This window comes from Labrus mixtus, chromosome 2 (genome assembly GCF_963584025.1).
Source record: "Labrus mixtus chromosome 2, fLabMix1.1, whole genome shotgun sequence".
Lineage (NCBI taxonomy): Eukaryota > Metazoa > Chordata > Actinopteri > Labriformes > Labridae > Labrus > Labrus mixtus.
This window is the reverse complement of record NC_083613.1, coordinates 29620650-29674187: the sequence shown is the minus strand read 5'-3', so window position 1 is coordinate 29674187 and position 53538 is coordinate 29620650. Positions and strand designations below refer to the sequence as shown.

General features: G+C 42.2%; 4 protein-coding genes across 6 annotated transcripts; 3 read left to right on the top strand and 1 right to left on the bottom strand.

Annotated features, from left to right (window-relative positions):
• Positions 1 to 2130: 2130 nt before the first annotated feature.
• On the bottom strand, positions 2131 to 25487 carry pds5a (PDS5 cohesin associated factor A). Of its 3 annotated transcripts, XM_061065174.1 has the most exons (32): positions 25335 to 25487; positions 24220 to 24372; positions 15139 to 15342; positions 14631 to 14717; positions 14429 to 14526; positions 13468 to 13594; positions 12710 to 12790; positions 12454 to 12594; positions 11829 to 11944; positions 11513 to 11607; positions 11289 to 11434; positions 10558 to 10709; positions 10272 to 10385; positions 10069 to 10150; positions 9932 to 9980; positions 9675 to 9814; positions 8545 to 8660; positions 7852 to 7957; positions 7530 to 7690; positions 7175 to 7298; positions 6911 to 7069; positions 6703 to 6771; positions 5540 to 5676; positions 5237 to 5360; positions 4648 to 4852; positions 4257 to 4371; positions 4007 to 4139; positions 3535 to 3654; positions 3271 to 3336; positions 2678 to 2829; positions 2497 to 2578; positions 2131 to 2403 (listed from the first exon to the last, which is right to left on the bottom strand). In XM_061065174.1, exons 2-32 carry the CDS (start codon positions 24331 to 24333, stop codon positions 2131 to 2133), a joined length of 3888 nt encoding a protein of 1295 aa, XP_060921157.1. In that variant the 5' UTR covers positions 24334 to 24372; positions 25335 to 25487. The 3 variants fall into 3 exon arrangements, with proteins under 3 accessions (XP_060921157.1, XP_060921155.1, XP_060921156.1); XM_061065172.1 differs by lacking the exons at positions 2131 to 2403; positions 2497 to 2578; positions 2678 to 2829; positions 3271 to 3336; positions 25335 to 25487 and adding an exon at positions 25080 to 25196 and having other exon boundaries at positions 3457 to 3654; XM_061065173.1 differs by lacking the exons at positions 2131 to 2403; positions 2497 to 2578; positions 2678 to 2829; positions 3271 to 3336; positions 25335 to 25487 and adding an exon at positions 24690 to 24745 and having other exon boundaries at positions 3457 to 3654.
• A 1881-nt stretch (positions 25488 to 27368) lies between these two features.
• On the top strand, positions 27369 to 40375 carry n4bp2 (NEDD4 binding protein 2). The gene is made up of 16 exons (XM_061065149.1): positions 27369 to 27829; positions 28652 to 29654; positions 30349 to 30473; positions 30675 to 30763; positions 30966 to 31042; positions 31352 to 31495; positions 31783 to 34331; positions 34556 to 34641; positions 35312 to 35357; positions 35791 to 36014; positions 36109 to 36233; positions 36340 to 36466; positions 37650 to 37826; positions 37936 to 38104; positions 38945 to 39068; positions 39177 to 40375. The coding sequence occupies exons 1-16, from the start codon at positions 27577 to 27579 to the stop codon at positions 39220 to 39222; spliced, it is 5364 nt and encodes a 1787-aa protein (XP_060921132.1). The 5' UTR covers positions 27369 to 27576; the 3' UTR covers positions 39223 to 40375.
• A 1433-nt stretch (positions 40376 to 41808) lies between these two features.
• Positions 41809 to 45652, top strand: rhoh (ras homolog family member H). The gene is made up of 2 exons (XM_061065460.1): positions 41809 to 42064; positions 43200 to 45652. The coding sequence occupies exon 2, from the start codon at positions 43591 to 43593 to the stop codon at positions 44176 to 44178; it is 588 nt and encodes a 195-aa protein (XP_060921443.1). The 5' UTR covers positions 41809 to 42064; positions 43200 to 43590; the 3' UTR covers positions 44179 to 45652.
• A 3422-nt stretch (positions 45653 to 49074) lies between these two features.
• Positions 49075 to 52214, top strand: LOC132995436 (uncharacterized). Its single transcript, XM_061065426.1, has 6 exons — positions 49075 to 49726; positions 49852 to 49997; positions 50158 to 50219; positions 50353 to 50466; positions 51193 to 51291; positions 51930 to 52214. Exons 1-6 carry the CDS (start codon positions 49607 to 49609, stop codon positions 52046 to 52048), a joined length of 660 nt encoding a protein of 219 aa, XP_060921409.1. The 5' UTR covers positions 49075 to 49606; the 3' UTR covers positions 52049 to 52214.
• Positions 52215 to 53538: the final 1324 nt, after the last annotated feature.

Here is a 53538-nt window from a genome sequence, read left to right as displayed (position 1 = left end):
ACTGTCTTGATTTCCCCTTCACCGGTTTCCTCTTTACCTGAAACGCAAAGTTTGAAATCAGCGTCAGCATCATCACCTGCCTGTTCTGTCACATAGGTGTTAAAAAACAAACACAAGAATCACAGCAAAGCATGTACTCGGAGTAACAATAACGAGGTTGAAGTCGCAAACTAAGCTACATAGGGCCAGATTTACTGAAGGTTTGCGTGTCTTAAAACGTGTGCAAACTTGATACCACCAGCAAAAAATGTGCTATCTGATCTACTAACGGCACGCAGTGAGGATTGCATCTTTCAAATGAGCAAAACAACACACATTGTCCATTTAGTACGTTTGCCTTCATGAATATGCACTATGGGGCGTTTCTGCCCTAACGTGCAAAACACTGGGAGGAAAAAATGCACACAAGTTAAGTTAGTACACGCATCGCGATTTACCAAACCTGGCAATAATTACGGTGATTATGACTGTGTCTGTATTTAACACCTTTGAAAGGAAGGTGTTAACCCAGGAGACCAGCGTTACGCACAACAGGCTGCTGTTACTGTAGTTAGGAGGAGACATAGGCACAACAAAAGAAGGCATAAAGATCGCGTTTTTTTAGTGTTTACATGTTTCAAATGGCAGAAAAATAAATGGCATGCATTTATTTTTTAATTTGATTCAATATTCTAATCGTTAAGGAAGAGAAACAGCATGATTAAACTACAGGCTATTGTTGCCAAAGCCTACAGCCAAAGAAAACTGAACATCCACAGCCTCTGCATTCTATAGAATTTCAACATTGACATTTAAGTCTTCCTATTTCCCTCTTTTCGCCAACATTACTTTTCAAACTGGGGATTTCCTTTTTCTCGGGTCGCGCGTCTCTCCCCCAGCTCGCCCCCTCCGGTGCGCTCCTCTCCATAAGGCGCGCGTCTCCTCCCTCTACAGCCCGCTGCTGCTGCTACTCTGTAGGACGCTTGGATTGGGGGACCTCACCACTGTTTGTACCCCCGTCTTCGATACTTTTTTCCAGGGCATTTATGTCCGATCAGACGCAGCGCTGACCAGCTGTCTGGTGCGCAACAACGGCCTGAGTGTAGAGCGCCCGGTGCCACAGAGGAGACAGCTCGCACCTCCTGCACAATGTATGACACTTCATTCTTAAGATTAAAAGGGAAGAAAAGAGAGGCCCTGTCTAATGCCGAGGTTTTCTTATAACCAAAATTTTCTTTGTAATATTCAGATTTATATCCTATAACTCAACAGTATTGTGCGTTTATTTGCCTCTCCCACTAACACATATTTTGCGCTTGCAGTCATCCTGCTTTCTGTCCAAACTCTCCGTGATGTAAACCAGTAGAACACGCCAAAGCCGAACTTAAATAGTACCGCCTCCACAAGGTTTGCACCTGGTGTCATTCACGCAAATTTTCTTAGTAGATCACCCGCAAAACGCCAACCAACCAAACGTGCAAACTTTTGGAGTGAACATGCAATTTAGTACTCTTTCATTGGGAGCTTAGTAAATCTGGCCCAGAGTCCGCTATTTGTCGCTATGATGCAAAATTTTGCCTTTTCATGAATGCTGCTGAACATTTCAGGGAGTTTTCAGGAGTTTTGTCAAAGTGTGAAAGCACCATATATATCAGAAAGGCTTAACACATTGTGTACCAGGGTGCTATTCCCCTGTAGCAGGAAGGTCCGTTTTTAGACAAATCCAGTTCTTATCCAACTCACTGCCAGCTTGCCCTCCCTGTCACCACTGCTGGGCTCTCCCTGCCTGTCAGAAAGAGCTGCTCTCCTTGTAGACTTCTCTGTATCTCTCTGGGGGGAACGCTCTCTGTCCTTGCTGCCACAGATAACGCCCTCGGGGCTGGACTCCAGCTCTATCTCAGTGTCTCCTTCACTGCCCAGCAGGAGGCCGACTGACCCTACAGCTCTCTCTGTGTCCTCTCCGGGAACACACTTGCTGCTCACTTCTTTAATCTCCCTGCTCACAAATAGCCACCTGAAAAGAAGAAAGTTAACACCTGAGGGATGACCAGAAGAAAAAAGCTAAAAGCATCACTATCAAAAATTATCTCGTAACCGTCTCTTCTATCATTTATCAACCCATGTGTCCGCTTCCTGGGTCTCTCTCCTCTCTCACCTCTGCAAGTCAATCTGTCTCTTTGTCCCTTCGTCGTTCTGCTGTTTTGACAGTTTGGCGTTGATTGACTCTGCAGATGAGTTGGAGCATTGGTCAGCCATTCTCTTCCTTCCTCTGCCCGCCCCGGTTGTTGCTGCCGCCACCGGCGCCGGCGCTCCCTCTTTGTCAGCGGCGACAGGTGCAGCAGGCGGTTTAGGTGGACGGCCGCGTCGTTTGACAGGCACCGCTCCCGTCTCGGCGTCAGGGGTCGTGTTCTGACTGGGCTCCACCTGAGGGCGGCGGTAGAGGAAAGCTCAGATGAGATAACATTTTTAAGAGTGTGTGTTGTTTGATGCACAGCTGCTCGTCCCGTCTGAACCAACCTTCTTGCCCTCGTCATTCTTGATGACGGGGTTCTCGTTGTTTTCCTGCGCCGGGCTCTCTGATGACTCAGTGGCAGAATTGCTGTTTTCACAAGACACATTTCAAAAAAATCACACAATATGAAGAGAGCATTGGTTTGTTTTATGATGATGATGAATTCATGAGTGAGTGTGTCTGTACCTGTTCTTGTTGATGGTGGAGGAGCTTAGCGGGGAGGAGTTGGTGCTGGTGTTACTGGTTGTGTCTGAGGCAGGTGTGGTCTTGGTGAAGATCCTCCTCCCTGGTACTGTCAGAGGCTTGTTCACGGCGCTCAACACGGGGGCAGGTTTAGGCTGCATGAACAGGTAGAGTTGTTTAGCTAGACGGCACTTAGAAGTTAAGATACTTGAGGATAATGTGTATTAAAATACTCAGTGATTGAGCTTCATAAGAGTTGTAACTTCCTGTAAAGCGAGTCCTCCCTCTATGCTTTACCATTTGGCCCATTACTAAACCATATGACTCTTTTAGTGAGAATAAAAAACACTTACATTAAATGCTTCTAACCCATTACACTCCTTCTCAGAGGCATCAATAACATAACGTACACTATGACTGTACACATTCCTCAAACACGTTAACCTAGTAAAGCATTCATCCTCTCCACCCCTCCTTCAAATTAGACCTCGTTACACCTTTAATCGTTGATGTTGATAGTGTGTACTAAGTGTAATGTGTATAATTTGTCTCCATGATGTGAATAGACACGATGGCATCAGGTGTTTTGCATTCACCTTTCCAGTGAGCAGGTTTTGTCTCATCTCCGTCGACAGATACTCCTTATCATTCTTGAAGTCCTGCTGAGAGAAACGTAAACACATGAGCTTTGATATCACAAATATCATACATAAGAGTGTTTGCTTTCATTGTTAAAATGACACTTAACAGAGTGAATTAGTTATTCTTCACATGTCTGAGAGTGCAAACATTTTTTTTTACTCCCAAGAGGAATGAATGAATCTAAGGACACAGCTGCACAGTAAGAATGTCTGTATTGCCTTGTCCTGGACGATGAAGAACTTGGAGGGTAGGATCGGGTCTTTCGGAGAGTCCAGGTGGCAGGCAGTGCTCTTGTTGGCGATGACGAAGAGGGCGACATCACAGACGACATACAGCTTCTGTAAACCATCAGTAAGACCCGCGGTTCAGATTATTTGGTACCTTGCATATTTAACTAAAACTCTACAACTTGCACAACATTCTGTTTTCTTTACAGAGAAACAATCAAATTATGTGCAACAAACTTTATTATCCCCCACATGTGGAACTGTCGACAACGTTCATCCAATCAGATATTTCACAGCCATGCTTGATCAACATCATATCTACAATTCAATTCTACAATTCACTTAGAAGGCGACAATATCTATTGAATATCAGGTTTAGTAGTTTATAGGAAAGTGTCTCTTCGCTTTCAGGGCAGGTTTGAAAAACAGCTTTAACATTGTGTGCGTTTGTGTGTGTGTGTACCTCATTGGCCTTTAGATCATCTGGACACTGAGCATCCTTGGTCTGTTTGATGTTCTCCACCATCTTTCTGAGAAATGCATGACTGTTGTTCTCATTCTTGGTCATCAACACTTCCAGCATAAACCACAAGCACCTGAACACAGAAGCACAACAACACAAACGCTCAGTCAAGGGCTTTTTGTCACAGCCGCATATTCAGACTCAGGTTTTAGTCTCGGACGGTGAACAAGAACACAGCGTCAGCACTCACTCTTTGATGTCTTTGAGCTGTTCATATTCCTGTGGTTTTGTGAAGTCTGGGTCGTGGGCCAGCAGGTGGATCATGTAGGGAACAACATACTCAGGAAGGAGGGAGACTAGTTTTTCTAAGGAGAGACGATAAATCCACTTTTAATGTCAGCAAGTTTTCATCTCTTTAGTTCAGCATGTTTCACTTGCAAACAATTATTTGGACATAGAAGTTTGTATTGCTGAATGTTCTTAAAAAATAAATGAACAAACTTGGGCAAGTTTCCAACACGTAAATATGTAAAATATCAACTTCTGATTGACTGATGGGATCAAATTGCAGCTCAAGAAAACTTTTCGACTGTGTGACCATTTGGAGAGCTCCATAACACAGCCCGGAGTTTAACACTGACCCTGAGCGAGCGGGTTCTGTTTGATGTATTCTCTGCGAACAGAGATGTTTTTGAGGAGGCACTGTCGGGCGTGGGCGCGGCGCTCCTTCACCGGGTCCTTGGCACACAGGGCGAAGACAGCCAGGTACTCGAGGGGCAGCGTCAGTTTGACCAGAGCCAGGTGCAACTTCTGAGCATATATCTGACGGACCTGGTAGCACTCATCCTGTACATGAAGAGCAGTGGACACGGAGGTATTACAGATTGAACTCATAACTCATTGGAATGTTTACTTTCATATATTTTACATTGTGAATGAATTTACTGACATGTCAGCTTTAGTCTTTATGTGCACACACTGTAAATTGAGATAATTACAACAGGCTTTATCGCAGCAGACATTTGGACTTGTGAAAGTAGAAGAAGTCGTATCTAAAATTGTTAGTAACTGCCTCCATTCGGACAGCGATCCAGCACACAAAATACCAGGACCCCAAAGCAGCTAAATGAAATTCAGCCATCAGTAATTATTCTCCAACTATGACAAGTCAAATTGTCTTTTGTGGGAAAGGCTTTTAAAAAAAATGTGAGAAGTGAAGGAGGGACTGACATTTATAACAAGGCCGCAGAGCTGAAATTGTTCGGGTGTGATGATGTCATGGTAACAGGGCTCCTGGGCCAACTTCATGATGGCTCCACCTGCAGCCAGCCGCAGACGAGACATGTCCGACTTACTGCGAGGAGGAAGAAAAAAAAAACCAACACACAGAGGGATTACAAAGAGGAGAAGATTTAGAAAGATTCAACAGGAGAAGTCCTCCTCAAATTATCTAAGTATTTTCAGGAGTGCATATATGAAAGCAGCTTAGGTTAGCTCTTTCTCTGCTGCTTGTCTCTCAGGCTCTACAGTTACCTGATCTTCTTCTGCTCTGTGAGGTCTCCCTCACTAACCAGCATGGCTGACAGCAGGCGCAGGGTTGAGTTTGCTGACTTGGATTGGTTGTTTTTCATTCCTAGTAGCCAACGCACAAGCAGCTTGATGGCCTGCACCTGGGGGGGGCAGAATGACAACGAATCATTAGGAACGATCCCATCAGCTTTACTCGAGGGGGCTATACCACGAAGCAAGTTCAACAGACCCAGAGCATCTTGAAGAAAAATCTGGTTTAACTAATCCTGACAGATGAGATCACAGTCACACGGAGCTGGTTATCACAGTGATAAATCAACACATAGTTTCTCTGAGTGCTATCACACAATAGAGGTGCCGTTAGCTTCATATAAACTATCACGACCCTGAACGAGTCTTCAGTTAGCACTTTACAAACACAGAGAAAACTATGATTTAAAAAAAACATGAAGTTTAAAACACAATCGACTAAATTCAACACAGCTGCAGTGAGAAATTCAGGAAGAAATGGTGGAGGAAAAATATCGCTGACTGAGGGATTGTGCAAATTAAGGCTTATACAGAGTTTTCCACCGTTAGTGCCCGATAGATCTGAACATAACTCAGGCTTCTAGCTAAAACTGTCACACGAGCCAAATATGAAAAGATAATTAATTTGAGACGTAATATTTCAGATGCAGCCGCGACAGTTTACAGAACAGTAGGGTCTTATATTAATGAATAGAAAAACAGGATTAAAAAGACGTATAAAGTCAAATGCCTCAGTGTCTTGTTTAGTCTCTCTTGTAGGATAACTGTGAAGCATCAATACAATCTTTCATCATACAGGAAAGTGTTTGTCGGTCTTTTTCTACATCCTCCCTTCTCAAGACATTTGATTGGTCGGTAGGCAGTGTTTCGTACAGGTTGAGCTCTTATCCCAAAGATCACCTGCTCCAGAGCAGGTTAGGCGTGCGGCACAGGTTACCATGGTGATCTATCCAGGCAGGAAGTGACACATCTTTGTACTACTGAAATCCCATCGATAACATGAACTCCTGCTTCGTAGTATAAGCACCAGATCTCTTCATCAACACTTGATCATGAACGTGTATGCATGAAGTAAAAATGGAATATCACAGGAGACAACAGGTGAAACAAATGCAGTATATGTGTTTGTATCTTACTTTAGCTAGGACCTCCGGGGAAACCTCCTCATCGGCCGACCACAGCTTCCCATTCTTGTTTCCCACTGACTGCAGACAAACAGGGACAAGACAATCTTGATCCTTTCTCGACATAAACACGATTTTATTGAAGACTGTGCATGTTTGATAATAGTAGTAAATAATATAAAAGCATAGGAGTCTTTTAAAGTTCTTTATGTCCACGCACCCTGTCGTTCATGAGCAAGTCCTTGACGATGAAGTTAGCAACAATGGACTTCATTGGTGAAGCGAACTGATCTGGAGCCAGCATGGAGATGTGGCCCAGGGACACGAGGGGAGTGATGAGCTGCTCAGGGACGTCAGCGTTCAGACTACGTGAGAGAGGCTGAGGGATGAAAGAACAAAACATGAGTGCATCCCACTAAAATAAAAGACGTGTTACATAAAGAAAATAAAAACAGACTACTTCTAATACAAAACCGTCCCCTACCTCAAAAATCTGTGCTAGCTGCACTTCCTTGTTGTTGAAGATGGCATGGATACAGTGGACGGCCTGCTTGGCCTGATGAGGTGTGCCCCGCTTGGCTTTCTGATGCAGGACGGGAATCAGAGTCCTGGGAGAAACATGAGTCATGAGACATCACACTTACACAAAATGGATTATTTCTTTCTTTCATTATGTGGACCATTAATACTAATGCCAAAGTTCAAAACCCAGTCTTCCTTTATTGATTTGAGATTAAATTTAAACGGCCAGAAGAGTCATGACGCAACACTTTGAACTCAGAGATGCCCCATAACATTTTACTGTTTAGGAATAATGGCTCTTATGTCATTCCCCTTACGATCTTATCTGTTGTAGCTCTGTTTCAATCTTCTGCCCCGTGTTCCTGAAGATCTGGATGGCTGCCTCTGCCACTTTCTCATCCTCCATCTTTAAACACTGGAGCAGAGACTCGTAGGTTTCTGCAGAGTGGAACGCTGTTGGGTGGGTGAACGACAGGACCTACAAGCAGCAGACACATCGTTCTGTTTATTCATTTAAAGACCGGCTTTACACAATCAGGTCACTATTTGGCATTAAGCCCTTGTTAACAGCTAATCACACATGGTACATTTTGTGATTAGCCTCCAATTATGACATCATAACTGGTCCGAGCTGTGTACCTTGAGTAGCTCCAGACCAGCGCGGATGGCTGTATCGGGGGTCACTCCTTCTTCATCATCATCAGCTGTACCCTCAATGGATTTGTTAAGCAGCTTCACCAGAGCGCTAAAGGAAAAAATATAAATCATCACCACCACTCTGTCATTAAACTCAACAAAGCTTGAGATGATTTAAACAAAGCCAAACACTTTTAGAAGAACATATTCGCCTCTATGAGACGCAACACGAAGGGTTACACTGTGTTATTTTAGCAGGAGAGTCAGTCGCTGTGTGTGTTTCCTCTCTCATGGTGTTTTTCCATAAAGCATAAAGGGTTAAACCTGTTCCTCGCCTCAGGCCTGCAGGAACACCACACCACCACAAGGTGTCTCAGTGAATGAGAAAAGCCTGTTTATGGTGTTACACAATGATATGGAGAGCTTCATGCTCTCTGTACTTCTCTATCAGTGAGGTAGTCAAACACACAGACTGCTGGTCTGTCTCATGACCAGCTGAGTCTGTATCCAATGTGCAAAAGACACAAATCCAATAAAACAGAATCTGCAATCCAATTTTATTTATTCATTTTGTGTCAGGATAGTTGCGTAATCTCTTTTATGCGTTTTCGGCTGACAAACCAATCATGTGCCTAATTTGTGATTTGTTATGATATTGAGCAACGTATGTTTGTGTGTCAGACTGAAGTTTCTGACCTGATGGCCTCGGAGTCGATATGCACGGGGGCGATGCGCTCCAGCAGGAACTTCACCATCTCCAGGAACGGGTTGGTGGGCTGTTTGGGGAATGTTAACTTCCTAGTGATCTCCCTCTGCACAAAAACAAACAAACAGTGCATTATTAATAACAACATCTATACCTGCATTTTAGGGGTGAAAGGGTTCATTGACGCTTTCCAGCTTATTTGTCAATTATCAGTTGGTGACATCATTGCATGCTGTTTCATGCTGTGCACAGACGTATAATCATGTTCCAGAGCTGAGTTACTTTCTTACTTTGTCTGCTGAGAGTAACAAGCAGACAAAGTAGCAAAACAGCTACCGTGAAGCAACAGGTAAACAAAACTTAGAACTGTGATGACCGATACAACACCATCTGTACCTACAACTTATCAGATCCAGGAGCATTTGACCCTCAAGACTGCAAAGAAAATAACTGCCTGCAAGATCTGTAAAGTGAACCTTACTTATCACAGGAGCATGTCGGTCATGTGTGAGCATTTGAGGAGAAAGTGAAGGATGTCTAAAAAAAAAAACATCTTAGACATTCACTAAACCAGTCTGAAGCTTCAGCCACACAAGCTGTTTGACAGTTTTTCCTCTTTTATATTTTCAGCCCTTCACCTTGAACCCTTTCCCCTTAGCACACTTTGTATTTTTATCTTCTTCCTCAACTCCTACCACTGAACACTGAGGCAAACTTTGACTATAATAGTAACAACACTACACATTAAAACAACATCAACCCTCTAACATTAACACTAGTTATGTTCAAGGCCACATAAAAAAAATCCCTTATTTTGACCTTAAAATATTTGTTGAATTTAAAAGCTTTGAGCCATAAAGTAATTGTGCAAGTTACAATTCACAAGTCGATTAACTGTTTCATTTATCAACGACCAGATGACAACAAACACAGCCCTGATACATTTACACACAAGTCGAGATTTTTCACTGCTACAGTTCAGAAGATGGACTCAAAAACAAACTCATAAGGGGGCATCATTTTGTGAGCAACATGTTGACACTTTGGAGTATGTGTTAAAGGGAGACGCAGACTGGCTGTGTGTGTGTGTGTGTGTGTGTGTGCGTGTTCAGTATCTCACCACGCAGATCTCAGCCTGTTTGCAGGAGCAGGTCGGGCTGATGAGCATCTCCAGCTGGACCCTGAGCTTCTCGTCCTCACCAAGAACCTGGTTGAACTTCTTCATGAAGTCCTGAGCCTTTCCTGCATCTGGTAGATTCTCTGGAGGCACAAAGCAAAGAGAATAAGGACGCTTGTCAAATTAACCTTTTTCATTTGGAAGGAAACGATAGGAGATGGAGGGTAAAAAAAAATAAGTTTGTGTGGCTTCAGACTTACTGGCGATACACATCAGCTTCCCCATCATGGCTGTGTTATTGGCCTCACACTAGTGATGGAAAGAGAGTAACATATCAAAGATGCTTGAGTTTAAACACATCACATGAAGATGCTTAAATCTGTGCGCGTCAACTCACCACCGGCAGCTTGTGGAGGTCGAGCAGCTCCTTGACAAGGCCTCTGAGCATGTTCTGACATTTCCACATCTCGTTCAGTGCCCTGAAAGCAAAGATGAGTTACAACAAGAAACAGATGAGACGAGAGGGGGGGGGACACGGGGGACAATCACTATGAAGCCCTTTTTGATAGGATTCTTTTCAGGTCAGGTTTGTTTACTTACTTGACAGCGTTTGTGTCCAGGCAGGCATACAGGTAGTACAGACACTTCATCTTCTCCTCGGTGTCAAGACTGTGAGGGACCATGTACTGAGCAAAGATCTTCTCTACTAATAACCTTCAGAGGAGGAGCAGAGAGCGTTCATTAATAATGTGAAAACAGACATCATGATGTAAGTTAGAGTCCAAATGATTTCATCTCAACGATGAACATAAACAACACTGGACTCTGCTGCTCTCTTTAGTATCTCTTATTATCGTCTACAAGTCAAACTATGAATAACACTCACTTGTCATCGATGCTGTTCTGATAGTAGATGTGCAGCAGTTTGTCTTTGATCCAGCTGATCTTTGCTGCAGACTCTTTGCCCGCCTCGTGGTGCAGACAGTATTTCTTGAAAAGCTGAGCCAGGCCCATCATGGCCTCCTTACGCACACGCCACTAGAGGGGGAGGGAGGACAAGGAAGAGAGACAGAATTTTAACAACATGGAAAAATTAAACAGTTTCAAACACGTGATCACATACACAGTACGCCTCTGTGACCACATTATTTATGATACCCTTAAACTTGTGAAGTGATATCAGTGTGTCCAATAGATTTTCTTTTGGGCCTTTTTTGTCTTTATTAGATTAGTACAGCTGAAGAGAGAAAGGAAATGTTGGGAGGAGAAAATGGGGGATGACATGCAGCAAAGGGCCGAGGTCAGATTCGAAACCAACAGCCACTACGTTGAGGACTACAGCCTCCGTACATGGGGCGTGCAACATAACCGTTAGCCTATCCAGCACCTCGAGAGTGTCTAATTTAAAGCTCTTTTTGATTTTTGTCATTATATTATATTAACATCAATCTAAGTTTTAGAAAAGTAACCCAGGTTAAATTGGGATTCAGAATCTGCGGGGGATCAAAGTGGATGACGTGATTAAAAACTGCTGGAACCAGATTGGATGATTTGTATTATCGTGGTTATTTCAATTAGAATAAATGATATAAAGTATTCAGTAGTGTGTTGTCTCACCCTCTTGTCTAAGGTCCTCTCCCGTACGAAGCCCAACAGCTGGTCATTGACCAAGTTAAGATCTTTCTTCCCGGCGTTGATGATGGTGACAATGACATCATGACGGATGGCTTCCTCTGGGTCATGTGAACGCACCTTCAGAAACTCTGATGGATGACAAGGAGAAGAAGTGTGAATAAACTTCCCAACAGAAGCACTTGAGTGCAGTGAGTGTTCAAGCTCACCTGTCAGGTCCCGGGCCAGGTCGGGGTGGTTCATGAGGCAGTGGCTGGCAAACTTTACGCACTCCAGCCTGACTGGAACGTGGATGTCATTGAACCTAGAAAAAAAAAAATCAGTATCAGCATCTCCAGACTTTAAAAATAAAATGTTTCCAAACAACAACAGGGGGATTCTAGCTCTTGATTTATCAGTTTTCTAACTGTTAATGATGGGATCATTTCGCACACAAAAAAAGCGTATGCATCTTTTTTTGTTGAAGCAGTTCAATGCATCACATGCTCTGTAGAAGTGTTAGCTTGTGGTCTTCTTGTAACTCACCGTCCTAAGAAGCACTGCCACAGTGGTCGGTTCTGTGAGGCCAGCTCTGAGTCCTTGGCCCCAAACAACTTAGCTAGCAGCCGCACTACAGCTAGACGCTCCTCGCCATCGTTGCTCTGCAGACACACAATGCAATATATATATTTTTTTTTTTTACTCTTTCTAAACAGATTTTTATTTTATTCCTCCTCCTTCCACTCTCAAAATGGAAAAAAAGACGAAGCTGTGAAGTGTTTCTCACACTGTGTGAAGCAGCGTTCATGTGCGTATTCCACAAAGCCATATGGCACATTAAATAAATGAACAAACATTTCTAAACTAAAATAATTTTCACTTCCTTTCTGTCGTGGTTAAAAGCACGGGTTGCCATGACAACTAACATGTGGACTGACACCACCGTGAACTCTTGAGAGTAAATATTTGAGTGTGTTCAGGCCTTTGAATCTGGTCGTTTGAATATAATGTAAGACCATAAGAAATATAGAGTTACATCACTCCTATGAATTCTACTCTCTAAAAATATATTTTATTTGAGCAAAGCATCGTCTGGATGTGATCCACTGTGTTCTGAGGTGCGTTGTTCTGCTGTCAGTCCGTGGGGTTACTGTGCGTGAGTTGTGTGTACCTTGAGTTTGAATTCCAGCTGTGGCATGACAGATGTTAGCAACATGGGGTCGATGGCAAACAGTTCCTGGATGAGGTCGAAGACGTGCTCCGATAGGTCGCTGACTGATGACTTTCCCATCACTAAAACCTGATTGAAGAACTGAAAAAGGACACGAAACACTGTGAGACAAACACATTATTCCAGACAATATTTGTAGAGAACTAAAGTGCGTTATGTTGAAAAAGTCTCCGGAACAAAATTAAGAACTGCTCACGTTTGCGATGCATGTCTCTATGGTCTGCACCGTCCTCTTCAGCAGAGTCTTAGCGAGGTCGTACGCCTGCTTGTTCAGATTCTGTTCAAAGAGAAGTTAGAAAACTGTTTCAATAAAACTGATCAGAAACATTAAGATTTCGGTCAGTGTCCAATGCGACTGCATACCACATCTTTAGACACATATATACCGATTGCGCTCATTTACGGAACAGTTTTCTTCAGAGGGGAAACACGTTTTTGCTCTAAAAAAACATTCACGAACATGATAATACAGAGTACCATGGGACTGGTCAGGACAAGTAAGAATGGATCACCATGAAGATGAAACGGTCTTTGATAACAAAGTAGATAATTATATATTTAACCAGTAAACCACAAAGTGTTTGAGTTCACATCACTAAATCCCATACCACATTATGTTACAACAGCACAGTTTTAGCTCATCTTAACCTCGTTTCACAGCTGTTTACATCTCGTTTTTCTTGCCCCCACAATAAACAAGCCTACTTCAAACTCACTGGATTTCTTTTCGTTGATTGATATGATAACAGTTAAATCTCCAGAGTCTGAAATTAGATCCATGTCCATAGCAACGGTCTCATACTAACAGTTTGTTTTTCTTGACATAAGCTGCTATCATGGTATAGCAGATCATTGCTATGCATTATTAGCCAATCAGAATTAAGTATTAAACACTGCCAAGTAATAAACAGTCACCATACATATAAATATGTCTGTGTGTTTGTGTGTGTAAACCTTGTGTGCAGGAATAAGGTTAATGAGGATGGTATCCAGGAGCTCCTGTGTGACTCCGTCCCCCTCCATGATAATGGAACTCATCAGGTCCATCATGTGCATCTGCACCTTCTGGTTATGGCTGTTACTGTGGAAAAAGAGAAACAAGAAGCAATGAGACGGCAGCGTTAAAATCTCAAGTGTCTCACCTCATAGTTCAAAAGGCAAACTTTAAAAACAAACTAAAAATCACAAATCATCGCTGATTGTAGACCCCATTAACATCTAGTGTTAGAAAAGTACCAGTTTAACCTGTGATCATGACGATTAGCTAAAAAGTAAGCTAAACTATTCGAAGTGAGTACAGAGGAGCGAATCTTCATGTGTAAAAAACTTTGAGAGGTGACAGTTAGGGCTTTGACGGTCCTGACATTTTACAGGATCAACTATTTTTTAAACTGTTGTGAGGGGGGAACTGCCCCCTTTCATTCCTTACAGACTGTAGGGGGACTTTTTAAACTTTGTAGGGATTTGGATTTATAAGCTTAAACATACTGCGAAGGTTTTACAAGATCTTTGGACGGGACGGCTGAAGATAGACGGGATATGTGGGGAGAGAGAGCGAGTTGTGACATGCACAAAACAGCATCAGGTTTGGGCGTCCGACCTGCAACCAGTGTTAGGAGGGCAATAGCCTCTGTACATGGCGTGCATGCTCTACCAGTAGAGCTAAACCAGCGCCCTGCCTGTTCATGTACAGGACAAGATCAGCAAAGAGGTAAGATTTGGGTTGCCTGTTTTGAAATCTAATGCAATAGTGGAATTTAACAATTAGGCACTTTGATCACAGTCGGTTCAAACAATCACAACCAGGAGATTTAGTACGAGATGTCCACTTTTATATAAACAGGTCTGATAATTCAGACTGTAGAGAACAAAATGTGAGGTCAATAATATGAAGAGATTTCACAGAGAGTCTTACTTGATGACGGAGAATAGTGTTTTAAAAAGCTGGATGAAAATCTCATTGCAGTCCTCCAACTCAAAACATATGTTGTACGACTTCACCCACGCCAGATTCTAGAGAAACACAAAGGAAACATTAGTTATCAGCATCTGTGTGCATAATCACCAAAACACAAGTTTCACCTCTTATTTTTTTTTCCAGTTAAAAGACGCCTTACCTCCAGCAGGTAGAAGTATCTGTTGAACTGCGGGCTCTTTGTGTCCTCAAGTCCCTTAAGCTGTCTGGTGATGAACAAGAAGATATCCTGGAGACAAGACAAGATGACACTTTAACTTTTGATTTAATTAATAATTTTCATGTAAGTGCAGGTAATCTCAAAAAAGCCTTCCAGGTAAGCTCTCAACAAATAGGATTTGATCTAATATGTCACAAGAGTTGGCAATGTCAGCCAAAACTCAGAGCAGGTTAGAAATCTCTGTAATGTTCTGCTGGATACTTCTACATCTACAAACATATCAAAGTCTCTCTTCCTCCTTAAAATCAAATGTTTACTTCATAACATCGTCAGGATAGGGGAGAATTCACATGTGTTTTGTCTTGTTATGTTCTTGTAAGTGAACAAGTTGTCCATTTAGTCGTAACAAACAGAAGGACATTTTGACTGCTTTTTAGTACTGTTCCCTTCAGGTTAGTGCTTAGTCACCGGCCCAGGGTCTGTTCCCGACCTTGAGTTTGTCGTGGGAGGTGTAGGGGGCCTCGGGAGCATAGATCCTGAAGATATCGGCCAGACAGCAGGCCACCAGTAGCCGTGCGTCTTTGTTGGGGTTCCTGAGGAAGAACTCAGAGGCCAGGTGGAGCGCAAGGGAGAGATACTGCTGCTTCTCCTCCTCAGAGTCCTGATCCATGTCCATGTAGGTTTTCACCACCATCTAGAAAACAGAGCGACAGGGGAGGAGGGTGAGATAGGAAAACATCTTGAGCAGGCCAAAAATAAATCAATCTTAATTGCTTTAGTTTTATGCTTTCCTCGTGGGCTTTGTCTAGGATTATCTGTGTGGTTCTGCTGTGACAGCGGATTTATTTTTGGACTTTTATGCCTTTATTTTAGAGATAAGATAGTGGATAGAGTCAGAAACAGGGGAGAGACAGAGTGGGGAATCACATGCAGGGGAGGAGCAGCAGATGGGATTCAAACCCTGGCCGCCCTCTCTGGAAGACTTAAGGGCTAGGCTACCAGCGCCTCTCCAAGAACCTAACATTCAAGTATTCTTTAATTTTTATTTAATCTAAGCAGGTTGGACCCACTGAGATTAAGAAGCTCTTTTCCAAGGGAGACCTGGCCAAGACAGGCAGCCGTAAGAACACAAAGTTACAGACGTCGTAGACACACAGGGAGACAAAGTACAATTTACAAAAACACTAAGTGTTGCATTAAAAGAGAACCATCTGTGAGTCACATTGGGGAGTCAGTAGTTCAAGCAGTCTAGCTAAAAGCATCGGCATCCTTTGGAATCTGCCTCCAAGTCTTTCATTTTTTATTTGAAAATATTGAAGGACAACAGCTCCTCAAGTTTTACTGCAGAACTTAAATGTAAGCTGGGCAAAATGCCTGAGTGTTGATATAACTGTAAAAGTGTGTTACAACCAGGCATAAAAATACACTGTTAACTTCAGCATAATGGCTACAGCCAGCACTACCCGTCATTGTGTTTCCCATACATAACCAATACAAATGCACAAAATTAATGTTTATTTTTTTTTTTTAGGAACAACACACTTCACAATGATGCTTTACATCATCACAAACATTACAACTCAGTCTGTAAAACATGGTTTACTCAAATGTTGTTCAGATACAATTTTTCAGGAACAAAAAATTAAAGGAAGACTGAAATCTCTGAACTATAACTGACTTGGTGTTATACTCTCACCATTGAGTCTGTCCATTTAGGAAGCACAACTGATTTAGAATTAATTTCACCAGATTTGGCAAAAAATGACAAGTGACAACAGGTGCAAGGGGGGGGGGGGGGGGGGAAGCAAAAGCAAAACAACCCCCAAAAAGGAAATGGTTTTTCATGCATTGAATTGCAATTATTATCGCAACAAGGAAGCTTCAGGTAGCATCACACAACAAGTGATAAGAGTAGCCTACAACATCTGAGAAAACAGTTTAAATTGGTAAAATAAACACAAATCCATTGGGTTTGAAAAGTATGCTGTATATTTTAGAGAATCAAATCATTAAAAAGCCTGGCTCACATCCTTAATTTCTGGTTTCTTGTTGAAAACGGGAGCTAAAATGAATACGGCACACTGATAAGACCCATGTTTAAGATTAACAAGAACAAGAAGAGTTTTCTAGGTTATATTTGAACACCAATGTCTTAAAAGGTTGTAAGCACAGCACTCTTAGACATCTCAGTTTTAATGGATAGGCAGGACACCAAGCTGTAAACTACTTCCTCTGTGAGTAAGATAAGATTGTGTGCGTGTGTGTGTGCGTGAGTGTGTGTGTGTGTGCGTATGACAGGGAGGCAAAGTAGAGCAGTGGAGCTCACGAAACAACCAGGCAGCCGGCGGGGATGGGGGATGGGCCAACAGCTCCAACAGACTGCAGAGCACAGCGCTCACTCCCACACACACAGTTAAACACACTCACCCCAACCCTCCGCTGTTCTTAGCTGAAACAGTCCCAACCGAGCAGATAAAGCCTCTCCACACAGAAAGGAGTGTGTGGGCCTGTGGAGTGTGTCTGTGTATCTCTGCAGCATCGATATATAGTAATTTATTCTCTTAAAATATCTATGACTAATGTCAAATGGCTGCTGATGCAAGGTCGGACACAAGACACAAGTTTCTGCAAGATTTTAAACTTAAATCAAGCCACAATTTATACATTTTATTCAAACATTGTGATAACTTCTAATAACCAGTCAACTATTCAACCAGGTCACCAGTTATTCCTCAAAGGATTGGTCCAAAACTTCTCACCAATCTTCACTTATCACATTTAACCAGGTTAGCGTTTTGGCGGTGTCCGAGAGCCAGCAGTGCAGGAAAATAAAAACCCTGCCCCCTCACCACTCACATCATTGTGACAGGCACTGTGGAGTGGATGAAGCAGCGAGCACTGGTCAACATAGAGTCCAGAAAAAAGAAAAAGAAAAGCTTTGCTCAACTTTTGCAGATGAAAATGTCATGTGATCCAGAAATGCAGCTTGTTAAATACGCTTTATGTACTTCACTGAGAGTTGAACAAGCCGTCATACCTGGTTCAATACTTCAGAAAACAAAAAACAAAAAGGCATGTCTCCTGTATACCTTGTGAAAAGCGCTATTGGAGACAAAATTGGTGTTCTGGTATCTTTCCAGATTTTAAATTAACAATCCAAAATACAAACTCCTGCACAAAGTTTTGGCACCTGACAAACTTTCAAACTCTCAAACTTTATTTGGATAGCGCCAATTCATAACAAATGTTATCTGGAGACCCTTTACAAAAAGACCTTACTCTCTAGTCGTCTGTTTCTCAAGCAGGCCTTCCCTGACTGCCCGTAATTGTCGAAAAGTTTCCAAAAAAGCTTCATACCAAATCTCATTGCACCAGATCTACTGCGTGTTCCCTCACTCATCCCCCAAAGATATTTTTGGCCGTTGTATTCCTTTATCACTACGACAGAGCAGAGTGACAGGAAATACTGCGAGGGGAGAGTGGGGGAAAGACGTGCAGCAAAAGTCGAGGGTCGAACTTGAACCCAGGACAGTCTAAAAAGGACTGTAGGCTCTGCACATGGGGAGAACAATTCAACCGTTGAGCCAAACAGACACCCCTGCTGCTCTTTAAAAAAAAAAAAAAAACACAACACAAGCTCTATTCAAACATTCACAAAAAAAGCTGAGTATTTCACCCTGACTTGTATAGTTGGGGGGAGTTGATGTGAGAACGCAGAATGTTTTAGTCAGGAAAATTAACAGCGAGCAAGTGGGCTGATGACGTTTACATTTTGCAACTGATGTGCAACCAACATGTAACCGACCTGAACGTGCACCATGCTCCACTGGCTCTTCTTCTGGAGTGTGACCGCAGCCATGAGCAGTTGTACAAAACAGGTTTACAAGATCACAGGAGAACTACAAGATCAAGCGGGAAAGTAAAACGTGCAAACAACAATTTGCGGAATATTCGCTGTTTCACTTGGTTCCTGTTTTGAATTAACTGTCAGGAGTCTGTACACTGCGTTTCATTTTGAAATTGACCCGACGCTCTATGTGTTTCCTTGTCTGACTTCCTGTCCCGGTCGATCTATTCTGCCCAGCTTGACGTGTGCTTGTAGCGGGCTCTGTCGAAAATAGACTTTGAGTGTATTTGAAACGGAGAAGAGCATAGTGGTGCTGCTGTATAAACAGGATGTATTGACTAGAGTGGCAGCGACTCAAGGGGATTTTTTGGGGCAGGCTGTCTGAACTTTTCTAGAAAATCTTAGGAGAACATACAGTATGTGAAAAATAGTTATGTTCCCAGCGACTAATTTTCAAGTCTGTGAAGTGGAAATTTAAATTCAGTCTCCCCAACAATTCTTTAGATACTAAAACAATCAGAACATTGGGCACAATTATTTACCACTGTCTGCAGGACAACAATGTAATTTAGTTGCTGAGCGTGGCTAACGTTAGCCTGTGCTAAATGTGGTTACGCATTGCTCCAGAAAATATGACATTTAACATGACACATAATTATCTTGATCAAAATACTACCACATCGCTAGTCCTATGAGATGCTATCAGTTAACTGTGCTTATTTACATCAGGGCAGTAGAGCCAGAGGAGAAGGCGTTACAGTTTGAGGATTTGAGCAGCATTGTAGGCCAACATATAAGAATAGCGAGGGTGACGTCGTTAACTGTTTAGTTGGCTAGTTTGTGAAAAGGGCTACAGAGCAGCAGGAGCTTATGCACCAAGACTGGAAGGAAAAGATACTGTAGTCACATCTTGTTTCTTTTTCCAGAAAGAAAAGGGGGGGAACTAATAACCATTTACATCGGCCATGGCAATTGAAGTCCAACACAAACTAACAATTTGAAACAATATACATTACTAAAACAATGCGAGGAAACCAGGCAAAAAAAGCAAACACAACGTAATGAGAGATGATTAGCATAATGTAGAACTTAACAAAAAGACTGTAATGACAATTTATGTGTGAACAGCTCTGTAATAATAATGCTTATGTACGTCATGGAAGCACGAGAGGCAGGACATATAGACACACACACTCAAGACATGCAGACACACACAGTGCTGTATGACCCCACCGGCAGTCTTACAGTGACCCCATCTCACCCCTGCGGCACCTGTACCACTACCTCAGATGCCGGCACAGAGGTGTGACAACTTGGTCACCCCATTATGCCTTAAATTAGACGTCCATGTTGAAGGTGAACTTGTGTCAGGGGCGTAATTATCACACTTTGAACAGCCAATCTGAATAGTGCTAGGCATTAATTGATCTCCACAGATGTCGTAGTTGGCAGTAGTGTTGAACTGGACTGCTTTATTCTGAAGGGTTTTCATAACAAGAACTGTTATATTAGATTTTACAAGTGGTCCCAAAAGAAGCAGCTGCTGAATGTATTTTCAAAAAGATATTAATATAACTTTCAGAGAGCATGGCAGTGGGTTGCAGTTTTACTTGACTAATGGGGCAAAAACAATGAAAGTGATCAGCTCGCTGCTATCCAGACGTTTTTGGAACATAAACCCTGCAGTGTCAAATGTGTAGAAATGTTTCATCCTACTTACCACAGGAAAGGGGTCAAACTATTTATGACAGCAGCTTACTATAGATGAATTGACTGTATAAATGGGACGTCATCCTCATGTGATAACCTGTCTGCTGCTGACTTGTTGCCCTACTGGCGGTACAACATATGTCACAAAAGTCTTTTATCAGTCAAGTGCCTAGATTACAGGACACACAATTAAGACACGGCATGTTTATTTAAAGCTTATGTGCTTAAAAGTCAAAGTGCTTAACCGTTCTAGGATGTCAGAAAAACCTTTCAGAATGAGTGTCATGGGATCCATAATCATCTCTGGAAACCACTCCAAATTCCCCTTACTTTAAGATCTCTACATGCATGGAAGCCATTCGATTACAATGCTTGTTGGAATTCAACAGAAATTCTTGTAGAGTGCTTTTCTAGTCTTCTGACTAATCACAGCACTTTTACACCGCAGACAACACCTCCCCATTCACACACTGATGGTAGAGGCTGTTATGTAAAGTAACCATCAGTATTAACTAATCCCATTCATACGCCGCTGACAAAGCAGCCGGAGAAACTTGGGGTTTAGAATCTTGCCCAAGAACACATCGAACACGTGGCCCCAGGAGCTGGGGATCAAATCCCGACCTTCCAGTTGAGAGACGACCGACTCTACCACTGAGCCACAGCCGCCCCATCAATGACGTACTAATAGGGTGATCAGCTGAACAGCCATCAAACATACCGAAATGCATGATTTTTTTTTTTTTTACGACAAGAGTGACATAACATCACCCGACAGCAATGTGAAAGACTGGTGAAGAGCAGGCCAAGACACACAGGCTGTTTTCACACATGCACTCCTGAAAATATCTAGATAATCTGAGGAGGACTGCTCTGGAGATTCTCCTGGCCTGGCTGTTCAAATATGCACCTTACAGTGAAAGACCCTCCCTGTCAGACGACTGGAGGGGTGTCTCCTGAATTGAGAAGTGACGCGGAAGCAGCAGACGAAGCAACAGAGACCGCTATAAGACACTACAACAAGGGTATTTGCCTTATATCAATGCTACATGTAGTTCAACGGAATCACAATATCAACACAAGAGCGGAGAACAACATACTGGATAACAGAAAACATATTGCAGCAGTTTATTTATGTGCACAAAACTTCACCAGTCACAAGATATAAATGTCACTACCCTCTGCCACTCGCTCGAGGTGAATTCTCCGTTTAATAACTGCTGCTTTTTCCCAATCAGATCACTCAGACATGCTGCTGAAAATAATAACTAGGGGGCTGGCAGGACTCAGGGGGAACTCCTGGTGAAGTCAGGGGGATAGTTTGGCTGTGACAGTGTAAAAGCCCAAAAACAGATACAGTTAGGGACTAGGTGGTGAACAAAGGAGTGCATTGAGCATCTTATACAACCATGTTATTCTCTCAGGACTTAGTCAAGATTTAAAAAAGATTACAAGTAGGAATGCAGCGATCACGGCCATTACCGATGTCTACCATAACAATTTAGCCGATTGCAGAAACCATGTTTTTTTCATTACATCTTTAAGGTGTTAAGACTCCCACAATGACAACATTTTCTCTCATGTTTGACCACGAAAAACAGAACAGAGTTTGTCCAACAGGTGACTTCTTCTGCCCAATGAAAAACCTCTTCTCTGAATCGGCACTGTTCAGCAGTTAGGTGTAATAGATGCCATCATGAAATTGATAAAACACAACAAATACACATCAGCTACTGACATTGGTTCATGCCACATTACTTGCCAATGTCTGTCAACACGGCCGATCCAGATGCATCGGTACTTCCGTAAAGAGATAAAATACTGGACTCACACTGAACAGGTGACCCAACGCAGGTTAAATGAGTGGTAATGCTGCTAACAAAATGCTTTATGTACACGTTTTTTTTTAAACAAGTTTGTTATGTTGACTTAGAAGACAATAATATGTAAATGTTGTAAATTGTTTCTAAAGGAGGGCTTGATGCAAATATGGGTCACTGTTCTGTAGCTACAGCATGTTTTGTTTGTTTTACTTTAACTGACATTTTGGGATCATCCTATGTTTCCAGCCTTTAGGGTATGAGATGAGCTGCTGTAAAGTTTGGCCACTTATTAATCTGGTGGCGATAACATGCTTGTAAGTCCTTTTTTTTTGTTGCAGAGGCAACGCTCTCAATAAAAAGGGATGTGAGTGGACAAACAATCTCTAGGTTTAATTCCATTCCAGAGGAAGATCGAGTTTGTTTGTTGTGTGAGTTGGGAGAAATTGAAAACGAGATTCACTTTTTGTTTTACTGCTCGATGTATGCTGACATCAGGGATGTTCTTTTTTTAAAAGAATGTCTTTAATTTATGTTGATTTCTTTTGGCTAGACGATTCTGAAAAACTTGGGTTGTGTTTTAAAAAAGGAACCTTTGTTAAAGCAGATTTTGTTTGTAAAGCCTGGGAAAAAAAGACAGAACACGTTGTTTAAGACTGAACTTTGACAGGAGCTGGCAACTTTGTAATGTTATGATTTTTTTGTGAACCACTGCAACTGAATTATTTGGTGTCTTATAAGCCCATGAGGGTTGGGCACTTTGTGTGCATGACACGAAAACAAATTAATCATCATCATCATCTACCCTTAGGCACTCACAGCCTCTTATGAATTAAGATACAGAAGTTCACAAAGTTAGGAAGGTCTGGCATTGTTCTATGCCTCACAGTGCAATATTAACCTTAAAAACAAAAAACAGTGCAATTATATAATGTGAAAAATATGTGTGCAATAACCTCAGGTGCAATAAGAGATAATAAGTGCAATAAGAAAACGTATTTATATTTTCATTTCATTGTACAGTGTTCCCCTTGTTATTTTTCTTTGTATTATATTACAATATATTGTATTGTATAGGGTCCTGATGAGGGTGCGTAAATATGAACACATCACACCCATCCTTCAGTCACTACACTGGCTCCCTATTTCATTCAGGATTCAATACAAAGTCACCCTTCTCACCTACCAGTGCACCCATGGAAATGCCCCCCTCTATCTCAAAGAACTCCTCACCCCACAATCCTCCACACGAAGCCTCCGCTCTAGAAACACCAACCTCCTTCATCCCCCCAGGACTAAACTCCACACCATGGGAGACCGGGCCTTCTGCTGCTCTGCTCCACAGTCTGTGGAACGCTCTCGCCGAGCAGCTGAGGGCTCCACAGTCTGCTGACGCTTTTAAAAGGGCCCTAAAAACCCACCTTTTTAACAAAGCCTTCTGCTTGTTACTGTCTCAATTCTCAATTCCCCCCAGTTAACTTCATCATTCATTTTGTACTTGTATATAGCCCCTGTTTTTATTTTTATTTGTTTGATCTATTCTGTTTAATGTGTATTTTTGAGCTTTCTTGTCTGTGCTGATGTAACGCCCGAATTTCCCCTCTGGGGATCAATAAAGTATTATCCTATCCTATCCTTGTGCTTTTAGTTTCGTTAGTTGCTTAGTTTATTAAATTTGTTTTTATTTCTATTTTTTCTTCCTGTAAAGTGCGTTACAAATTAAATGTATTATATCTTTGCTTTAATACAGTGTATAACTTCTGCACAGTTTAACTGTTACTACAACTTATTTATTTTTTACTTTTTTTGTACTTTTCTACTCTTTTTTTCTTATAAAGCTATTTTATGTATAATTTTAACTTATTTTTTGTAGAAGCTGACTCAGGGAGAAACGCACAAGAATTCCAATGTACCTGTACTGTCCTGTACTGTCCTGTACCTGCACTGTCCTGTACTATCCTGTACCTGTACTGTACTGTACCTGTGCAAATGGCAATAAACATCTATTCTTTTTTTTTTTTAAATGTTCTTCTTTTGTTGTTTTTAGCTGTGGATGCTTGTACGTGTGTGCACTTTAAGGTGAAGCCAAATAATTTCGTTGTACAATTGTATAAAGACAATAAACATCTATTCTATTCTGGGGGGGGGGGGGGCACACCATCAAATACACATCTGGCTGTAAGGTCAGACATACCTTCAACCGCTTGACCACCTCATCGTTGCTGATTTTGTCCGTGATCTCCTTCACTCCGGGCGGATAGGTGATCTTTCCGTCCCCCGCCGGTTTCTGCTGCTGCGGGAACTCCATGCTTGTTGTCGTGCAGTCCACACGGTCTTCTACTGGCCTCTATGGGTCAGAAAACAAAAGTTCAACACAACCATGCTACCGCACTTATCAAAAAACCCTTTTTTCTGCTGTAAGCATCGCTCCCTTCTGCACACCATCCAATGTTACCCCCTCTTCAAAAAGTGACAGCACTGATGCCGCATATCAAACCACATCACATTCTTGAAAACTTTTCTGACATCAAAGCAGGGCTGTGCATTATTATTAGCGTGCATGCTAAAGCACCTCGGCTAAACACCACTTCCATATTTCCCCGCAAATGCCTCGTCTGATACTGTGCAGCTGCTAAAAACAAGCTCAACAGGAGTTCCGGTAACCTTACAGCTCTTTACACCTCAAAGTTGTTGGATGTCCAGCCCGGAAAAAAAGGTGTGAAATACGGCCGGTGTGTGTGTTGGCTACTGTCATACAAGGTCCTGAAATTAGCCAGCTAGCTCGTTGCAATACAAACATGGTGAGCGACTAGCGGGAAGGGGAGGCAGTGTTAGCAGCGAGCGGCTAATGTAGCTTAGCAGTGGTGGCTAAGTGGTTAGCCTAGGCCGCAAACTACTCAGGTACCCATCACATCTCCAGCTACAGACTACCACAGAGGAAGTGAAGTATTATTTTATCCGTTCCCCTAAAACACACACATGATCGTGATCAAATCCGGGTGTTTACAACTAAATTCAACTACTTTGTGAAGTTAAAACACGAAGCTTATTTACTTGTTACTGTTCTTTTTTCCAACTTCAACGCATCGCTCCGTACTGCCGCTAGTTTACAGGCGAAGAAGAAGAAGAAGAAGAAGAAGAAGAAGGGCTGCTACCGTCGCCCCTCTCTCTCTCACTAAACAACTTGCCTCCCTCACGGATGATTTTCAGCAACCACAAGAAAAAATGCCAAATTAATCTATTTTCAAACACACACTTTCAACTACGACCGCGGGATATTTGCCGAGCGTCTTCTTTGTGAGTATTTACCTCTCGAGTGGGCCGTTTTAATTCATTAGTCTGACACAGGTTGGGTTTAGTTTTTCGGCACAAAGCTCTCTGTCCGTTCAGTCAGTCCTGTCTGTGTGTTGAAGGCTGGGGGCACAGCGCCCTCCTTGGTCTCAAGCGGGTACTGCAGCCTCCAGATACATGGCGGGAGTCAGGTCGCACTCTTATTACACTCAACACCCCAAATCCGTTTATCGTGACGACCTGACGCTTTACATTTTAACACAATTTGTGTTTATAATAGCCATATTCCTCTTAGAATTCACACATGTATGGTGATATAATTATATATATTATATCATGGGAAAAAAAGCTATTAGAATAGAATATAATTACTTTAGTGATCCCAAACTGGGAAATTGTGGCGTTACAGCAGCAGGTTGTCCAAACACACAATATGAGCAAAAAACACAATATTAGCTAATTTAAACACAATATAATATTAAATACAAAGTAAATACGCACTAAAAATATCAAAAGTAAGAATGAGAATATATACAACCAGGATTTAACTAAGCATTACTAGTCTTAAATATGAAAGATTAAAATGTAAATGTGCAAAAACAGAGTAGTAAATGGACAGTATTGACATAAGTTAAAGTGCATGAGTGTAGACATGTTATCAGCAGAAACTATTCAATATAACGGTGAGTAGACAGACAATTATTCTTAATAAAACATATAAAACATTTTTAATTAAGTCTAGCAACACTTTTTTGCAATACTTTTATTAAAATTAATATTCTACTGTTTTTTTTTTGTTTTTTTTACAGTGCTACATCACGAGGTCATTGACACATGGTTGTTTAAACCAGGGGACCAGAAATGGGCCATGTGTTCAAGACTGAAATAGGACTATGAAAAAGGAAAGACAAATGTCAAATTATGTACTGAAGCCATGCAGTCTGTTTTATATAGGCTACTCTCTTCTATACTTCTATACAATTTATTAGTATTATTATTATCCAATTATTTATGGGTATTTCAAATTATGTAATGGCTACAGCCTTATGGCCACAAAACTTACTTCAGTGCTGTCATAAAGTACAATTTTAGAGTATTTATACGAAGAATGTTACATCCTATAACTAATAAAAATCTTAACATTTAGAGATACATTAGGATGACAATGTAATGCAGCATTTATATTTCAGATTAAAATCTGAACATTTAACAATGACAGGGAGGTGGAGTTCTTTTACTTCTGATTCTTAACATTTTCATTCATAAACGTTATTTTGCTTGATTAAAACTTTGATCGAAGTATAACTATTTGCAAAAGATTTGTATTGCTAAATCTTCTAATGTTTAAAGAAATCGCCAAATCTTCAACAATTCATCCTATTAAAAGGCTTTTTGGTACGGTAGAGGATTTGTGAGAAATTAATAAAGACACGAAGATTATGTGGTATATGTTCATAACGCTATACACAAACTGTCCTCAGAGGAAAATTTGATCCCTGTAACACAGTCTGAAGATAAAATGCTACACGAGATGTTATGGTAACTCTCCTGGTATCTTTTTTATCTCAGTGTTGAGTGACCCAATTTTTTCCTTTGAATACATTTTGTGTATTTAGTTCAGAAAATATAACGTTTGTTTCACTTCTCCAACTTTTACATTTCACTACCAAATCTACATAGTGCACCTTTAAGTTGACATATTGAGAAACTTTTGAAAATGCCGGGAATTAAGATGAAATACAATTTTGTGAGATTTTGACTTTATTTTCGAAATTGTGATTTTTTTTTTTTAATTTTTCAAGTTTTTTTAATATGTTTATTATATGTTTATTATATGTTTATTATATGTTTATTATATGGCATTTCGAGTTCGGAGCACACTTTTTTTTCAAAGTGCATGAAGGAAAAAAAAAAAAGTCCTCTCCTGTCATAATTTATTCCACATGGCCCTAATCCTCTTCCGTACAATCGGGGGACCATGTTTTAGAGACTTTTATTTTGAAGGTTCCGGCTGCTGTTACACCGGCGTTAAACTTCTGCGGCGGACTTCGGGCGCACTCAGCACAGTTTTGTTGTACCTCTCGTATTTCCGCCACTTGGAGTGCTGTTAGAGTGTCGTAACCTTCAGCTCTCTCACTGTTTTTACTCTACTTGACAAAAACATCGGAATGTCTTCTGATTCAGGACACATTTCTGTGGTTCCTCGGCTACGCAGCTAGCTCAGTGCGGCCGCTAATGAGAGCAGCCGGAGGGCCACAGGATGCCTCGGAGAAAGAAGAACGGCCAGAGCCCGGCCAGAGTTCCCGGCGGGCCGTCGGAGGGAGGGAGCCTCGGCCACAGCACGGGCAGCCGACTACCTCAGGGATTTGACGGCTCAATGGTGAACAACTTCACACCCAGCTCCTCGCTCTCCAGCTCAGGCAAGGAGGGCATCGTGAAAAGCATGCAGGAGATGTTCTCACACCTCGACCCTGAAGTGATTTACATCGTGCTGTCCGAGTGTGATTTTAAAGGTAACCCTTAGCACTGTTGTTATACCTGCTGTGCAACTCCAGGCCATGCTATTTAAAATAACTCTGCAACCCAATTAGCTTCCTAGCACTGCGTTTGTGAGTTTTGTTTTTGCAGTGGTTGGCTATAATATTATAAGTATTACCGGTAATGTAAAAAAAACTGCACCTCGCATTTCTTGCTTTACCACCTGTTGCGTCTGTGTTCAGCCCCCACTCCCACTCCCACTCCTGACTTCTCTCTGTTAGTGCATGTCCATACTGTAGGTTCATGTTTGCGCATGTGTAATTCAGCCTATGTGTGTCTAGCATGTCTCAACAACAGAGTGTAAAATCCAACCATTTAATAAGAATTCACCAATAACACTCATTAAATTTGTCACAAGGTTCCATCACTGCACTTTTATCTGCTCACATTTATTCCCCGTTGGGGGCCAAACAACATTAAACATTTTCTGCAACTGCATTCGTGCCATTAAATAAAATTAGTTGTAACTCAAAGTGTTGAAAGGAGGATAGCTGTGTTTTTTTCCCCCCGCATCCTAAACTCCTGAATCAATCACTGTGTAGCAAAAGAAACTTCCTTGTCATTAGGTATTCTCGGAGGAACTCCCTCCTGGATAGTTCCTCTTCAAAAAAAAGTCCACAGAACTATTTGGTCTGAAAACACCCATTGTGTAAGATTGAAAGGTAGTCATGCGTTGGTTTTGGTGATTGTAGCATTACTATGAGGCTTGATGAGTTTATTTTTGAGTGATTTGATGGAGCATTTGATTTTTAGCACCTTTAAATGTTATTGATTGTTTTTCTCTGTTTTCCTTCTAGTTGAAAATGCGATGGACTCTCTGTTGGAGCTGTCTGTGGCGGCTGAAGTTGCAGCACCCATACCGTCTCCTGTCTCTGGCTTTGAGCTCACTGCTGCAGCCCTGCTCAGCCCGCGTCACCAGCCTACGCCGGACGCGTATTCCTCCCAACGATCGCAGCTGATCTCTTCTCCTCCCTTTCTGACAGAAGAGCTGGACTTGCTGGTCGATCAGGAGCTAGAGACCCTAACCCAACAACAAGACATTAGTGCGGAGCATCAAAGCGGCCAGTATTTGTCGTCTTTCCCTCAGCCATCATTCCCGCAGCAGGACCTCCCGGAGCTGCTTCAGTCCAGCCTGCAGCCTGGATCTAGAGGCTCCTCTGTCCAGCAGCAAGGCCCAGTGGGTGGCCAGGTGGAGAGTATTCCTGGGGCTTCTTCTCCTCTTGACCGGCTCAGCACTTGGGAAGACAAGATCCCCGAGGAGCCGAAGTCCATGGTTAATTTCACACATCTGACGACAGAGTCGTGTGCAGACGCGTCCAAACCTCCGTTGGACCTGGCGGCGTCAGGGCGCCCCTCAGCCTTTCAGGTGTATAAAAAGCAAGACTCTTCACACCCTTCCACAAACACTGCCGGGGCCGTTTCCTCTAACACTGTTGTTGGCGGAGCCAGATCTAAGGTGAACACATTTAACCAGGAGCCGTTTGGCTACATGCCGTCATCCTGGAACCCAGAGGCGCCAGTGTTTTCGCCCCGTTTCCATGGAAACCACAGGCCAACCTTCATTACCCCCGTGGCTCAAGCGCCGTCCAGTTGGCCCAGCCTACCCAGAAATCCCTCTCCCTGGATGGGTCAGGGCCCTGCCAGTCAAGCACCTCTCAAACCCTCTGCAACCATTCCAAAGTCCTGGGCCCTGCTTGCAGCGTCTAATCCTCCGGCCCAGCACAGCAGGCTGCGTCTGGAGGGGAACGTCCTTGTGCTGCTGCGTGGTGCTCCGGGGTCTGGCAAATCAACCCTGGCGAGGTAAGAAGGTTGGGCTACTCGTAATGTGCTAATCTCTCCTGTCTGCTGTTCAGGAGGGCAGTGTGTGCGCTCTGATGGTGTCTTCTGTGAGTGCCAAGGTCAAGACTGAAAACTAAGGGTCATAAAACTCTAGAAAAAGTGTTGTCAAAGAAAGTTTCATCCAAATAATAAGAGACAAAAAAAGAGTTCAGACATTTGTTAATCCCATTGTTTTTTTAGGTTGCAGGTTTATGTAGCACAGCAACTATTGTTCATGTTGAATCTTGTATACATTAAACCTCAGTGTGCAGTGTTGTAGCTGCTGTTTGAATCTGTTTCCAATACAGACAGTGATGTTTGTCTAGAAACAATATCACATTAAAGTTAACAAAGAGAATAAAACGATCAGATTTGTAAGTGCTGAGATAGTTAAATACAAATGTACAAGTAGTATCTTATATGAAAGGCATTCTTGCTCAGGATTCATGGGATTATTCTATAGCTATAAGAATGTGGATTGCCTAATTTGAAGTGTGTGTGTGTGTGTGTGTGTGTGTGTGTGTGTGTGTGTGTGTGTGTGTGTGTGTGTGTGTGTGTGTGTGTGTGTGTGTGTGTGTGTGTGTGTGTGTGTGTGTGTGTGTGTGTGTGTGTGTGTGTGTGTGTGTGTGTGTGTGTGTGTGTGTGTGTGTGTGTGTGTGTGCGCGCGTGCGTGCAGAGCCTTGGTTGAGCACAACCCTGGAGGAGTCACGCTGAGCACTGATGATTTTTTCACAAACCATGGAAGATATCGGTTTGACCCCAGTGCCCTTGGGGAGGCCCATGAGTGGAACCATAAACGAGGTAAACAACACACACTCAGTGTTGATAAGAAGCGTTTCATCACCGGCAAGTCAAACCTCCTTTGTGACTGATAATCCGTTTTTATCTGTGACATTGACTGCCATTGTTCCATCAGAAGTGCTGCATTTTTCAAAACACGAGTACACTGAAGCAACAAACGGTTTCTCTCGTGTGTGTGTGTGTGTGAACTTTATTCCACAGCCAAGGTGGCGTTTGAAAGGTGCGTTAACCCCATCATCATTGACAACACTAACATGCAAGGCTGGGAGATGAAACCCTATGTGGCTCAGGTCAGTCAACGCGATCGAACATTTGTCTCGTCACTTTCACATTCTGCTGAAACACTCATTGCTCTGGAGGATAAGGTCACCATGTAATAAGATATAACATAGCGTAGCCTTTCATAACATGCAATAACATATCAAAGCATATGATTCATGAAACGGTTCATCCATAAGGCTTCAGCTCCTGTTGCTCTACTGTCTGTCCCAGGCACTGAAACATGGATACAAGGTGCTGTTTCGAGAGCCGGACACGTGGTGGAAGCACAAGCCCAGAGAGCTGGAGAGGTGAGAGGGATTCATCTTTTTAAAATGTATGCATGGAGGCTGTCGTCTCAAGCGGGCGGCCCGGGTTCACCTCCCACCTGTGGCCTCTTTCCCGCATGTCATTCCCCACTCTCTCTCTCCCTGATTTCCGACTCTATCCACTGTCCTATCTCTCCATTAAAAAAAGGCCCAAAAAGCCCAAAAATAAATCTTTAAATGTAGAATTTCAGCCTGGATATTTGTGACAAAAAGAGAAAAAAATTGCTTCTGGAAACAGTTTTATGAAAAGTGTTTGTGTTTGTGTTTGTGTGTGTCCAAATGCATATTCAGGCGTTCCAAACATAGTGTGCCATCGGAGAAAATTCGACGCATGCTTGACGGATACGAGCGCTTCGTCTCAGTCCAGTCCATCATGGGTTCACAGATGCCTGACTGCAAAAAACAGCGCAACCTTCAGGAGAACGGAGAGTCACAGTGAGTGCAGCTCATCTGCTTTAGGTTATATACACCTGAGCAATTAAAGAAAAAAAAAATGTAATGTCCTCGTATGGTTTGGTGCAAACACAGTCTCAGGATAATTCTGCTTTGAAAAACATTTAAAAAAAAAAATGTGTTTCAAAACATCTTCAAAGGAATTTTGTAAATCCAAAACTCAATTGGTCATCGAGCGAGCATCATTATTTGTGTTGACTGTTCCATTTATTAATAAGTGTTTTTTTCTCTCTCTCTCTCTCTCTCTCTCTCTCTCTCTCTCTCTCTAGGCCTGAATCCTCTGAACAACCGTGTCCTGACCTGGTGGGGCAGTCTGAATCGACTGGGGGTTATAAGAAATCCCACCCACAGCTGTTCTCTTCCCTCCCTGACGTTTCATCGATCACTCGCTCTACTGAGGTCGGGAGACTGGAAGACGCCGCCGACAAATCTGCAGACAGGGATGATGAGATGGATTTGGGCGAGTTAGATTCTGAGTTAGACGCCCGGTTAGAGCTGAGTCATCCAGGTGATCAGAGTATCCCGGACTGTATCGTGGAATCGGTAATGAACGAAGATCACCGCGCGGAAGAGGTGCCTGTGGCTTTCTCTGAGTCTATTGGACAAAGAGTGAGGAGGGAGAGAACCAGCAGGAGGTCTGGTTTTGACAACTTGGAGCCGGCAGATCTTTTGAAAGACACCAACCAATCAGACGGTGAGGCAAGGGAGACAGAGAAGACGGAAGAGGAGGGAGCAGAACGGGGTGAGGGAACGCAGGAGATGTTGAATTTTGTTGGAGACTGGCCCTCTGAAGGGTCTCTCCAGCAGCGGCAGGTCAGGAGAAGAGAGCGGCAGAAAGAAGGGAATGAAAAGGACGGTGAAGATGTGTCTCGAGAAGCTAACAAACATAAAACAAGAAGGAAGCCAGGGCCCAATGTGGCAGAGTTTCAGAAGCTTCTTGACCTTATTCAGACGGGGGTAGCTACTATGCAGACCAGCTCGTGCTCGTCTTCTGTTTCCTCGAGCTCTGGAGAGGAATCTGCAAAAGAAGAAGAAGAAGAAGAAGAAGAAGAAGAGGAGGAGGAGGAGGAGGCGGGCATGTTAGAGGAATCCAGGAGCGTTAGGTCTAACAGTGAGGAGAGAGAAGACAACATGAACAGGGTTGACAGCAGCAGAGGTGAGTTACCCGACTGTGTGTTAGACTGGAAGGCAGCGGACTCCTGTAGGATCATGGAATCAGGACTTTCCTCTAGAGCGTTTGAAAATCTGTTAGAAATCAGCGGAGAAACTGGGATTGTGGATTTACAATTGTCTGACCAAACAAATCCCCCCTCTGCTGATTTACTGTTAATCCCTGAAACAGTGGAGGTGAGTGTCTGCAAAGACGACAAGGGGAGTCCAAATGTCGAAGGTGACTTTGATACGGAGCCTGGTACTAGTCAGAGTGATAGAAACCAGACTTGCGCAGAGTCTAGAACTGAGGGTGATGGAGGGCATGTCAGCGAGGTGTCTCTGAGTCCCGTGTGCGAGGGCTCCGTGGAAACGGAAAGTAATCCCCTGTGTGGAGGCAGTCAGGAGAGGAAGCAGCGTCAGGGTCGTAGATCGGGTAAACAGTGTAAGCTAGCCCTGACTTTTACTCAGAACTGCCCTGCTTCCTCCCCCGATACTCTGGAGGGGGCTGGAAGTACAAACAACAGCGGTCTAAATATTCTGAAGGCAGGTGTTGAACCGAAGCTTGACCTGCTCACGCTCTCCAAATGTGAGGTACATCTGCAGCCTCCCTCCCCACCTCCTCCTGCGGTCGACACAGGCCGCCCAACACAGACGGAACCCCAAGACTTCGCCCGTCTGTGGCGCCTCAACCGTCTGGACAGCCTGGTCGACGCAGGCGTCGCTCTGCGCAGTGACATCACAGTCCTCTCTGGGGAATCTTCCCGCTTCGTGCCCGAGCTGTCCTCCGCCGTTTCTGCAGCAGTTGCGGTTCACCCGTCCGGCCACAAGGAGGTGCCCTATCACGTGGCTCACGAGAAAGGCACACAGGTGGAGGAGAAAGAGTTCGGGGCCATTCAAGACCGCCTCGAGAGCCTGCGCATCCTCAGTCGCCATTTCAAACTGGTCAGTTTTGATACCTTGGAAGATCTGTACGACAAATGCCACCAGGACCTGGACTGGACCACCAACCTGCTGCTGGACTCTGGAGAGAGGTTCTTCAAAGATGAGGATGGCGAGGAAGAGATGGAGGAGGATGAAGAAGAGCAGGACGCGTCGGGTTTGTGTGCGGCTGTAGGTGAAGCCGTAGAAACGAGGTTATGTGACGGTGTGCTGGACGAGCTCCCCACTGAAGATTTTCCGGCTGCTGTTGAGAAAGGGAGCGAGCAGATAACTTGTAGCGCAGTTCAAAAGTCAGACGTGAGCTCCAGCGATGATAATGACCTTGGTTTTGGCGGTGCAGCTGTTCCAGTTCCAAACGCGGATCATTCGCGTACAACGTCAGAACGATTCCCTGAAACAGAACACGATCCACCTCGTGCACTGAACACAGGAGAGGCCGCATCAGGTGTGGACCTCCAAGGCGCCGCTTGGGGCGTTAGCTTTGACAATGGCGTCATAATTGAGGATTCGAGAGTCGAGATCGAGATCGAGGAAGAGATCGCGAGCATGGACGAGGCCCACCGGCTGCTGCAGGCCGAGCTCGCAGAGATGGAGAGAGAGGGGAAACAGAAGGAGAAGAATGAGAGGAGGAGCCATCACCTGAACATTCAGAGCGTGGAGCTGAAACTGTCCACTGAGGTGGCTCTACAGCTTACTGAGCTCTTTGGTCCTGTTGGAGTAGATCCAGGTAACTAGAACACGTGTGTGTAACGATGGAAACTACACTTCTTAACTTCTTACTTCATGGTGTGGTTATGAATCTGTAATGATTAGTACAATTACAGAACATGCTGCACTCGACTGTTAGACAATCTGTGTGAAACATTCTGACGCATTCAGACATTTTAAAGTATAGTGGTACTCAGATCTGACACACAAGAGTGTTCATCCTCTCCGGTCCTGAATGTTCAGGTACGTGCTCCTCTGATGACTACGCAGTGCAGATGGACCTGAACCTGGCCAAGCTGCTCCACCAGAAGTGGAAGGATACCATTCAGGTGAGCTCCTCATGTGTCCAATATCTTTATCATAACTTTTTTATCATGTGAAAATGTGAAAGTGGTAGCAAGTACTTCTGAACCTACAGATCATCATCCACTGAGTCTGTGTTTTGACTAACACACACACATACGCACACCTGCATTTTTCAGCTCATCAGCGTCTTGTCTTCGTCAGGGAAAAAACAACTAAATTAAAACTACCTCACACCTGTAATTTAGCCCATGGTTTAGCCTTCCAGGTGTTTTGTTTTTACTGTTTCTGCTTTAATCTGGTAATTATTGGCCACAGAAAGCAGCAAAAAAAAAGGTTAGGTGCTCAAGACTAAACAAGAGTACAGACACATTTAGAGGAAAGCTGGTAAACAAAGAGGAGCATTTGGCAGCTCAAGAGTCAGATTATAGAGACCAGAAGAAGAGATAATGGAGAGTGAATGTAGGATTTATATTCCTCAGGGGGGGACACAAACAAGGCTGAAAAGGTTGCTTTGTAATTAATTGGTTGCTTAAACAAATGTGTAATCTGCCCTTAAAGATGACGTTCAGTCAGTGTTGTGTTCAAATCTTGTTTCTACTGCCCCCAAGTGGCCAAAGTCAGATGTTGCAGCAGATTGAGTATTAGGGAAACATATTAAGTCTGTTAGCCTGACGTGTGAACGTTGTTTTACAGGAAAAGCAGAGACAAGCAACTCTGTCCTTTCACCTGCTTCAGGAGAGTAAGTACACACACACACACACACGCACACGCACACACACACACTTAAAATCCCTGAAATCAACAATCATTGTGGCTGTGACAGTGTTGACCTGCGTTGTCCTGTTCAAACATTGAACTACTAGGGTGTGTTTTTAATAATAACAACTCCTTCCACAAGTTGAAGTGTACATACCTTGAATTATTATATTATTGTATTTTTTTCTTCCTTTTATTTAATTGATGTACATATGTTTGATTTTTTAACTTTTTGTTATTTTTGATAATTATATTCCAGTTTCTTCGGCTGTTGTAACAAAAAAAAAATCCCCACATGGGGGATCAATAAACTTTATCTTTAGCTTTAACTTTACTACCCAATATGATCTATCATTCTTAGACATAACATCATCAAGTTTCACTAACACTGAATGTTGACCTCTGAATGGTTAAAGGTTCAGTACACTGGGGTGAGTCACAGGAGGTCAAACCAGGACCGCGAGACCCGACGCAGCAAGCTCGTTTCCTGATCAGTGCGGATGGTTACACGACAGCGGACGGCCAGCCAGAGACCCGGAGTCGCATCCCGTTCATGGACCACTGGAGTGTGTCCCGCCCACACGTCTCTCTCAGAGAAATCATAAAAGAGCAGCAGGCCCTGCAGGAGAACGTGGAAAAGGTCAGTCTCACAAACATCTTGTAATAATATCATCCCGCTATGTTCTTCTCTGGTACCAACATGCTCATCCTTCTTCAAACCCTCCTTCTGTCAGACCAGAGAGAGTCGTGCTGACCTCGACCGGCGGGACGGAGCCACCCTCATGAAAGAAAACCAACTGTTCTCCCTTTTCCCCACTATAGACCGGCACTTTCTCCAAGACATCTTCAGAAACCACAAGTGAGAGAACAGTTTTGACAGAGACTGTGAAGGTCATTATCTGCTTTGTTTGACATCATGTGTTTTGATGTAGTCCTGACTGACATGTGTTTAATCTTCTGTGTAGTTACAGCCTGACGGAGACGGAGCTGTTTCTTCGCTCTCTGCTGGGCGAGGAGCCCGTCAAGACAGTGGTCGCTCCAGAGGCACCTCGGTCTGACCACCACAGAGCAGCCAGCAAGGAGAGAGAGAAGGTACTCACCCACAGGCAGACTGAGGAGCAAAGAAACACGTACTCCTTTTAATCTCTTGACCTCTTTTAATCTTTGTTTTCACAAAGTTTAAGACAGTTTGGATGTACAATATACTGCAGTACTTAAAGATATTAGTGTAATTCAGTGATTCCCAAACTGGAGGGGGGAGTGACCCCTCTGTAGTTATGACAACAGGGTTACGTAAGAGCAACGCATGTAGTTCTACACTGCTAGCAAAACATGGCCGACTTAATGAAAGGACTGCCCACTATTGATGAAATATGACTAGTCATGCCTCGCCCCTAAGCTTCCCCTCTACAAAGTGGAGTAATGAACACAGACTGCAGTGTGTGGTGGCTCATGACAGCATGAAACCCAACAAGTTAAGACGTCACATCCCGCACTCAAAGAGAGGCCTGTTTGATTTCTTTAGAAAGAAACTTCTCAACTGCTGTGTCCAACAGAGAGACTTTACTAAACATGCATGTAAGTGAAGTAGAATCTAACAGAGTAGCCCAGTGTTTTAAAAAAAAAAACCACACACACACTGTAGCTGCTCGACAGGAAAGCCACACTCTTGTTTACCACATCCTACACGTGTGTATTCAAAAGGTTTATCTGCATTTGCCTCGATGTTGATAAAATACAGATCAGAAGCTGGACATTGAAATGATCACAGGACTGACTGGAAGGGTAAATCTAGCATGAGAAATTGAACGAAGTTGTTTATTCCCAGTCAGTTTAAGGAAATCTGTTGCAAGGAATGCACGCTGTCATTATTTAAAAATGGGAAGTTTCATGTTGCAGTGCCTTCTTCTGGAAAAGGGACTTGTAGTCTTTTTAGTTTGATATCCCCCACTGAAGGTGCATTTATGTATTTTTGGCTTCAACTAAATCCTTAATAAACAGGAATTTGTTAGCAGAAGACCTTTCTAACTGTGTTTTAGTGTATATGGATGTCTGTGTATGTGTTGATTTTGTATGATAAGGAGCGGGGGATTTTGAAAACATTTTCCTCTTCCAAAGGGAAAAAAGTTTGTGAATCTCTGATCTAGTTTAAAGATAATTTAAAGAAAAAACGAACTTTACCACTAGGCTGTGCACCTGCAAGATCCAGTATTCAGAAAAAACGAGTCATCCTGAACTTGTCTGTATCGCGTCGTCCCTTTTTTAAATCTGTCAGAAGCAGAAGCCTCTGGACTCCGCTGTTCCAGACTATCAGGATACAGAGGATCCAGAGTACGTGGACTTCAGGGCCGAGGCCAGCCTGCAGAGAGGCCGGCAGCTTGAGAGTTTCGCTAAAGCTGCTGAGGCCTTCAAACAAGGAAGTAAAGACGTGGCTTCGTTTTATGCACAGCAGGTGAGGAGTGAAGCGCTTTGTTGGTTTGTTTTCAAAGTGCAGCTCATCTTCAAGTTAAAAGAAAAATCTCTGATAATTGTAAATGAATTAGCATCATTGTCTTCTGTAGGGACATATGCACGGCAAGCGGATGCGTGAGGCCAATGATCGTGCGGCAGTCCAGATCTTTGAGAGGGTCAACTCATCACTGCTGCCAAGGAACATCCTGGACCTACACGGCCTGCACGTCGATGAGGCCCTGGAGCATCTGGGCCAGGTCTTAGAGGACAAGAGCACAGGTGAAGGACATTACACAGCAGAGTGGGAGAACGGGCGGGAAAAGATTAGCATCTTCGCGCATCTCCTGCTTTAAAGGAATTTATGGGTATTAGGCAAGCGGCAACCTCTGGTCTTAAAAAATGAAGCCAATGCAGAAGTGCAAAATCCTCCAGTTCCTCGAGTGTGGCTCCAGGAACACTGGAAGTCAAACAGCTGTTTTTACATCATAAATAAACCTGTTTACAGCCTGGTTCCAAAAAAAAACCAAATAGGTCTGATTAGTTACTGTCATCACTGGCACACACTGTACATGTGTTTTTTTTTAAACGGCTCTGTTTTGATTTTGAAAACGATACATGTTATACATAGTTAGGAGTGCAGCTGACATGATTGACAGGTGGGGGCGGTGTAACGGTTTGTCAGGAGGCTTAAAAACCCGCCTCAGCTCCAGCTCTCAGCCTGTCGTTAGGTTGACTGAAAGTTAGGCTGAGACAGGATTTCCAGCATGGCGGCTGCTGCTGATGAGCCTCCAGGGCCCCCTGCAGGAACAGATGGCTTCATACATTCATATTTACAGTTTAGGTGGGACAACATCACTACAACAACACAATCATTTGAGGTATCAGAATGTAGAATAACATGTTTGTAGAAGTTTGTGTCTCTTAAAGATTTTGGCTTTCTGCTCCTGTTAACTGTGTGTGTGTGTGTGTGTGTGTGTGTGTGTGTGTGTGTGTGTGTGTGTGTGTGTGTGTGTGTGTGTGTGTGTGTGTGTGTGTGTGTGTGTGTGTGTGTGTGTGTGTGTGTGTGTGTGTGTGTGTGTGTGTGTGTGTGTGTGTCTTCTTTGGCCTCTTTCTGTGCAGAGTGTGAGCAGGGTCTGTGTCAACCCCAGCTCTCTATCATCACAGGAAGAGGAAACCACAGCCAGGGGGGCGTGGCCCGCATCCGTCCCGCCGTTATAGACTACCTCACCAACAAACACTACAGGTACGCACACAGACACACACACACACACACACACACACACACAACTGAACACTCGTGCCTGACATGTTCATTGTCACCCACATTTTCTCCTATCTCTCCATCTGTCAGGTTCACTGAGCCCAACACAGGTACTGTGTTAGTCTCTTTGAAATGAGAAGAACCGGTTTATTGGACTCAAGCTGCTGCTGCGGAGGACAACACACGTACAAACATCTCTCTCTCTCTCTCTCACTACATGTTTAATCAGTATACACAGTATGGTACACTCACAACCTTGTCTGTCTGTTTTTGGGGCTTTTTGTTTTCTCATCCCGCCTCTCTTAAATTTCATAACTTAATGAAACATATCTTTACATGATGTTTTTATTCATCTATAAAGCTTGAATAAATGAACATTTTAACTTTGAAAACATTTTAAACTGGGCATTTGGATTGACGTTTATCTTTGTGCCTTTTAAAAAAAGAATGAGAAGTCTTCCTCTTTTTCGAGGGCTCCATGTCTGATAAGGTTATATTTATATGAAAATTCAACCATTTCCCTTTTTAGAGTCTGGTTGGAAACATAATGGATGGATTTTAAGAATCTTTAATTCTATCACGACGCCACGCTGTCTACCGGGAAGTTGTTTGCACGTTTTTGTAGGACTTGTTTTTAAAGCATTTTGTTTAAAAATGAGCGTACATTTAAAGCATGCCATGTCTATTCAGGGATTGTTGTGTGATAAGGAGTCACCAAACCAAGAGCTTAGAAGTCGCCTTGGCTCAATGTTGTCATGGTAACGAGTGTTTTTGATCACCAGAAGGTGAACCTTTTATCTCTTCAGGTGATCAAAAACCCCATTAAATAGTTTGATCAACTTTTGCTTTGGCAGCAGGAAAGTCTCCTTTGTCTTTGTATCTGCCTCTCTTTTTTTAACTTGATGCCAAACTTAAGTATTGCTGCTTATATATATATATATATATCGATATTCAAACTCAGGTAAAGATTTCAAGGTGTTTCTCATTCTTTCAAGGCGACACTTCTCCGGGTAACTTTTTAACCCCTCGCTCCTAGTTTTGTAGCTTTTTTTTTCTTACTCAGGACGCTGCAATAGTTTAGTAGGTTTGTAGCAGCTTCTGTTTCTTTATCTCTGGGATATTTTTCACAGACGTCGGGCCACCGTATTGAAAGATTTTATTGATTGTACATAATGTTGTGAACACCTGATCTGTAAAGAGAAAATTGTATTTTTGTATCCATTTGTTCAGCTGTTATACAGAGACTCTTGTATTGTGGAATAAAATGACACATTTTTTAATGTTTCAAACTCGTGTGAACATTTCTGTGTGCTGGATAAAACTCTTCAAGACCAATCAGTCATCGTTTTACAGGTTTATTCACACATAAAACATGAAAGTTAGAACAGTAGATTCATCTAGAAATAAGCCGGTGTTACATAAATGAAGGTTGTCAAAACATGTCCATACTGTGATACTTTAGAATGAAGTCTAAAGCTCAGTTCATGTCTTTTTAAAGATATTTTTTGGGCCATTTTAACCTTCATTTGATAAGACCGCTGAAGAGAGACAGGAAACATTGTGAGGAGAGAGAGGGGGGGTGACATGCAGAAAGGGGCAGAGGTTGGATTCGAAGCCACGGCCACCGCAACAAGGACTGTAGCCTCCGTACATTGGGTGGGCTACATAACCGCTAGGCTATCCGACGCCTCTTGCCTGCATTTTTTTTGTAATTAAAAACAATATTTACTCAATATTGGGTGAATAGGACTTCTGTTTTTTGTTGCTGTGGTGTCGATCCAGGTATCAATATTGTTTGAGTTTTACTATCGTATCACATTTTAAAACTTTGATATTGGGATAAAAAATAAAGGTGTGATCTCTCAACTGGTAGGTTGGGGGTTCGACGTGTCCAATGTGTCCTTGGGAAAGACACTTAACCCCAAGTTGCTCCTGGTGGCGTATGAATGTGTAATAAGCTATTAGTTACTTCTGATGGTCACTTTACTTTAAAACATCTACCATCAGTGTGTGAGTGTGTAGGTGTGACCTGCAGCGTAAAAGCACTTTGAGTAGCCAGAAGACCAGAAAATAACTATACAAGCTCAAGTCAATTTACCAATTACCAAAGATAAAAATAAAAGGTGTTCAAAAGGGAAAGAAATCTCATGAGAGCAGAAAAAAAGGTCTACATTACCCACGCAACATTGCGGTTAGATTTTATGATACGTTAAAGCTAACCATTAGCCACTACTAGACAAGAAGATGTAAGTCTACAGAGGTCTGATAAACTTATTTCTATCTTCACATGTCCTGTTTATTTGTATTCTTTAATGGAGTTGAAGCCTCAAGTTGACTCAAATTCCGTCACTAGAGAGAGCCCACCTGATTGGAGGAGCATGAGCATTATTTACAGAAAAAGTCAAACCCCAGCATCTGTAAACAAATGTTTATGAGTAAAACGGTGCCCTTAAATAAAAATAAACAAGTGAAAAACTGCTCAGCAAAGGATTCAAAACTATATTTTGAATGTGGTTTAAACTTAATAAATAAATGAGGCTCCTCTTTTTTTTTTTTTTTTTTGCTTAATTTAATTCTCCATTATTTACATCAAATGTAACCTAAGATATGTTTGAATATTTAATTCGTGCTCGCTTTGCCTGACTCAAAATGTTAGGCCTTACTCTTCATTCACCACAGGAAATAAAACCCTGAAACACAGCTGCTGTGGGGGAGCGAGCAGAAGAAGTCACACCAAAGTATGACGAGCTTTTTACCTTTCTGTTCTGTCGAGACACTTCCGTCGTTTTGCCTCCTTAAGTTTAACCGACCTCGGGGCTGTATGGCAGGTGCTAAACTATACCCTCCTTTTGTCTTTTTCCCCCCCTCTCTGTTAAAGCCTGCGCACACTTTGGCTGGTGAAGTTATTTGTAATCTACAAATAACATTTTCTAAAGATCCGCAGTGAAGTCTTCAAAGGCAGCAGAAATCATCTGAAGGTAATTCACCTCTTTTGTTTAGTCCTCCTTTTACTCTGCCGCCATTATGATGATCACTTTGTGCATACACGCTCATATTCTCCTTTATTATACACTCATTTAATGTAACGTAAATATGAACATTTGGAAAAAACCTGAACATTGAACTTAAATATGTGAGAACTGAAGAGTAGCCTGTATTCTTACTCAAATTTTCGAGATAAAAATATATGTTTGGGTATAATGTAACATTTTGTTGCTATAGCTTCATAAAAGAAGCAACAACAGCAGATTGTAGCAGACAGTTTAACAATTTATTCAGTTCAAGAAGCTTAATTCTTGTTTTTATACTTTATCTATACTTTAGCCCTGACTGTAGGCTTCATTTCCTCAGTAAAATATAAATAAAGACTTCTTTTAAGCATTTTAAGACAGTTAAACAGTGGGGTAAAACACATGTTCCCATGTATGTTTTGAAGATGGAGGTCTTTCCAGCCAAATGATGGTGTGTGTGTGTGTGTGTGTTCGTGTGTGTGTCATGGCAGGTGGTGGTTTTGAGGTCATGATTGTAACGTGTCTTGCTTAAACAAAAATGTCAGACTGTCAGTTCTCATAAGCCATGAGGCACCATCGGCACATTTATCTGATCATGATTTAAAAAAAAAAAAAAAAAAGATCTATTTCCGTTGTTATGATCAGCAAAATCAGCTGATTGTGCGTTATTATGTTAGACAATAAAACAGGGCAACGTCCTCTGGGATTTTTTTTGGGGGGTTTGTCGATTGCAGAATGAACTCTGTCGTCGAGGGAGATTCTTTAGGAGTGAAAGGAAAACAAGGCAAGAACAAGAACAAGTTTCAAATACTGAATTTATGTTAATAATGAGCTGCTTGAAAAGTCTTCACGTTTAAGCCGAGCACTTGTGGTCACGCCCAAACACACACATTCTTACTTCCGTGTTAGCCTAAGCGTTGTCGTCCATTAAAACTTTAAACTTTTCTCCTTAAATATGTTCGTTCCACAGACATAGGCGATGTCATTGGTTGCTTGAAGCAGACTGTTCAGTCAAGTTGTAGTTAAACGAGCAACGCAGACGAACCGTTACAGATTTCTCATGAAGTTAACACATCCTCTCTCCATGCCTCTTCCTCTGTAGATTTCTCGTCTCCCCTTTGAGAGGTTGAGTAACACGGACAGAATGGAGGCCCTCAAAGCCAGTTGAGAGAAGACACAGAGCCGGACCAGAGTGTCTAAAACAAGACCTCCGTATGAAGTGTGTGTAAAGCTCATGACTGACTGGATCCGAAATAAAGAAACGTTTAAGGACTCTGAAAAAAAAAGAAGAAGAAGAGACATCAAGCAGCAAGCGGATGACGACTGAAATCACCAGGAATGGAGTTACAAGGAGACGAGTGCTTCAAACTACTATGAGATCTACAAAGAAGGGTTGTACAGCAAACACCTCGTGAACCCTGTGCCTCTTCATATCAGAAATATCAGAAGAAAAAAAAACTTCATCGACCAGCTCGAGACTATCAGAGGGAACAATGAACGGCGTGGAGGAGATGTCGCTGAAGTGCGTCCTGGTCGGGGATAGCGCCGTGGGAAAGACCGCCCTGCTGGTCCGCTTCACGTCGGAGACCTTCCCCGACTCCTACAAGCCCACCGTGTTTGAGAACACCGGGGTGGAGGTCTACATGGACGGCGTTCAGATCAGTCTGGGCCTGTGGGACACGGCGGGAAACGACAACTTCCGACAGATCCGACCCAGGTCCTACCAGCAGGCCGACGTCGTCCTCCTCTGCTTCTCGGTGGCCAACCCCAACTCCCTGGCCAACGTCCAGCACAAGTGGATCAACGAGGTCCGGGAGTACCTGCCGAGGGTGCCCATTTTGGTCGTGGCCACCCAGACGGATCTGCGGGAAATGGGGTCGCACCGGGGCACCTGCATCACACCCGCAGAGGGGAGGCACGTGGCTCAGGAGGTCCACGCCAAAGGCTACCTGGAGTGCTCGTCCTTGAGCAACCGCGGCGTGCAGCAGGTGTTTGAGTATGCGGTTCGGACGGCTGTGAATCAGGCCAGGAAGCAGGCCCGGCGGCGGCTGTTCAGCATAAACCAGTGTAAGGTCTTTTGACTCTTGACCTTGAATAATCGGGCGACTGCGCCTTCACAAAGGGACTTCAGTGAACTGTCTTGGCGAGCTGTTTGAAGTCGGTGAGGACCTGTAGACGTACAACATCCCAAAGTTGTATTCCTATTCTCTACAGGGAGTTCCTCTCACTAAACGGGACTCCCGTTAACTCGAGCTGAATTTAAAAAACAATAGAGCGTCATGTCAGCTCTACATTAGTGCGATGTAGGGAGGGATGTGCAGAAAACGTCCAATCTGACGGCGAGCAACAGTCAACATCAGACGTGGGGATTTTGTGTTTCAGAAAGCCCCAGGCAGAAACTCTTTTTTTATTAATTGTGTTGCTGTGAAAGACTTTCTTCAGTGTGAGCCTTCAAAGCTTTAAACTGGAAACAACACATCACTTCTCGTGGAGGAAAGTACCTCGCGATCGCATTATGTCGCCTGATGGGGCTGAATTCACGTCCAATGATTTATTGTATAAATGCCCTCGACGCCACAGTAAGTCACACGCAGTATTTTTTTGTACGGCCGCATTGAGCTTTAACGGAGCAGGCCCGGTTCTACGAGGGTTGCAGAAGGTTGCGGTGCACCCTCATTTAAAAGGATCCCCCCCCCCCTCAATTCACAAAAATGAACGATAGTTGTTTTGTGTTTGTACAAAAAGTTATCAAGTGACAACAGTGACTCAGATCGTGTTTATTCTAGCCGTGTTGGTCATGACACGTGCATGTGACCTGTCTGTCGAGCGGGGGACAACATGAGGGTCCCATAGCACCGACGCTGTTTCTCAATGCTGCTGCCGATCACTGTAGCAGCACCCCACCCCCGCCCCCACCCCCCTCTAATCTCAGACATTTTGTTCTACAGTCGGGCCTGCACAGAATGATTTTACATTTCTTTTTAAAACTCAAACAAAAGAATTACTTTGTGTACTATTGTACTGTTAATTGTTTGCTTGCAGAGGAGGATCATTCATGAGACTTGATCAGAAATCGTTTATTATCTCTGACAGACAAACATGTAGGCAACATGACTTTCTAGGTCTACGTCAGTTTAAGATACCATTCTGTTAAATCTGTTCAGGGTCGGGCGATATGGACAATATTTAACTTTGATATCTGTTAGCTGAATGCTGATACATCGTATATTTTTTTCACAGTTAAGAAAAAACAGAAACAGTCACTTCTAAGTCAAATCCGCTCGAGCTAAACGTCACACAGACTCTTTCATGAGCAGCCAGCTGCACAGTGTCAACATGTAGATTACGTCAAATGACTTAAAATATGATCACGTTAAATAAAATGCTCCTTAAATGAAAATGAAATCGATGAAAATGTTCCTTCCCTGCGCAATGGTACTCTTGTTAGACTTAAGAGCCACATTGAAAACCTCTTTCTTTCCTAAAATATGTGTGGGAAACACGGTGACATGACCTGCAAAGAATAATTTCTGCTGACGATGTTTCCCTTTTTTTTTTTTAATAATTGCTTTGGATTGTTTTTTTTTCCAAGTAGGACCTAAAAGAGACACATGTGCCGCCGGTTGAGTATCACTGCCCTTCAGTATATCTGGTGTGAAAATATCTGGATATATCTTAAAAACTCAACTCACTGCCCATCAGCCCTGAATCTGTTAAAAAAAAAACATTTTTAGGATTGTTTGTACGATTCTGTGAGACTTACGTCCCATCAGAATACACTTTCACTAAAACACACAGTCTGCAGTGAAGGAGTTTATTTTATATGAGTACATTAATCAAACTTTTTATAAAGCCTTGGCACATTTTTTTGGGGCTGTTGAAACTTTTTCTTTTTCATATTTTGTATTTATTAAATAACTGCTACCTGTATGTATCTTCAGTCGTCTTTTGTTTTACTAAAAAAAAACAACTTCAATAAATCAATCAGAAGATTCAACACTCAGTATTGTTTTTTTTTTTTTTACGATCTAATATCAGTTATTTTCCCCACAGTGAGTGTACGTGGATCATTAATATGAGGCGGTGCACATATTTGACAGATAATACTTTAATATAAAGTAAATATCCTAATGACCCCTGTGACGTCTTCCTCGTCTGTTCTGCTTCGTTTAAGGAGTTTTGTTTGGATTTAAACATCTGTATGCATTCACATGAAAGCTCCTTTCTGTCCATACTTGACTCACTCCTTGTTAAATTAACTTTATAAGAATTATAAAAAGATAAGGGAGGAGGGCGGCGATAGGAAAACATCTTGATCAGGCCAAAAATACATCAATCTTAATGGCTTTATTTTTATGCTTTCCTCTGGTGCTTTGTCGAGCGTCGTCTGTGGATCTGCTGTGTCAGCCTCTTTTTTTAAAGATTTATTTTGGGGCTTTTTGTGCCTTTCTTGTAGAGAAAGGACAGTGGATAGAGGCTGAAATCAGAAATCAGAAATCAGGGACAGAGAGAGCGGCGAACGACATGCGGGTAAGGAGCCAGTGGTCGGATTTGAACCCGGGCCGCCCGCTTTGAGGACCCAACCCTCTGTGCAGGGGTTGCCAGCCTTAACCACTCGACCACTCGGTCCGACTCAAACAGTTTTTATGTGAACATCTGCTCGACTTTCTTACTTTCTTATCATATAGCACTGATGTAAGGAACACCATTTTCAAAACCTGCGTACCACATCTGTGATACAACACATTTCATCTGATATTATTGCTTTAGATATTTAATTCATACGTTTTTTACGGCTTATAATTCAATTTTATTTATTCAGTGAATTACAGTAACAGTTTTGTTTACAGTGCCGTCAATCAAAGCTTCCAGACATACTGTATGTATCAAGGAGAGTCCCGTACTTAACAGTCAGAGCTAAACAGATGAGAAACACGATGCAAAGCTCATCAACAAACCTGATAGAAAAAAAACTTTCTATCTATTCTGGTCTAGATTTTTCAAAGTTTTTTTTAAGAGAGTCACCTAATCCTGTTATTTTTACAGTCTATGGTTCAGTTCAGCAACAGACTTGTACTCACATTTGATTGTTTGTAGCTTTGTCACAGCTCAGCGTGAGGCTTAGTGTTTCTGGCTGTACTCAGTTTACTTTCTCTTTTTCCTTTTTCATCTTTTATTGACACAAAAGCTCTTCTAGGGAGTGTTGAAACATCAGCATCCGCTATAAACACTATGATACTTGACTTGGATTGTTGTTTTCAGTTCGTATATCGTGTATATCGTATCTGTCCCTATCAAAGATATCAAATGAATTTAATTCAACAACTTTATGAGTCCCTCTTGGGGCAATCGGTTTGGAGCAGCTTGTACATAGAAAAGAGAAATAAAGACACAGTGACGTACAGATTATGTACAAGATCAATTATAGAACAGGACCTAAAAGGAGATATCAGTGTTAAGCAGACTGAATTAAGAAAATAATAAAATGTTCAAAGAATAAAAAGATCGGTGGTGTTAAAAGGATAAAGTCAGTAAATACCTAAGGAGGATTCAGATTGCCGGGCAGGTGAAAGATTTGGAGTAAAGTTTAGATTAACAGGTAAAACAAAACGACGCCCTGAAACACGTTCAGAAGAAACTAAAACGCTTTCCAGCCTTCCTGAGAATCAGCTGGTTACCTCTCTGTTTCACACCAACCATCTTAGAACAGATTTTAACGATAGTGTTCAGACTTTCTGTCCTTCACTGAGAGGCCAGCAGATAAAAAATAAAAAAAAACACAAGAGACTCTCAACCAAAGACTGATGAAAAAAATGAGAGAATGAATTCAGTTTTCTGAAAAGGTGAATTCTCAGAGACTAGTTCCTTGTTTTTTTTAGAAACATTCAGATCTAAAAAAAAGTTGTCATCACATTAAGAAGTAAAAGCAGGTAGATCCTCCCCATGGTCAGGAGGACAGTTAACATGTTTGTATGTCGAAATCCACAAAGAGACTTTGAGACGAGAACGTTTTCATGACGCGTACAACCCACCGCAGCTTTTTATATGTGCAGAAAAATGTTGTTTAAAATGGTCTTTACTTCGATCATTTTCAATATCTAGCATTTTAAAATCTGTGTTTTTAATGATTGACGATATTAAAAAGTACTGAAGGTTAAAAAGAAAACTTCAGATCTTCAGTTGTTAAACCACTAGAGAGAGAAAGAGCACTGTCTAAATTACACTCTTACATTGGCAGCGTTTTTAGATAGAGTAAAGGACTTGGACTTTTTTTTATTTTTTATCGTATAGCTCAGCGAGAATGAAAGCACTAAAGCGTCGACAACCCAAACCAAAAGCCACGATAAAGCTCAGAGGAGCTGCTCCTCCCCCCTCAGCGCTCTCATTTACTCTCTTAGGGTTTTTTTTTTGTTCAGAGTTATTTGAAGATCTGAGGTGCTCACAGAATTCACATGGATACACTTAAAACACACCAAACCGCATCCCAGCACCACACACACACACACACACACACACACACACACACACACACACACACACACGCACACGCACAGATACATATGTGCAGGATGTAGTCAAACACTGCACCTCCATGTTACCATATGATATGTTCTGTGGTCCCAACATGTCACTTATGCTATGCTTTGTGTGCTCTTATATAATGTAATGCCATCTGGTTCATGCCATTTCATATCCTGTCATATGACCTGATTTCATCAATGCAACGTTTTTGATGTTAACTGACTACTTTTGCAATCCAATAACTTGAAGAGTAACTAAACCGTCCGGCCACTTTCTCAGCTGAAAGCTTATGAATATGGGTATTAAGTAATGCTGTTGATCAGTTCAGGTCCAGATCTCCACATTAGAGTTCTAAGTTTTCGACAAAGCTTTGACAAAGCTTTTTTAATTGGTCGATGGTGTGTAAACTCCCATGAGGATGAGTCATCAGACGTTATATATATACTCAGATAATTCTCTATTAAAATATATTTGGCAGATAAATAACATTTAACAGGAACGCTGGATTAAAACAGGGGAGAATATATTACATGCTGTACAAATGTGTGAAACATTTGTTGCTATAGTAACATATAATTAACATTAAATTGTTCAGCCGAGTCTTCTCTTTCCCTGGAACATTTTGACCGTAGGTATCACAGCCTTTGAGTTATTAGCTGGAGTTTGACGCCTGTTTTTTTAATCTTTTATCTTAAAGTTTACACAATTTTTCTTACTTTTGATGTTGTTTTTGGTTTTAATTTCTCTTATTTTCCAGTTCCTGTCACTTGAGTTTTGTGATAGAGTGAGTGCTTATTAACAAACATCAACACTTTGGTCATTTATTTGATTTTAGAAACATTTTTAAGTTGTCTAAATAAATAACAAAAAAAAAAGACTTCATTCTGAATCTACCTCTGTGTACTACATTGCAACACATTTGTAAACAAAGCAGGACTCCTGTGTGGATGAGGCTCTAACTTCAGCTCATCAGGTTGTAGTTACAGGATGGGATTGAACCATGTTGCCGTCGCGGTCGTGCTCAGTCTTCTGTCTGTCGGAGAGGCTGCTCCTGTGACCGGCTGTGAGAGTCTGATCAAACCTATCGAAGTCCAAGAAAGAGACCAGGTGAGACTACTGTGTCCTGTCTCTCACACTCATTTTCTGTACCAATGGGTATTTTCTGCTTTCATTTTTTAGATCAATCAAATAATACTTTGATGCAGCCATTCGTAATCTTCTGTCTTTTTCAGCTCCTGGGAAAGTGGACGCTCTTGGCAGAAGCTACAAACACACTTGGAGCCAAGTCGGCGACAGATTTTGTTGTGGAGAGCGCCTGGACATTATTTACTGCTGCTAATGAGAGCGGGGTCATTGACGTTTTTCAGGCTGAAAAAATGTAAGTTTAGCCTTTTATTAACCAGTCGTATAAGATTTTGAATGTGTATTTCGGATTCTTACCAATTATATGCAGTACGGATTTTTACAAACAATATTTTGCTTTTTTAAAATCTTTTTTTTTTACATTTACCTTTTTCTATTATTTTCTATGAATAAAGGTCCGGCAACTGTTACACGCTCAAAACCAAGATGACGTTGGAAAACAACACTCTCTCTATCGGTGCGTATTGTCGATGAAAACAAATGTTTGGACTGGCCGTGCCCCTGCACAAACAGATCTGAACTCTGTGTCTAAAACCAGCAGCCGCTCTGTGTATTTGTTGATGAGTGTTTGTGTGCTCTCTTTTCCACAGGGCAACCTTTGAATTCTTCTGCCAGGCTGCTGAGCACCGGCTGCTCTGACTGCCTTGTTTACGCAACGCAATATCTCATGGAGGAGAGCGCATACAGCGGCGTCCAGCTGATGAGTGAGATTTTTTAAATGCTGTTTCAAGCATGAAAAGATTTCATTTACCAGTGGAGAAGAAGAAGAAACACAAGGGAGAATCGAATTCAGAACAATCCTAAGAAATGTCTGAGAGAGTGACCTTGAACCTGATTAGCATATAAGAGTTTACAAAGTGAATTTAAAGCTCCTGTGAGGAGTTTTTAACGGATTATGAAACTGACTGAAATCAATGTTGGTGCGTTTTTATGACCTTAACAAGCAAAACTGACCATTGCCATGACGATTAAATATGTCTGAAAAGTTTTTTTTAATGTTTAAAACTGTGACAGGGGGTAGGTGTCAGATGAACAGCTGGCAGCAGGAGCAGCCTTTTTTTTTTTTTAATTTATCAACAGCAAAGATGCTTGATGAGTGATGCGTTTGGTGAAAACAGACGTAAGAATGAGAAGGACAAAATCAGAAAAAAGAGATAAAAGGAACCGCTTTGCCCTCAGCATGGGGCCTCAAAATTGACACTATAAAGCCGTTTTCACGTATGCACTGCTGAAAATATCTAGATAATTTCAGGAGGACTGCTCTGGATATTCACCTGACAAACAGAAAACGAAATGCAGAATCACGTGCACAGAGATCGTAGCTGCCGCATGCTCACACTCCGTGCACCGTGCAGCAGTCACAGTACGGAAAAGTCACCTCGAGGTGAATTCTACATGATACTGTCTGTAACTCTGTTCCGTCTCTTCAGGCAGGAGAAACAATGTGACTGATGCTGAACTGCACGAGTTTAGGAGGCAGGTGGAGTGTCTGAACTTACCACCACCTGTGATCCTGAACCAACACAAAGGTAGGAACTACCGACATGGAAAGCGATGTTTGTGAACAGAATGTCTAAGAATGAAGATTTGAATATTTGGATATAATTTAATGTAACTATCCAATATGTAAGATATCTGCTGAAATAAATCTTAAAATGACCTTACTATATCATCAGACATTAAGGATGTTGAAGTGGCTTCTCTGTCAACAATGCCCCCCCCTCGAATGGTTTGTATTCATTTAGACCAGAGGAGCAGGTGGATTTAAAGGACCCCTGCACATGGCTATTGGGCAACAGGTGTTGCAGTGATGGGAGCAGGATTGAACTGGTTCTAGTTTTGGAGATGCTTTTGAAAAATAGACGCAGATGCAGAGCTGGATAAACACTGAAGCTTCTCTCTTACGTTTTGAATTTGGACTGCAGTACCCATTTTGAACACTGGGTGCCAGTGTTACATATTGCTCCTTTAAAACATAAACAAATTATTTTAGCAATTTTCTACTGTATTAGTTTACTATATTCTTTATAAAACTTGGTCAAACTGCTCCTACAGGTTTTTTTTACCCAATGGACTTGACTGTGATAGAACCCAGAATACGTATGATTCATTATCACACTGGATGCTTTTGTAACTCTGTAATACACAACGTTTCCTCTCTTCACAGGTCTCTGCCCACAAGACTCTCCGCAGAACACGGATCTAACCAACGACTTCTACGGCATGAGCCCCGAAGAATTAGAAACAATCGTCAGTGGTGGAGATGTGACGGTGGAATGGACATGATTATACACTTAATGTCAGAATTCAAATTAAAAAGCTAATTTTAAAATTAAAATGCATTATGAGAAATTATTTTTCATTTTCAGGATGTGGGTGAATTATTTGACTTTTATAAGAAATTAATAATAAATATGTTTTTATGGTAACAATTTAGTGGGTTGTTTTTTTTTTTTTTTAAATGTGCTGGATTTTTCTTTTAAATCAAAAAGTCATTTTTTTTCTTGTTTTAATTATGTCAAAGAATGTGCATTATAGGAGATGAAAACTCATAATTGAAATTGAATAAATGAGTAATAATTTCATTTATGATTAAAATAATTCCCCCCAAATTTTGAGACTTAAAAGCATTTCTCTTAATTCATTTAATTTTAAAATCAGCCTTTTAATTGTAATTCCGATCACCATTTGTTTCCATAAAGCTTAGATGACAAGAAGATAAATTACATTTTCAAAGATACTCCAACATGGTGACATAATAAGAAGCTATTTCTGGTTTATGAGACTTCTGACAATAAATATTATGATATTGAATATTATCATGCAAGATACACGTTATCATATTTTTCTAACCCGTGTCCCTAGTCGGTCTACAAACCCCTCAATTATGAGAAAAGTCCATCCTCTCCGTCCTTTTTATTTATTGGTAAGATTTTAAACTTCTGTTAAAAATGATTGACTGACGGCCCTGTCACAATGCCACTGGGAGTCTTTGGCTTGCTGCTGTCGTCTGTCTGTGTGGTTGCTGAAGGGGGGGTGTGTCCTGGCTGGAGGCTCATCGGCAGGGTCATCTGCCGCTGGGCCTATGGTGCGCTCATGTCTCCAAAGATCTGCTGGTTTCCCTCATTCACTCTCTAACCCTCTGACTCTCCCACAGCCTGACCACCATTTGTACATTTGTTACTTTAGTTCTTTAAGTTAGAGCACTCTTCAACACCTTACACCGCAAAACTGGGGCGGCAGTAGCTCAGTCTGTAGGGACCTGGGTTGGGAACCGGAGGGTCGCCGGCTCAAGTCTCGATGTGGATCAAGTCTGGAAGTTGCTCTGGCAGCTGGAGAGGTCCCAGTTCACTTCCTGAGCACTGCCTGGGTGCCCTTGAGCAAGGCACTGAACTATGATGAACCGTGTTATTGATTAATTGAACTTGTTTTGTAATTTTGTCTTTGATAACTTCTGACTCCTCCCGTCTTTTGCCATGACCCATGAGCAGGGTTATGAAACTGATGCCGCAGTTAACTCTTTGTTAACGGTTTAATTTTTGATTAACTGTGCTGACCTCACTTCATACTCTAACAAACTCCACCTAGGGTTTTCATCCAGTCAGTGTATTTAAGACACCTTGAGGATAAAAAGTAAGTACCTCAGAAGTTGTATTCCCTTTTGTGTAATGAGTTTGATTTGGACACGCAGTAGACTCTTTAAATCAGTTTGAACTTTAAATGTTGTTTTGGGTTCATTCAGCATCTTTTTATTTTAGTTTTTGGGACTTGTCTTT

Coding starts and splice junctions, on each gene's coding strand:
- n4bp2 (XM_061065149.1), top strand. CDS start 27,577: ATGCCTCGGAGAAAGAAGAACGGCCAGAGCCCGGCCAGAGTTCCCGGC. Junction 29,655..30,348: donor GGCAAATCAACCCTGGCGAG/GTAAGAAGGTTG, acceptor GCGTGCGTGCAG/AGCCTTGGTTGAGCACAACC. Junction 39,069..39,176: donor CTCACCAACAAACACTACAG/GTACGCACACAG, acceptor TCCATCTGTCAG/GTTCACTGAGCCCAACACAG.
- LOC132995436 (XM_061065426.1), top strand. CDS start 49,607: ATGGGATTGAACCATGTTGCCGTCGCGGTCGTGCTCAGTCTTCTGTCT. Junction 49,727..49,851: donor AAGTCCAAGAAAGAGACCAG/GTGAGACTACTG, acceptor TGTCTTTTTCAG/CTCCTGGGAAAGTGGACGCT. Junction 50,220..50,352: donor AAACAACACTCTCTCTATCG/GTGCGTATTGTC, acceptor TCTTTTCCACAG/GGCAACCTTTGAATTCTTCT.
- rhoh (XM_061065460.1), top strand. CDS start 43,591: ATGAACGGCGTGGAGGAGATGTCGCTGAAGTGCGTCCTGGTCGGGGAT.
- pds5a (XM_061065174.1), bottom strand. CDS start 24,333: ATGGAGTTCCCGCAGCAGCAGAAACCGGCGGGGGACGGAAAGATCACC. Junction 14,527..14,630: donor GATACTTCTACCTGCTGGAG/GTAAGGCGTCTT, acceptor GTGTTTCTCTAG/AATCTGGCGTGGGTGAAGTC. Junction 8,661..9,674: donor AACAGGCTGAGATCTGCGTG/GTGAGATACTGA, acceptor GTTTTTGTGCAG/AGGGAGATCACTAGGAAGTT.